The 66,161-nt window shown below is 46.4% G+C and overlaps 1 protein-coding gene and 1 long non-coding RNA gene across 2 annotated transcripts; one reads left to right on the top strand and one right to left on the bottom strand.

The window, feature by feature from the left end:
* The first annotated feature begins 5,803 nt into the window (after positions 1–5,803).
* On the top strand, positions 5,804–9,791 carry LOC142576205 (uncharacterized). Its single transcript, XR_012826799.1, has 3 exons — positions 5,804–5,947; positions 8,362–8,473; positions 9,627–9,791. It is a non-coding gene; the product is annotated as an uncharacterized LOC142576205 (long non-coding RNA).
* Positions 9,792–13,461: 3,670 nt separating this feature from the next.
* On the bottom strand, positions 13,462–54,023 carry LOC142574703 (phospholipid-transporting ATPase ABCA3-like). Its single transcript, XM_075683731.1, has 13 exons — positions 53,830–54,023; positions 50,337–50,389; positions 48,597–48,865; positions 47,046–47,233; positions 45,609–45,769; positions 43,914–44,210; positions 36,618–36,941; positions 34,341–34,638; positions 31,443–31,626; positions 29,736–29,926; positions 22,416–22,589; positions 16,895–17,108; positions 13,462–13,794 (listed from the first exon to the last, which is right to left on the bottom strand). The coding sequence occupies exons 1-13, from the start codon at positions 54,021–54,023 to the stop codon at positions 13,462–13,464; spliced, it is 2,880 nt and encodes a 959-aa protein (XP_075539846.1).
* Positions 54,024–66,161: the final 12,138 nt, after the last annotated feature.

The raw sequence follows: 66,161 nt of genomic DNA, 5'->3' as shown, positions 1-66,161 counted from the left end.
CAGACCTGGATTCGTATTTGTATTAAAAAAATGTTCTTGCGTTAAAACAATTCGCAACACATCTGCCAGGCAAACGCAACATTGGAAATATTTTTAGTGAAGGCGGCTTGGCCGAAAGTGAACAGCACTTACGAACTAAAAGCTTTGTAAGTACAGCCTTGGGGTCTAACAACAACAACAACAACAACAACAACAACAACAACAACAACAACAACAACAACAACAACAACAACAACAACAACAACAACAACAACAACAACAACAACAACAACAACAACAACAACAACAACAACAACAACAACAACAACAACAACAACAACAACAACAACAACAACAACAACAACAACAACAACAACAACAAAATTAATAATAATAATAATAATAATAATAATAATAATAATAATAATAATAATAATAATAATAATAATCCAATTGTATGTGCACTGCAGGAGGAAAGCCTCTCCCTGCAATCTCCAATTACCCCTGTCGTGCGCCAACCGATTCCAACTAGCACCCACAAATTTCCTCATTTTGTCTACCACCTAATCTTCTGCCGTCCTCTATTGCGCTTCCCTTCTCTTGGTACCCATTCTGTCACCCTAATGTTCCAACGGTTATATAACCTGCGCATTACACGACCAGCCCAGCTACATTTCTTTCTCTTAATGTCAATTAGGATATCGGCTATACCCGTGTGCTCTCTGATCGAAACCACCCTCTTTCTGTCTCTTAACGTTGTGCCTAGGATTCTTCATTCCGTCGCCCTTTGCTCGCTGTTTAACTTGTTCTCAAGCTTCTTTGCCAGTCTCCATGTTTCTGCCCCATATGTCAGCAGCGGTAAAACGCACTGATTGTACACCTTTCTTTTCAATGATAATGGTAAGCTTCCAATGAGGAGCTGACATGTCTGCCGTATGCGCTCCAACCCATTTTTATTCTTCTGTGAATTTCCTTCTCATGGTCAGGGTTCCCTGTGTTTAATTGACCTAGGTAAACGTGCACCTTCACAGACTCTAGAGGCTGACTGGCGATCCTCAACTCTTGTTCCCTTGCTCGGCTATTCATGTTTATCTTTGTCTTCCGCATATTAATATTGAACGCCACTCTCACACTCTCTCTGTTAAACTACTCAATCATTTGCTGTATCTCATCTCCAGTGTTGCTAAACAGAACAATCTCGCCTGGAAACCAAAGGTTGCTGCGATATTCACCGTCGATCCTTACTCCTCAGCTTTCCCAGTTTAATAGCTTGAATACTTCTTCCAAGCACGCAGTGAATAGTATTGGAGAGACTGTGTCTCCCTGTCTGACCCCTTTCTTTATAGGTATCTTCCTACTTGTGTAGAATTAAGGTAGCTGCGGAATCTCTGTAAATATTTTTCAAGATATTTACCTAAGTGGGCTGTACTCCCTAGTTGCCTAATGCCTCTATGCTGGTATCTCCACTGAATTTCGTCATCGTGAAATCGGCCTTTTCGTAATCTATGAGAGCCATATGGAGAGGCTGATTGTACTCTGCGGATTTCTCGAGTGCCTGATTAATCACATGGATGTGATCCATTGTAGAGTGTCCCTTCCTGAAGCCAGCCTGTTGCCTTGGTTGACTAAAGTCCAGTGTTGCCCTTATTCTATTGCAAATTATCATGGTGAATATTTTATATAACACAGGGAGTAAGCTAATAGGCCTTTAATTTTTCAGTTCTTTAACGTCTCCCTTTTTGTGGATTAGTATAATGTTTGTTTTCTTCCAGCTTCCTGGGACCATTGAAGTCGATAGACACTTTGTATAGAGCGCCGCCAGTTTTTCAGTCACTATATCTCCTCCAGATTTGATAAAGTCAACTGTTATTATATCTTCTCCTGCCGCTTTTCTCCGTTTCATGCCTTGCAATGCCCTTCTGACCTCATCGCTAGCTATAGGCGGAACCTCTGCAACCTGTTCAATCCGGCTTCGAATGGAGGTATCGTAGCTCTTCTGGGTATTGTACAAGTCGGTAGAGAATTATTTTGCTGCTTTTACCATGCCTTCGAGATTGCTGATCATATTACCCTGCTTATGTTCAATGGATACATCTTAGTTTGTGCTATGCGAAGTTTTCATTTCACTGATTTCAGGCTGCATCCATTTTTTACGGCTTCCTCAGTCTTTCTCCGTTTATAATTTCGAATATCCCTTATTTTCGTATTCTTCATCAGTTTTGATAGTTCCGCGAATTCTTTCTTATCTCTTGAGTTGGACACTCATTCTTTGTCGTTTTTATACTAGGTCCTTTCTTATTTGGGAGAGCTTGCCTAATGGTTGCCTTGGTGCCTTGTCTCTCAGTTCAATTGCTGCCTCTGAAGGTAGCCTAGTTACGGTTTCATTCATTACCTCTATGTCATCTTCATCTTTCTGTTCTAGGGTGGCATATTTGTTTGCAAGTACCAGCCGGAATTTGTCTGTTTGTACCCTTACTGCCTCTAGGTTGACCTGTTTCTTCTTGACCAATGTTACTCTTTTTCTCTTAAAATTGAGGTGAATCCTACAACTCACTAACCTATGATCACTGCACTTTACCTTACCTAACGCTTCTACATCCTGCAATATACTGGGATCGGTAGAAAGTATGAAATCAATATCATTTCTTGTTTCACCATTAGGGCGTTTCTAGGTCCGCTTTCTGTTGCTACGCTTCCTGAAGAAGGTGTTCATTATTCGCCGCTTATTCCTTTCTGCGAATTCTATCAGCATCTCTCCTGTAGCGATCTTTGAATCAACGCCGTAATTGCCAGTTGCTTGTTCACCAGCCTGCTTTTTCCCCACTTTTTCATTGAAGTCGCCCATTACTACAGTATACTGAGTTTGCATGTTTCTCATCGCTAATTTACCATTTTCCTAAAACTTACCTACTTCATCATCACCATGACTGGATGTTGGAGCGTAGGCTTGTACTACCTTTAATCTATACCTATCGTTAAGTTTCATTACGACTACTGCTACCGTCTTACTAATGCTGTAGAATTCGTCAATGTTGGCCGCTATGTTCTTATAGATTAGGAATACTACCTCATACTGCTTCTTATCTGGGAGGCCTCTATAGCATAGGACATGGCCGTTAGTCAGCATTGTAAAAGCCTCTCCAGTTCTTCTAATCTCACTGAGGCCAATGATATCCCAAACAATGTCTGATAGTTCCTCAAAGATTCCTGCTAAAGTAGCTTCACTCGACAAAGTTTGGGTGTTAAAGGTTGAGAGAGTCAGTTTTCATTGACGGCCTGCCCGGATCCAGAGACTCTTAGCACCCTCTGCTGCATTACAGGTCTGACCGCCGCCTTGGTCAGGTGCTCCGCAGCTGCTGGGGACTGAGGACCATGAGTTAATTGTGGCAATCATGAGAGAGGTAGTGGAGGAATACTGCACCAGGGAGGCCAATTCCTGTTCCGGTGAAGAAGTGTATTTGTTAAATCTTAATGGGTCTTCCTAACTTGGTTGTACCTGGATTAGCATAGCCGCACTCGCTCTCGGCATCTTTTTCTGGTGTGAGGCGCCACTCCCAGCCTGGAGGGGTAGTGCACTGGAACAAGCGAAGTACGAGCTCACCATCCTCAAATATCTTTTTGAAGAGCAGATGCGGGTAGAACAACAATCGATTGAACACAGCATGCTCTGGTGATTTCAATGAGAAGCTTCCCATCCAGGGCGCGTTTTGTCGACTCTTAGACGATCCTGCTAATCGGGTATGCGCCACTGCGTTTGAGGTAATCATCGGCATTGCCTTCTTGAATGGCATACGCACACTCGATCCCACTGAGACCGGATCCGCGTCGCCGAACGAGTTTTCTTGAACTCGTTTGACTTGCAATGTGTTTATGCTGCAGTCACCAAATACGGATACGGACAGATGAAAGAAGCGCGCAAGTTGGCTGAACCCACGCGGAGCGCTGTACGTTGACTGTACGCTGCACTTACAAACTTGCTTGTCCGCTTCCGTTTTAACTACACTGATTAGTAATCTAGATTACCACTGTCAGACCCCACCAGAACAAACAGTATCTCTTGTGGCGTGCGAAGAACTGAAACAGCGTAAATAACGGACTGGTCGGGATCGGCGTCCGGAACTATTCTTCTTAGCCGGCGTTCTTTTGGCGCTCTCGAACGTATGCACGCAGATAAATAAAGGGAATCGCTGACGTGGACGACATCTCCCTCGATATCGGCTTTCGAGCGCACCAGGTGACTCCCAGAAATTCGGGGCCACAAGAACAGCCGAAAGATCCGACAATCACGTGCGCATGGAACGTAGCGGCTTGCGGGACGCAAAGTGCTCTCGTCGACCTTCAACTTGGAAGCTCGGGAAGGGCGAGGGACCGTAATAAAGGTTAATGAACGCTAAGGCTTAGGCATTAAATTGGAATGGACAAATGAATTCGTTCAAAACACTATTGCCATTTATTCCGGCAGATAATACGTGGTCATTGGCGGAATATTAATAAAGGTTGATCCTTCGATGAGCAATCCTAAACCCCTACAAAATTGCAGGAACTTTACTTTACCGAAGTTAGGCTTTTAAACTGCATGCGGCGTCGATGACGTTGCAGCTGCGGTATTTCAAGTCATGACGGTGAAGGTAATGATAGTAAATTTCCTTCTCATGATCAAGGTCTTCTGATAGTAATTGATCTAGGTAAACGTATTCATTCCCATACTCCAGAGGCTGACTGGCGATCCTGAACTCTTGTTCCTTTGCCAGGCTATTGACCATTATCTTTGTTTTCTTCATATTAATCTTCAACCCCACTCTTACATTCTCTCTGTCAAGGTAGTTACTTGAGTACAAATTAGGAGTTCTCGCTAAGTACGGAGTGGGATGTAGGGCTTGGCGCCCTTTGAAACTGCATTTGTCGAAATGCTAGCCCCCGCATTTACAAGCGATCCTATAGATTACATCAACAACCGCAGAAATCCGACCGTAATGCAAACACACGGCAACCGAATCATTTATTTGCAAGAACGCCGTTCGTTCGTTAACTTTCACATATTACCGAAAGCTCGCTGAAAATGTGCAACAATAAGCGATTGAAGTAAGCGTGATCAGAGAGCACAAACATACGTTTCAGAGCCACCAATACACGGCTTGCAGGTCTCTGAGAAAGAGGATGGGATGCTTGTTCTTGCGATGGTACGGTATACGAGCGTGGGTGAGGGCTTCACACTGACCTCGACGCACGCCCGATGAAGTGTGTCGACGAACCCCGCCTCGAGTAGCTTTAGGAGCGTCGTTTTTCTTCTCGCCTTCGTCTGGTTAGTTCGCTCAACCAAACGAATGAAAGACTCAAAGAAAAAAAAAATTGTATTTTTGTCATCGCCGCCCTAGCAAGCCCGTGGCGCATAGGACAACGGCTTCCACGAAAACCATGCCCCGGCTTCAAGATCGTTCTTGTTCATTTTTTTTTCCCGCGGCAAGCTTGATAGCAACTGTTTTTGCCGAATTGTAATTCATTTCAGCGCACCACCGGCTTCCCCGAAGCCAACCCTCTTATACCGCGGATGTTTACTTGCCGGCGGCCACCTCCATGTCGCTCGCTTGATTATTACTTCTTTTTTGTAGACTTGTGCTTTCTTTCAAGCGCGCAACGATATAACACGTGCTCGTAGGAGGCGCTGTGCCAGGATGGCACGAATGCGCTCATCTGGGCTTAGCAGACGACGCCTGTGGTTGGGCGGCGCAGACGGCAACAAACACAACGAAGAGAGGAGAAAACCAATCAGAGTTGGCTTTGCGCACGGCAACCCATGGGCGCACCCTTTCCCTCTTGAAAAACAAAAGGCATCACAGTATAAATAAGGGCTCGCCGCTGAAGATGTGGTTCTCACACGTCTGGAGACGCTAATCGGTGGAGCAGCGCCCTTCTACAAGCATACTTCGCACCAGAGCTATAGACATGGACGGCCCTTGCAAGTGTGGTGGTAAGACTGCGTCACTTTCGTCAATAATTTTTGCATGCAATCGACTAAAGCCAGAGACCGTGTTCACGAAGCCGCTCTTATGGCTTCACGCTGTTTTGGCTTTGTTGTGTGTTATTAGCATTTCTTTCTTTTTTCCTTCTTCCTGGATCACGTTTGACACTTTGGAATAACTTGCCCTAAAGAGGCCTATTTTCGCATTTTTTTTGGCTTACTCAATAAATAATTCTAATTAGTTTGCTTCTTGAGCATCACGGAACCGTGCTCCTAAATTTGAAACCGGAATAATCTACTCGAGACGACATGCGATGCAAAAATAAGATAGAGCGAGATAATCACGATAACAGGCGGCCGAAATTTTTGCTTGTTTTCTTAAAGAGTAGGCTTTGCTTGCGGAGATTCGTCGATTCGTTCATCACGTGGCGCGACATTGAACTAGTGCATCTACAGGAATATAAATACTACTCGCATGTGTCAGTCAAAGAGTGAGTAGTTTTTAACTCTAAGATTGGAAACCGCCGAGAATCTACGTTTTAAGAAACTACGTATATAGTCTTATTGGTGGCTAATTTAAGTCTTAATGTACTGAAATGAAGGCACCCTAACATCGGCAGGCATACGCTGCCCGCGTGCTTTTCAGTTTTATACTCAATCTCGCAAGTCGTTTGCAGCACTGTGCAATCCACAGGACTCCATAGTCACTAGGATGACCTAATGTCCCTAGAGATGTGTTCATCCGTGACACGTCTTCTGCATAGTGGTTGCTGAATTCGAAGTATGTGATGATTACGCGCAAAGGCCCTATCATGTCATGCCCATCATATACCAAGCAAAAACAAAACTCTCTAATTCTGCTAATGATGAGACAGTTACGTCCGGAACTACATATCGCTGCGCAAGGATATTGCCTGTGTGCGCCTTGTCCCTTCGGCGGCACTGTAAGCGACTTGTGAGATGGAGTATAGGTGCGATGAACTGTTCTAACCGGAGATATTAAAGGGACATGTAAAGAGAAGCACTACGTTCAGACTGGTAGAGTATTCACTGAAAAATATACCTATATATATATATATATATATATATATATATATATATATGTATTAACTTTGCCGTAATAAGTTCATTATTCGAAAACGCCGGTGGAAGCGCCATTTTTTTTTCAATATCACGCCGAAACCTCGGCGTCATTGCTTCAGTGTGACAAGCGGGATTTCAGTGTATTTCTTGTATTTGGGGTGTTGTGGGCTTAGTGCATGCTCTTGAAACTTACCAAGTTACGTGTTGTGCTCACTTAGAATACAATGTAGTTCACCTTAACGGAATATAGTTGACTAGTCCCATGCAAGGCCGTCGAAATTTATGACGTCGCAAACAGCTGAAGTGCGAACGCAAAGGCAGCCCATTTTTCATTTTTTTGGAGTATTTTCTATCTTAGCGGGCCTCTTTTAGCAGTAAGAGCGGCTATTTTTGATGGACAGTGGAAGAAGGGTAGGTTGCTATAATGCAGCTCAGATATTTTTGTCCTCCTAGTGTTTGATTAAGAAGGGCGGCTGAGCGTTGTCAACGAGGAATGATCGGTGTATTAAAATACCCTCTTGCCCAAATGTAAAAGCACATTCGATTGACTGATTGATTAGTGGCACGTCGCCTCCTCGATGGAGGTGACACGCCACTGAGACTGTTTTCGTACTATAACAATTGAAATTCTTCGCCGGGCAGTCAGTCTGGCTCATGAGCCACAAACTCAGAGAGCACACGCTGAAGAGGGCACAAGGGGGTCGCGTGTATTGGGGAGTATAATTAAAAGCCTGTTTTCCAAGCGCAACAAGCATACTAGGACGTAGGAGCAGTAACGTCGCGACGGGTTAGGCGATGCGAAAAGTTAAAAAACAATGAAAACACAAAGTAATAAAACAAATTCGTAAGCACTGACTGTAGAGGCATTTCTCGTGCGAAGTACGCACTTATATAACATGTTTTCTGTGCAAAAATACGTGACGTCACGTGTGAAAAAGCTCTGCCTCGAGATCTAGTCGGAAAAATTTTCTTCAGTCGTGTCTATGGTTCGTCACTATAGTCAGGGCCCGTATTCACAAAACGTTCCTACGGTAAAAGTGTTCGTGCCAGCCAATATCGATGTCGTAAATATTGTTAGCGAAGGTGACCAGCCAACGAAAAACAGAACTTAGGAACGAAGAGCTTTGTGAATTCGGCCTCTGGTTATCTTGCATATAGATAATTGTTCTAGATGTCTAAGTGGCCGTTTTTTTTTTTTTTGCTATAGTGCCCGACTCTCGATTTGATGTTTGCTGGACATTTTATCTAGTCTATAGCGCTCACATCGGGAGCGTCTCCAGTTAACGTTGACAGAACTCGTTCGTGCCGTAACGTATTCTCTTGCCTTTTTTTACCCGCAGACCCAAACTGCCGCTGCACATCGTCCTGCCAGTGCGGCTCGGGACGATGTGGCTGCGGAAGATGCAGCAAGTAGCGTCGCACATGCATGCATGGGGAAACGCTGGGGAAAAGGTGAGCACGCAATAAAAAAAACAACAACAAAGAAATAAAAGGAAATAAGACGATCGAAGGCAGGTGTTGCACCAGATGGCAGCGCAATGACTGAACGTAAAACCACGCGATGTTGTTCTTGGGACAACGCAACTAAAATTAAAGAAAAAAAAAAGAAACAGGGATTGAAATATTTGACTAAAGCTTCTGTCATGAAATAATTTCGCCATTAAACATAGCTGGCGGTTTGCAGCTGTGCATGTGTACGTAATCTCTTTCTCTTTTATTGTTCTTCCCCTTGCGCCAAAGAAATATAAATCGGTAACCTACACACCGACTTTCACAATAACAGAATGGACTCTTGGGCTCGTTGCTCTTGCATTCTAACTTAGGGGTGATCATTTTTTTTTAAAGTTTCACGCAATTTTTAAAAATTCCTTGTTGCAGGTACCGTAATTCTGGTTTTTCAGCTGGATTATTCAGAGAGGTCGACATTGCGTGAGGAATGGAAACAGATATTCAAAAAATTAACTGAAATTCACTAATTACGCTAATTATTTAGGAATTGTAGCCGGTCAGTTTTCGAGGCGTGTCCACTTGGCATAAATTTCTAGGGTACCAGTAGTTTGGAGATATGTGCCGTCAAACTCGCCGTAAAAATGCACTGTTGTTCCACTTACGTTTTTTTTAGCAAAACATTGTTTTATACATTGAGGCAAAAAAGTACATGGAATGCCCATGTATTTCATCCCACACTTTGGGAAATAATATCTAGAAATTGGTGTCATCCTGGAAATTCATTTTAAGTGAATTCGTCTTGCAAGCTACCCAGCTCCAATCCTTATAGGGTAACTTAGCGCCCAATGCAAGACAGATACGCCCGTCTGTGACTGTTTTGTATTCTGTCCGTTCAGCATGTTACTGTAAGTTACTTGAACAATAGTTCCTAATGACGAGTTCTGCGCCGGCTAAGCCACTCAACGGGCATCTTGTTTCAATTAGTTCAATATATGTGGTGCAGTAAATAATTATCAAATGGTTTTTTCCGCTCAAACGTCTCCCTAGGCTATACACAATTATACGTTGGGTTTTGTGGGGTGAAAGAAATATTTTATCGCACGGTAAACAACACACCTGATCTCTGTTCTAACGATGTTGTTTTTACTGTCTGCAGATGTAACTCGGAGCAGAGTCATCGAATAAAAAAATGAAAACAAAATAACAAACCAAAACGACATCTAAGCGACTATGACGGTTCCAGCTGCTGCTCAAACAGTGATGAAGCTTAATCGCGGCGTGAGGAGCGGCGAATAATAATAAAAAGAAGCAATGCGAGAAAGTGAGACTGTCGCCTCTTACTTTATTCTGTGACATTTCAATGCTTGACCCTTCTATGCTTTGGTGTTTGCACGCACGTCTGGACGCCATGACCTGCTTCCTTCTATGAAGGCACAATCATGATTAGTAACTACGCTTCACACGTTGGACACTTCGAAGCCCCTTTGAAACAAAACCGGGGACTAAGAAGTGATATTAACACCCTTGTACAATGTGTACCTTTCGATAGTGTTTTCGTGAAGTTCGAGCAAGGTTACTTGAAGTTATCAAAACCACAGGCAACGCACTTACGAAGATGGATATCCTAGTGACTCAATGATAGTCACATTGTGACTATCACACGATGTGATTTAGATTTGCGCCAAGCATTGCTCTCGGATGCCGCCAGGGTAAGACAATCTGCAAAATGGCGATTTCAGTCGATGACGATGACATCGGTATATTGCGCCCGAGCAACAGCCCAGGGAGACCTTGTTGCACGCTGAACACTGCTCAGCGTGCAACTTCTGGACGGCAGGGCCGTCGAAAACATCTAAAAACGACGCCTTGAAAGCGGACCAGGGGTGTTATAACGTAAATTTATTCCAAACTTTTGTGTTGCAATTTTGCAATCAGCTCTCCACGATTGGTCAAATTTTTCGTAGGGACTGTCTGTAACGCTACGTAAGGAAAACCGCCAAAGCTCCTCATCTGATCTGACCTGTAAACCACGATTATGCGTAATGAGACCGAACAAAGGCATGGCATGGCAAGAACTTTATTTTAGTCCAGAGAAACTAGGGTCCGAGGGCACAAGCCCCAGGCTAAGTCGGTGGCTCCGCCCACGTAGGCACCAGTAGGCCAAAGGCTTTCCCGATGTCGTGAGCTCTCCGGACGGCCAGGAGTTGATCTTCGAGGACTTCGCTGGATATGCGCCGACTCCAGTCCTCCTCATCGTTCAGATCCGACGCCCTTTGGTTGGGGCACAGCCAGAACATATGATCAAATAGACACGGAGTGTGTCCACAACTTTTACATTCCGCGGGAAAATCCTGGTCAATTTTGTTAAGCACGAAAGGTGTGGGATAAGATTTAGTTTGAATCAAACTAGTTTGTTAAGCACAAAAGGTGTGGGATGAGATTTAGCTTGAATCAAACAAAGGAAGAATAATTTTTTTTTTTCGATTCTACACCTTTTTTCACCATCACCCCTTCGCAAGTGGTCAAATGTTATCGAGCAGTGCTTACTTCACCTGTCTGTCCCGCGACGTCACAAAACCGTGAGAACACACCGCTTCAAACTGACGTGTACGCGTTATAGATGCATTAGTACGCCGAACAAAATTGGATTTTTTTTGGAATAGCCGGTGACTGCCGTGTTCCGAAATGAATAGAAGACGGCTGCTCGCCAGTCGCTTTGGCAGTGACTACTCGCAGCTGCCGGGGACAATGAATTTATTTGTGTATAATAAAAAAAATTGCAAGGCAGTATGACGTTGGCGACCCCTTTCAAGGCAAACACGACAGCGCTATGCCATTTTCTCTGCTGAGGATCCGATTTAGGTGCATTTTTACCCTTACGTTGCATGGAAACGTGACTTTCGATCAGATACCGAAAGCTAAGCAAGAAGAAGTGGGCTAATCGCAGACGCTGGCACCACCCTCCTCATTAGGTTAATTACTTTCACTGCGCTATCCCCACCCTACGTGAAACCCTCTCCTCTTCTGCACGCTCCTCGCCTCTGGTCAGACAATTAGATAACACAAATGTGTCAAGCGAGACAATGCTATTCGATTTGAAAGCAAACAGAAGTAACCTCCTTTGAACGAGGAGAACGTTTCATTGGCCCGTTCAGATAACGGTGCGAGTCAGCGCCCGATGCTAGCATCAGCGCTTACGTACAGTTGACGTCTGGAAACTGCAATAAAAAACATATTGGAATAGTTTTACGGTATAGGGCCTCAGCTGGGAAAGTCCGTTTCGTGTTTTTTTTATACACAACTTTGCCATGTTCTAGAAGTAAAAGAACACATTATTCAGCTTCATGGTGTCATCCCATCGACTGTGCGTGCTCACCCTCTCGTACCACGTGAGCCAGTCTTCGACGACGTGGTCATGGTTGTCTTTGTCGCTAAACACAGTGGGGTCTCTTTGGCGAGGCGCGCCGGAGCTAAGGACGGCCGGTGGTGGTGGCGTCTGCTGCATGGGGCGCATCGGCTGGCATGATCGACTGCGCGTGCGGGATCCAGGGTGCAGGTGTTCTGGTGACCGCATTACATCGGCTACTTGAAAAGATGTTTATTGGACGTGGGCCGTGAATCTAGAGAGGCCCGCAGCGACGAGCACTGGTTCAGGTTGAGCACTGTCTCGCACAACGAGTTTGCGATCTTGCTTGCTCCTGGGCTGTGTTCCTGTTCATTATAGATGGAACAAACCAGCGCATACACTGTAGTGGAGTTTGCGAAGTTCTCACTCGTGTGAGACGCTTCAGCGTTTACTTGACAGGTGAGAAGTCACAAGCGTTCGGCCTTCCCCGCGGGTTTGCCTCCTATGCAATATCGCCAAGAACAACATTGCTTGGCCTCGGCGAACTTACGGAACCAGTACATCCCACAGCTGACTGATGGCCATGAGAGGTCGGGTGCCTTGTTGCGCAGGTGCAGGCAAGAAAGTGGAGTGACGGTGCGCGAAAAATAGTGTAGCGTGGCAATGCGAAATCTCCATTGAGAAAGTTAATCAGAAGGAATAGCCTTGTTGTATGGTTTGGCAGTATTGAAGTTGAACTGCACTTGTGACATTGCATCGAGATTGCCATAAGGCTGGTGGAAAAAACTAATCTACGAGTGACTGGGTGCCTACACTGTATGAACAAAATGAGTGCACGAAACTTTGAAAAAATATTTGCACAACGAGGACAGTGAGACATAAAATGTTAAGAAAATAATGACTCCGAAAACTTTTGGTAATGGCAATTATATAGGAACCCACAGCAAACGAGTAATAAGAAAAGCAAACAATGTGCAGCATACATAAGATTGTGAATTTCAACAATTCATTAAAAAGAAAGAAAGAAAGACAAAAATGAAGAGAGAATGAACAGCCAGTCGCTGTGCCTTGAGACACTGCTCTGGCTACGAATTCTTCTCTTTCTCTGCGTGGTCACTTACTGGAGTCACCTTCACCTCGAGATCGCGGACTTCACTTCGTTCCAAGAGAACTGTGCCACCGTTCACAGTCAGCGTGGTATTATGCGTTTGGAATCTGGCCGCCGTGGCCAAGCAAGACGTCGGCAGCAGCGGTTTGCACGTCATGAACGCGTCCTGCAGGACGGTTTCTCTATTTGGCTTTTTCTTACGCTCTTCTTGGTTGTGAGCAGGGAAGCTCACGCCCGAAGGCAAGTTATACACAATCTTCTGTGTGCGGATGTATCCGCCTCCTCCATGTGGGTTATCAAACAGCGTTTCTCCTAAAGAAGAGCAAAGTGGTTGTTTTCTCGCGCAAAATAAAATCGACAGAAGAGGACATACCCAACAACGACACCTAGTTAGTTCCACTTATGTATTTGTATGCGCATAAACAAGCCATTATAGTCTCGTCGCGGCGGAAAGTCGGCGCGTATGAACACGCACAAACTACGCGCGAAGGTTCGAGCCCAAGGATGCGTTGCCGGCGTCCTCGAGTGCCTAAATTATCAAGGCCGCGCCGCCGCGCCGCCCTTGGCCGTCGCAGCACCCTTGGCTTGCGCGGCGATCCCTTTGGATGTTCCTGCCGGAACAACGGCGTTAACTACGGCTGCCGCCGCCGCGCCGACCTTGGCAGCCGCCGGCGTAGAGTTGTGGGGCGCGTTGCCTTGGGGCGGAAGTGCTGGGCGGCGCGTACAGCGCACGAAGTCGATGAAGACCTCCTCGAGTCCCGTGCTGGATGCGTTCACGTACTCGAGCTGGAAGTACCGGTGCAGCTGGTTGACGCGAGCGAAGAGCACGCTCCATTGGAGCATCTCTTTCATGGCGAACTGGAACAGGCCCTGCGGACGCGGGTGGCACAGTGAGACTTGTGCCATGGAAAAAAAAAAGAAAGCGAAAGAAATTTGAGGTACGGCACATTCGCATTATGAAGCACGCCATAGTGAAGAGACTCCGGATAAGCCGTGGGAAAAAGCCCGTGCCATGTAAGATTGCTGTTGTTTACCAAATCCATTTGTCACGCGGCCTTTCGTACATACATGGCAGACAGGCCCATGCATTATTGTGAGGCGATCGGAGCACCACAATTCTTTAGACAAGAAATCGACAAACCTGGCAGAGCACTATGTAGGCCGTTCTTTGATGACGCAAAAATCCTGTTTGTGCACAATGATATCGTTACATGGGAAGTGGCGAAAGCATTTTACATAATGAGGAAAGGTAGTGGGCGCGTTAGTCAGCCTTCAGTAAACTTATCTTTGAAGGAAATAGGCTTGCTGAAACGGGATGAACAACCGTGTTAATCTCACCCGCGACCACGAGGCAATGTGTTGGGAACGACAAGTGCTTTTTCTCACATCGAGCATGTGCGCACGCTTGATGTTATGCTGTAAAAACCATTGCGTATTTTCCAATAAACGCAGTTGTAAGTCGGCGCCGTGTGTGTACCATCCTCTATTCTGTTGTGTGGTGCGCGTTTTTAGCGCTGTTCTTTAAACATTCCGGTTGAATCTCGACCACCTGCGGTTACATAAGAGGAAGCTTTACCTAGGGATCAAGTTCAATACATGTAAAACGCCGAAAACTTCATGAGGTGACCTCAAGACCGAGTTACGTGAAATTTGTTGCATTCGACAGCGGAAGTTGAATTATGGTGAATTTAACAAGCTGAATTTCAATTTAGGCTTTCAAAAATTTACAGAAAAACGGAAAAATTTACAGAGATTAACAATTTAGAAAAAAAGAACAGAAGCGCAATGTTTACAAATCCGTAACTCTGCATGCACCATAAAGATATATCGCAGTTCTCTAAATTAGAGCATATAAAACGGACATTTCTGATACCTCAATTATGTGAATTTGGTGCGATGGTTACGGGGGTTTTGCAAAACTTCTGCTGTTTATTAGTGGTGTACTTGAGAGCCGTGTATAATACATAACTTTCGTCTGCTTTAGTTGTACTATTAGATGCAGTTCACCGAACAGTGATACGGTTCTTCATTGCTGAGTTACAAAGTTGTAAACACGGTAGTTTCGTTTTCCAAAGAGTTATTAAATACATTGCCGACCTAAATAATAATCTCGCTTCGAACAGTTACTAGATTTTAACGTTATATTTTACATACTGTAAACCTCACGCAATGTGGTTTAGCGGTTACCGAGAAAAACGATTTCTCCGTTCCTATGTATTTGTATTGGAGCCCCCTTGCTAAAACTTCCCCTTAAGCTGCACTTAAATCTTACACGAGGGTGTTTGCATCGCACTGTCAAATAAATGCAGCCGCAGTGGCAGGCATCGAACCCGTCACCTCTAGCTCAGCAGCACAACGCCGTCAAAACTGTACCACCGCGTCATGTGCTTGTGCCAAGGGGATGATGCCAGAGAAAGTTTATTTGAACAAATAGCTTGTGTACAGATAATTCAGATAATCACACAACAATGTAGCTACACATCTAATTATCATATGCCACTACTTGTCACATATGTTATTTCCCTGTTGCTAACTAGAGTTAGTAAATAAGGCAAGGACAGTAAAAGAGATACCATCATTGCGCTTAAGAAAAGCAATTAGTAACCTTTACTACCCTTGCCTTTACCAACTCCAGTTACTGACAAGATAGTAAGATATGTGGCAAGCACTTACTACCGTAAAGGTAGCTATTACTACTAGCTTTTTCCTAAGAGTGTAGTACATTTATTGTATTTTGCTTCTGCTGCTTCCTTCTTAATATTTATTTATTTTGGCAGCGCTTAGTAAGATGTTTTTGTTTGCAGGTTTTTGTAAGAGAGAAAAAAGTGAAGAGAAGAGGTAGGCGATAGAAGGGGTAGGCGGATAGGGTAGGTAGGATAGTATGCGGTAGAAGGGGTAGGGTCTGTGAAGAGAAAGGGGTAGGCGACGCGCCTTTGTATCAGTGGGAGGAGAGAGCGAAGTCATGAATCATGCGTGTGAACACTTCAGATAACCATCGAAGAATATTTGCCGAAGAACTTCTATCCATGCCTTCCTATCGTGTAAAAATAACGCAGGAACCATTCAGCCTCAATTTTAGCCCGTAGCATTCGCTCGGTCTGCATCGTGGGTATGGGTTTGCTCCGCTAATTGCAAGAGGTCGCGGGTTCGCTCCCGGACATGGCGACCGAATTTTTATGGGAGCGAATTGCAAAAGGAAAACGCTTGTTTATATAGATTTACGTGCATGTTAAAGCACAATAGGGGGTAAAAATTAATGCGCAGTCCCTCGCTACTGCGTGCCTCAAATATATGGAGGTTCTGGCACGTAAAATTTGTCAACATTTGAGCAGTGGCACGTGAAATGTGTCATGAGCAGCGATATGTGGTTGGGAATGACTTAGGCCAAACGCGCCGAAAAGCACGATGAGCGCGCGAAAACAGACATCGTGTAGCTGAGTGGAAAATCGCAGCTTTATTTGACAATGCATATTGGTTCCACTTACAGAAAAAAAGGTTATCCGCGTTTAGTTTAAAAACCGGCGTTCCAGGGAAGTATTATCGAGTTCCAATAAAAAAAAAATATCTACCATTACACGAGGGAAGCGCCACTGTTGAGCTACCAGACCTTACCGACGACCACTGATTGACAGAATTTTGGTTGTTACAAAATATCTAGAACCTCTATTAGTTGTGCGAACGAAAATAGTAGTTTAAGCAAAGTTACAGCAATGCGCGGCAGTGCCGACATTGGGAATGGTGTAGGGCATAAAGATAACTTTTACATGAGACTAACCATGTGAATTGCGCGGGGCGTAAATTTAAACATTGCATGACGTTACATGTTTCATACAATGAAAATAAACACAACAGGACGTATACCATTTTATTTCTTTTTTGGAAAGGTTACCCTGCAGCCTAAAACATTTGGTGCGGGGTGAAAAAATATAATCCATGCAGCGGTGTATGTTGTAACGTTGCGAGCGCGTACCGGGTGCACGTCGGTGAGCAGGATGCCCGGGAAGAGCGTGGCCACGGCCTCCTCGAGGGCGGTCGCGTTGCTCGCGTCCTTGGCGACGCACTTGATCTGCAGCGTGAAGCCGCGGCCGAAGCGCACCAGAAGTTGCGGCACGCTGCCCAGGCACTGCAGCTGGCCCGAGACCAAGATACCGACGCGGCTGCAGTTCGCCTCGCACACGTCCATGCTGAATAGCGCGGCGAAAGTTTGCAAGCGCGAGTTGGCGGTGGTGCCGTTCGTCGTCAACAAAGTCGGTGCAGCTTTTGTGAGTTTTATCGCCACACTTTTAGTTAAACACTGAAAAAAGAAGTTTTATCGTACACCGTTATCGCATACGATGCACAACTGAGATGTATCACGTAAGCGAATCATCCCACCGTCGTAGGCGAAAACGAAAGACTTGTTTAGTCTCACGAATCATCTCCCCATCACCGCGACGCCACCTTGAAAGGATACAGGGGATATGGGTGCTGCTCACTATATTGGGCTCGCATTTCGTTAGAGCAAAGTTCCGCCATTCCTGACGCTGCGCTTACTAAAATCAACGAAGGTGGCCAGGCCACGGCAAATAGCACTTACGAACGGAAAACCTTTTCTTTTTAAATTCGGCCCCCGGTTGCTGCATAAATGCGAGTGGCAAGCCTAATCCATGAGTACTCCGCATAAACCCCCGGCTAATTTGCACTGAAATTTCGCAACGAGGTATAGAACGTTATATTGGCTAGAAGGAACGCAGCCTGGAACCAACGGCCCGAGCCGCTCCTCCTTGCACTGGTGTGCGCAGATCGCCGTTTCGCCTAGCGCAAGCTTGGAACGGTAGCGGTGTGATTACGAATTAGTGGGATGCGAACGTGTTTCGTCTGTAATTGCTGCGATATCAGATGGAGCAAGGTCAACGTGCCACCACTGTATGGTGTTTGGCTGCAAGAATAACTTTCGAAGCGAATGGGAAGTGCCCCTTCAGACGCCGCGACTTCGTGGACTCCGCTGCTCTGGTTGAACATAAGCGACGGCTTTGGATTGCCAGTGTAAGCAGAAAGAACTGGACGCCCAAACCTTCGTCACATGTATATTCAGATATGATGATTGTGATAAAAACATACTTATTATTACAATACGAAGACAGATTCAGGGTGGTGACCCTAGAAGATCTTGTTGCCATCTCGGCATCCATGACCAAACTGACATATGAACGAAGGTGCGCATTCGAGTCGGTCAACTAGTGCGAATACATGACGTTAACTATTTCATCATGCACACGCATTAAAGTTATTCTGTTCAAATGTGTTCCAAGGTTATGACACTTGGCAGTCAACGTTCTACTGGAAGTTTACTAGAGACGTATTATGAAAACAGTAGGTGCCGACGAAGAAAATGAAGGCGTGGTCTTCTTTTCCTTCTGGAAACCAAAGCCATCCATGCCTATACCGAGTGCCCGCCGCTCCGATAGTTTACACGGGCTCTCCGGTGCTTCCGAATCTCACCGGCAAGCTGTGCGGCCGACGTCGAGCATCGCAGGCTGCATTATACTTCAGAAAATAAAGTAGCTGTTGCCGAGATTAGTTGTTCGTTTTTTCCAGCTCTCTCGAGTCGGTGAGGCGCCTTTGCACGGGCATCACTCGTGACCTAAGAGTGAGCACATTCTTTGAACACGTTGCATGCATACGGTTGTATCGTGGCATAATCGTGGTCACTGTCAAAAAATAAATTAAATTATGGGGTTTTACGTGCCAAAACCACTTTCTGATTCTGAGGCACGCCGTAGTGCAGGACTCCGGAAATTTCGACCACCTGCGGTTCTTTAACGTGCATCTAAATATAAGTACGCGGGTGTTTTCGCATTTCGCCCCCATCGAAATGCGGCCGCCGTGGCCGGGATTCGATCCCGCGACCTCGTGCTCAGCAATCCAACACCATGGCCACTGAGCAACCACGGCGGGTCGCCACTGTCACGAGGTGGTCTTATAGAATACTCCATATGTTAACGGACCTCCCAAGCCGAGTTATCCTAAAGTTCTTTTTTTCATAACTTTGATGCCCGCGTGTCAGGTAAACATGCTTAGAAAATCGTACCGCGAAAGTTTTAGGAGCACGAAACCTATCAACGCGTGTTTCCTCGTAGCTTCGCTAGTTACCTGAATCGGTATGTATGCTGGTGCGGCACACCGACTAGCACACGGGGACGCCTCTGATTGGTTTAACCTGAGTGATACATTAACAGAGCTCAAGGCTAGACATACAAGAATAACACGCCGCACGTATGTTACGTATCGACAACGTTAAAACTGGGTTCGCCTCCTATTTCGATCGCCGTAAAAGCTGTGGCCGTGCCGCTAGACCCATCGCCGTTAGATGTGGTGGCTATACGAAGTTCACGGCTTAGTAATTAACACCAGCATTGTGCCGGTAACACCAGCATGACGCCCACACAGCAGCATGGCGCCGGAGAATAGACGGCGCTGTGATCGCAAAAGTGCGGCAGCCTATAGATAAAACGGTCTACAGCATTCGGCAGTGCACAAGGGTTCAGTTTATAGCCGCGATTATGATCGTTACTTCTCTGTTTCTTTCAAAATATAGGCTAAACGCGTGTCACCTGCAGCTACCGTGACCTCTAATAAATTTCGTATTAGCCACAGCAGAACGGCGGCACCATCTGTCACGGCCATGGTAAAAGGGGTATTTGGCCGCAGCGGTCGCGTAGACAGCGCCGGAATTCTATCGCTGCGAAACATAACGTTAGTAGTACAGTAAATGTATATATGAAGCTAAGTGCAGCTTTTTGGTGGTGTTGCCGCAGGTGGCGCGCACTTCGGCTATAGTGCGAACGAAACAGGTAATTCTCGGTAACGCCGAATTAATCTGAACCATTGCATAATGCTGCATCCGTGCAAAATGTCGAGCGGAAATCAGCTAGTTGTTTACGTGGAACAGTCGTGTATACTTGGCGCTTATAATATGCAATGCTCGGCACATGTTTGTTAATTAACACTCGCATGGAGTAATATTTATATCCTAAACGCTTTCTTTTTCTTTGAAATATCATGAAACCCTATGCATGGTAGATATTAGAGGGCGAATAAGGCCCTTTTCGTAAAATGAATTTGTGATAAAATAGCAACTTCAGTAACATTGATGCAGGAATCGACAACATTCTAGCGATGACAGAGTTTAGACAAGCACATGTATGGCCCGTGTCGTTTCCATGCTAATTGAAGGAGTGTTCTAGCACTTCAAACTGACGCCAGCGCGAGATTTTTTCCTGGTGTTCCTAACATGAAACTATTGCTCTCACCAGCATAGATTCGCTCTCGCTGATCCTGCTATGAATTTCGGCAACCTTTTGCTGCGTGCTGAGTGAGTTTTTAGCAGTTAAGAAAGTGAGTGCATTAAATTTGAATGCATGGGGAAAAAAAGAGAAAAAAAATTGGCTGAAGGCTTAGCTTGGTTAAGCCTAGAAGATTGCGAAAGCAATACCCTTGGCTGCGCCTTGGTTCGGCTGATGGTGTTGATATGGTTGCCCTTTGTTAAACTTATGGCTATACATCATCCGACATAGCGCAAGGCAGCGCGCCGACCACGGCGAGGAGCCGAGCTGTAGCCCCATTTATCCTCCTAGCGTGACGACACACCAGCGAGCGCCCTCGCTCGGTAGCACCGCAGTAGCGGCGCGCGAAGCTTCGCCTCCACCATCGATGCAGCGAACTGGGGCCCCGTCTCTCGGTCTGGCGTGACGTCACACGGTCACGTGACGCGCAGCTGTGTAAGGAGGCGCCACGACCACCGATGGGCCGAAAGTGCGAGCAGTATTGCTTTCGTAATAAAATGGTCTCAGAACTTCAGGACACTTTGCCCGCAGAGAATGACTGAAATGAGCGAGAATGCCGCGAAATTAGGTACGTCATGCTGAATGGCATTGGTACAATCGGGTACATCATGCTGTCTGTAAATGCAAAACGGTTGAGAATTTTTTGCTTTATGCTCTCCTAGCTTTCTTCAGCAAAAGAGAAACGTTTAACTAGAGTTGGCAAAGAGCTATCTACCGTAGTAACGTTTATTTTTAGCCTCGATTCTAGAGCATAGCCTTTAGATGCCCGTTCCTGCGTTGAGTGTCGTCGTCGTCCGTCGGCGTAACCGAGTGAACGATCACAGTGAAAGTTGAAAGAGCAAACGCGAAGCACAGAGGGGGGGGGGGGTTGAAAGATGGCGAGAACAAAGACAGCACGAGAGGGGAAGCGGGGGAGCGTATGCCGAAAGGGTAAGGAGGAAAGCGGAGTGCTGCACGAGACGTGCTTGACGGCGGCGACCAGGAACGCGGCGAGCGCGTCCACCGATACCACATATGCAAACAAAGCGCTGGCGTGGGTTACGAATCCACTGCGCATGCGCTACTTCGCCTCCGCCGCCGCTGCTATAGAGAATGCGCTCCGCGCGAGCCACGCATTTCCATGTTCACGCTTTCTTCCTGAACAATGAGCAACGCAACTGGTGGAAAGGCTTCGTCTGCCGCTGCTGCTAAGCGAGGTGCCCGACAAAATGCTCAGCGCCACAGCCCAAAGGACCCCTTCGTTCAGAATCAAATTCTTGGTGAAAACATATCACGAATTCAAAACACCTAAGAAGCTGCGCTGTAAATTCGCATTAGGGAGCATCGAAATCATCGGTGAATTTTTTCGACTCAGTATAAAAATGAGCTAAAGTACGAAAAGCTATACAAATAGGACGCAAAACATACAATCGGGGACAAAGAACTGTTGATTGGCGGTAATCGCTCGGGAACATTCGGGTACGATGAGTACTTATACACAGTCTCTAGCTAAACTCGTGATAGACTTCCGTGCCGGCACTCTGTAGAGCTTCCGTCTTTATTATTTTTTTTTGGGTCTCAGCGCCATTTGCAAACGCAGGTATTACAACGGAGCTTTTGACGCTAAAGCTTCGGCCTTTTTGGCACTGGTTTGGGAGATGTAGAAACAAGGCAGGTTAGACAAGCATGACAAACTGTAGTTGCATTACACAGTGAATTTTTTTTTCTCCGAAAATATTACGTCTATAGGAGTCAATGTCGACACCTTCGTAATTTATGGAGGGTCTTGCGCGAACGTAGCATAGATAGTACGGGGTTAGTGCGTGGCTTAGTTAATTGTGACTTTTCCTCAGTTAACCATCAATCATTTTGTGGCCGAGGTGTAAATCAGAAAGACCCAGCGTTTTGTGATAACGCCCGGATGCAACTGCTGCGTTTTTCTTTTAGAATTCAATGTACTCACGACGAATCAAGAAAGCAAAGCCCTGATAAGAAAAAAAATTTGCTGTGTGAAAATGGTGTTGCTTTTTTTCTTGGCGTGCCCTGTAAATCGGTGCACAAGGTCTGCAAAAAGAAAAAAAAAGCGCTCAAAGGCGAAGTAAAACAGGAACAAGGGTTAAAACAATAAATTTTTGGCATCATGTTGACGTGAAATTGATTAAGGAAAGCTCCTCCCGCTGAACGTACGAGTTGGAGGAGAGGATAATGGACGAGTATCCCTTTCTGATGATAGCCTGGAGTGCCTGAAAGATCGTCCTCCGCGCCAAGATGTCCACGCCTGCCACGGGCTCATCAAGGAACACGAGTCGCGGTAGCCCCACCATAGCCGCTGCCACAGATAACTTGCGCTTGTCGCCATGGCTGCAAATAGAGAGCGAAAGTTCAATAACAGAAAGGTCGGCTACTTGGAAAAGCCGCAGGTCAGGTTCGCTACATATCACTGAAAACCTGCGCTACTTACATGATTCTTTGGGATTTCAATGCCATCATCAGCTTTAATCAAGCATTCTTTTTTCTCTATTTGCCAATGTATAGTAGGCCTTCTACAGAATATTTAGATGCCTTCGTGTGCACAGTAGCGCGTTTGTGGTCATGCACGTACGGCAACGGAACTCTGCGCCTTTTAAGAAAAGACTTCCTCGTTGAAGATTTCGTGCACTATTAAGGTTGCTGCGCTCTGTCCCACGGCTGACAACCTTGTCCTTAAACGATAAGATCCAATCGCTGTAGGGAACGAATGTAGCTTTTTTTCTCTGGTCACTATTTGTGGTAGATAAACACAATGAGAGATGCTACAGAAGACGCGAAACCTGCGTGAAATAAACTCATTCACGACACCATCTGAGCAGCAAGAGACTGACCCAAGACAGTCGTCTTCCGACGAAAGCGATAATTTGTGGCCATGTATATAGGCGACCGGTCGCTTTGCGACCACCTTGGTAGTGCGACCTCTGCGAGTCGCCAGTGGGAATGAGTTCTAGTGGTTATCGCTGACAGGGCCTCTTGCCAGGTACTTCATCCTATGCGTACTTGGTGGTCAGAATTATTGTACAGTTCTCAATTACGCCTTCTCTAATCGCAGCTACAGTTCGAGCTCGCCTTAGTGCACAATAGCCTTAGTTTTCACAGCATCAAAAGTAAGGGTGTTAGGAGCAGGCTGCTAAGATCAGAAGAGATGAAGAACACAAACGACAAGATCGGCGCTTCTTCTTCTGTCCTGATTTTTGCGCCCTGCTCTTTACACATTCAAGCATGAACCAACTAGCCCAAGCAAGAGTTTTACTTACGTAAGGGTGTTAGCCGTGCGCAAACCAGCACTTAAAATGGTGTGAGAATTTTTACTGTGATGGGGTCGTCTATGAGCTAAAAGGGCTCTGCTACATATCTCTATGTGAAGCCTTTTCTTAGCAGGTCTCCGCTCGGTTTCGCTACCTCTGCCGCGTGAAGATGAGTGAAAGCACGTTATCATCTCCCAGGTCCCTTCGAGCGGCTGAGTCGAGAAGTCCCTCAGACATAGGAGGAGACAAATAATGTTTCCTTCGACTGGGAAGATCTCGGAGTGTTCATTGATCGCTTGATCGGTTGTCTTGTTCTACGCTCCAAAGCAACGTAGAGGCCCGCCCACCACGGCAGCCCCGTGGCTGGGGTTACGGTGCTGTGCACGAGCTCATGGTTTCAACCCCGCGCGGTGCGGCCTCATTTCTTGGGAAGCGCAACGAAAAACAAAAACGCTCGTGCACTTAGATTTAGGTGCACGTTTTTGATGTTTGACACAGGTGGTAAAAATAACCCCGAGTTCACCACTTCGGCGTGCCTCATAACCTGATTGGGGATGTTGCACGTAAAACAACCAAACACAATTTGTTTTAAAGGGAAGGCTCTCGGCACGTGGTGCACCGACCCATATTAACAGTGGTCGAACAACGGGTGTCGCTATGCACAGACAACTTTTCCACAGCGAGACTTGTCCGCGTCAGTGCAGCGACTACTTTCCTTAGCAGTGGTCCAGATTGACGTTCTGAAGACAGGCACCTTTCGTACCCTCAATTATGACACAGTGCATGTTGAACCCTGTAAATTAGAATAGGCGTGGTGACAAGAAAGCACCACTACTATTTGCATTCATGCTGACGTCATGCCACGCATTGTAATGAGCGCGTAGCTCCACCATTTTGGTGCCACTTCTCGTTAGTTTTATATGTATAACTCCTGAGACATGTTTCTTTTTCAAATATGTTGGCGCAGTGTATAGACCAAAGCGTGACAAACTGACCAACCAATGGGATCATCCAGTTTGATGGTTCATAAGGGCGGCTTTGTAGTCCGCGTAGAAACAAAGAACGTTGATTGTGCCAATGCATGCTTCGTTCTCGTTTTGTATAACTACCCCATCATGTTGAGAACCACTGAGTGCAATCTTGCAGAATAGTCAAATCCTGCCTACTTCTCGGCGGAAATGGCAGGGCTACTCATCGACCCTTTGTGGAACATCGTAACCCGGAAATCTGTAATCCGATGGCACACTAGCACTATAAAACCCATTGTGTCTGCTGTCTTCCCCACCATCTTACTCGCGCGGAGGCAGTCTTGCTCCACAAAATTCAGGCTGGGGCGGCTTTTATACATTCCGTATTCTGGGCCTGGGGCCAAAGTCATGAAGACCCCGTATTACCTCGCTCTCGCCTCGCTTCTGCAGAGGATGCTTGCCATCATCTGCGGCTGCATCCAGTGACACAAAGATCACAAGAGTTAAACTGCTTAGAGATGCCGGCATATGGGCAACCCATCTCACAGTCATGAACCATAACTCGAACAGGTCACTCATCAGGTTCTTTACGAAGAACTGCGCGCACTGTTTAAACTATAGCTTGCTGTACGACAGCCCATGCAGCAGTTCCGCCCTAAGGCCGAAGCATTGAAAGCAATAGCAAGGTTTAGCATTGCGCTTGGACTCCTCGGACGGCAATCTAACTATACGCGGGTGGGTCATGTTGAAGCGTCACCGCGCGCAAGGCGACTCCTATAGTGTAGAAGGAACCGCGCCTTGGCAGCTACCACGCGTTTCAAAATACTGGCGTGAGTAAGGGCGCCCCCAGTGGTATTGCAGGCGTCGCACATCGATGGTGCACAACATGAGGTGAAAGATGTAGAAAAAAGGGTTAAACAAATCTCTCTGTATGAGATCAACGGAAAACCGTAGACGTTAGTCAGCGCTAAGCGAAATAGATAACGCTAGCTTGACGTTTACTGCCCATTCCACGGAGACCAGTGCATAAACACAGCAGCTGAACAAGAACGCTATACTGTGCTTACATTGGCGTGTGCACTGTGCCTATGGCAGCAGCAGCAGGCACAAATCTTGCCTGGCTCCACCACCGAGCTTATTGAATGGAGCGCTGACGGTGGGCCTACTTCTATTTTTATGCTATTGCAGCGAAACGCGCTGTGCGTCTCTGGAGACCCTCTAAACCATCTCGCGCCTGCCGCGCATGCGCTCTTGCTATTCGGTCAACGGCGGCGTCCACGGTGTTTTACAGCGAAGCTGTTTACCTCTACCAACCGGTGATTCTTTCGTGGCGGTCCACAGAAAACTCGGCCCCGTCACCTGGTCACCGTCACCAAGGCGTGCCTTGCGATGTTGCGGGAACCGCACTCGATCTCGCTTGCCTCTCTCAACGCGAGATCGCTGGGTCTTCATTCCAAAGATAAAAAAATTGGAGGACGCTTAAGCTTCGCCTTCAAGAGTGGAACGCGACAGCGTTCCCGTCGACCCGCCAAGGGGTGTAAGACAATGGGCTACGGCGCAGCGACTACGCGCCCCGCATCGGACGCGGTGAGCGTCGAGCAACGCAGCGTTCGGCGCGACAACGAAATGTGCGCCTGAGCAAGCGACGCACGCCTGATCCTTAGAAACAGCTCGTTTCTAAGGCAACACCGCGTTCACTAGAGGCGCTTTTGTACCGCTTTGAAGCATCGAACATCGTGGCTCAGTGGTAACGTCTCCGTCTCACACTCCGGAGACCCTGGTTCGATTCCCACCCAGCCAATCTTGGAAGTTGCTTTTTATTTATGAAGTGCCTGCCGTGATTTATCGCTCACGGCCAACGCCGCGGACGCCGACGCCGACACCGACGCCGACGACACCGGCTTTTCTGCGACACGAGCTCCTTAACGCTATCGCGTTAAAACCCATGACTTCGTACTCAACGAGGTTCAGGTGCTGTGTCTCTCGGAAACGTGGACGGACATAGTCGCTGAAGTGACCGGCTACGTTGGAATAACGGCCGCGAAACGAAGTCACAACCGATCTGCCAGAGTTGCCATCTACGCAAGAAAAGAAGCGTGCGTGACCGCGTACATGCTTAAGTCTGACCCGGTCGACTGCGGCGATGTGGGTGCCGTGAAAACCGCAATAGATTCGTCTTCTTCATCGTGTACATTTCGTCGGACACTTTCAAGGCCGACGTAGAGCGCTTCATGCGAACGCACTTTGCGGTGTTGGCGATAGATAACACTACGCTTTTCGTCATCGTGGGGGCCTTAACGTTGATGTGAAGCAGTGATTTGGGCTTGTTGGTAAGACATCGTGAGGCTTATAGCACGTGAAAAAGACAAGGATGAAAGTGAGACGTTACACACACAGGCGCTAACTTGCAACAATCTTTATTTCGAGCAAGGGACCCATGCATATATACAACTTTTTGCGTGCATCATACATGCGCTATTTGCGAAAATCCCTTACACACCATTGCGCAGGTACGATAACTCTTTGCGGGAAAGAGCAATCGATGGTTTCGACACACAGTTATCCCCAAGCCTATCAATTATTTCTGCTTGTATAATTTCGCGAGTTATCCTACCTCGGGCTCTTCCCAGAATTCCCACAATTAAAAAACTAAATTATGGGGTTTCACGTGCCAAAATCACTTTCTGATTATGAGGCACGCCGTAGCGGAGGACTCCGGAAATTTCTACCGCCTGGGGCTCTTTAACGTGCACCTAAATCTAAGTACACGGGTGTTTTCGCATTTCGCCCCCATCGAAATGAGGTCGCCGTGGCCGGGATTTGATCCCGCGACCTCGTGCTCAGCACCCTAACACCATAGTCACTGAGCAACCACGGTGGGTGATTCCAACAATTCCCACAAAAAGTTGTATATATGTATGGGTCCCTTGCTCGAAATAAAGGTTGTTGCAAGTTAGCGTCTGTGTATGTCACGTCTCACTTTCGTCCTTGTCTTTTTCACGCGCTATAAGCCTTTCACGTTGACATTTCGAAACAGGAAAACAAGTGGTTCGTAGACTTTGTCTTCGAAGAGTTTGTACTAAAGTGTTGCGCAGAAAAGAAACTACCAACCACCATCTATGACTCGTGTGTCAACCTAACTTTGGCGAAGAACGCGGCAACTGTCAAAACCGATAACCTCAGTGTATACCAGAGCGATCATAAAGCCGTCGTGAATGTCGTTGTGCAATAAATGGTTATGCACTGCATTTTACGGCGTACTAATTTCATTCGTTAGACTAGAATAGGTTAAGTGGACGGTAGCAGCTTCGCTGGCAATGCACCTTTGCAGAGTGGATTGGGTCTTCAAATATTTTTACCTCTCGAGTATTTCGTACAATTGACGTCGGAGAAAAAAATTACAAGGTCTCTTAAGACCTCCCTTAAAAGGTGAACGGTGAAAGGCTACTCTTCCATTCGCCTCTTTCTTTTGGCCTCTTCTCTTTGTCTTCTTTCTTTTTGTCATTACGGCTCACTACTAAGCATTTTTAGTCATTTGTAATCAATTGTGGTCAATACAAGCCGTTGTTAGGCATGTTGGTCATATCATAGTCATTAGTATTTATTAAAAGTCACTGCAGTCATTATTAGTCAATACTGGTCATTACTAAGCATTTTAGTCGTTTCTAATCAATTGTAGCCTTTACAAGTTGTCGTTAGAAACATTGGTCATTTCATAGTCATTACTAATCATTACAAGTCATTTCACTCATTATTAGTCATTACTGCTCACTAGTAAGCATTTCTAGTGATTTGTTATCAACCGTGGTCATTACAAGCCGTCGTTGGGCATATTGGTCATTTCGTAGTCATCTGTAGTCATTACAAGTCATTAGTAGTCATTATTTATTTATTTATTTACAAGATACTGCCGGCCTTAGTCTTGGGCCTTGGGCAGGAGTGGACAGTGCAATATAAAGATGTACAAAAAAAAAGAACATCAAAAATCATTACAAGAATACATTGCAATAGACATATTCCCTGATCCGCACGAGCCGTACAAAGCATTCCAACGAAAAAGCTTTACAAAATTTCAATATATTTAAGAATACGGATATTCGTTGAACCGCACCAGCTGTACAGAGCATATTGATAACAACGCGATATTGATAACAAGGAGTCGCATTCATACTGGTATGCTGAAAGACATCGTGCATGCTCGGTTGGTTGAGCAGCAAAAATCTACAAATAATGAAAAGCAAGCGAAAGAAGCTTTGGCTATAATGTGAATCAAAAAGAAAAAAAGTACATTTGTACGTACATATACATACATACATATACATATGCATACGCATACATATAATATCACGTCTAAATGCTGCTCAGCGCGTTGCAGAATGACTGGACGGTCGGGCATTCCACTGTACTGGCGGAGAGCGCCTTCCGCTCACCTATCGTCCAAGGAAAAAAACGTGTTTCCAGATACGTTTGTTCTGCAAGAGAATTACTTTATTTTTTTCGGATGATTAGATCGTGTTGCACGCCTGGTAACTAAAGTAATCTACATATCCTCATCTATCCCCAGCATATCATGATAAAGTCGAGGGTTCGACGGAAGCCCGTCTGGTCGGGATGAAGCATGAAGTAATAAAACGATGGACACCGACCAACAGAAGTGCTAAAAAAATCGTGAACAAGCCTTCCGTAGCGAAGTCGAAACGTCTTTTAAATTTATTCATTCTTTAGCACTTCTGTTGGTCGGTGTCCATCGTTTTATTACTTCATCATGATAAAGTAAATATATGTATTTCAGTCGGTTCCTATATCACCTTAATCCTAATGTTTCCAGGTTGGCTTTGTTAATAAGAACAGTCGGAGATACGTGCCAGCTATATACAGTTGAATACGAATCTAACATATTTTCTTTGAATGTTTTCCAATTGTGTAATGTACTTCGGGTTGTACGGGACCCAGACCACCGAGGCGTATTCAAGAACTGGTCTAATTATTAGTCATTACTAGTCATTATTAACCCTCTACCAATCGTTATTTTAACATTATAATTCACTATCTGTCCCTATCAATCATTTCTCGTTCTTTAATCTGTCTTTAATCTGACTTCATATGGCGTGATGACGCTCCGGCGGACCCTCCGGCGGCCAGGTCTGCTGACACAAACTTCACTATGAGCCCGGAAAGGCTTTCGCCGTAATAAAAACGTTAGCGTGACAGCTAAGTGCCAGGCCTTCAGTCTATAACGTGCACGATCAACGGTGCAGTACCTGTACGATCCACACGGCAGCCTAGCTACGTCCTCGTCAATGCCAACGACGCGTAGCAGGCTGCTCACGATCAGTTCGACGGTGGCCACGGGTATGCCACGCAAGTTGGCCATCAGCCGCAGAAACTCGGAGCCCGTAAGCTGCTCGAGCAGGCCGCCCGACTGGAGACAGTAGCCCACGCCTGACTGCCACTGTGCGGGAGATAAATCGTTCAGCCTTTTTACATTGGCGTGGCACCGAGGAGAACAATACACGTGTGCTGTTTCGCGCTGGCATTATTTCGACGTGCCGTGCCAGTCCGTCCAAACAACTGCCTTGGATAGGAAATTAGAGCTCGTGTTGTCGGCATTTTTGTTGAAACAGAACCACGTGAATTAATCCTAATGGCATCGGAAGCACCTACTTTTTTTTTCTAAACACTCTATTTTGAGTGTCCTAGTATTGTATGTGGCCCAGAAGGCTATTGGCTCGATTAATTGTCAATGTTTCTAAATCTAGGCAAGCTTACACAGCTGGTTAAAAGCGAGTTATCTGTGGCCTTTATAACTAGAGTGCATTGTCACACCTAGCGCTGCGTTGGGCTTTGCGAACCCAGCGTGCGAGCAATGATTTAAGGCACGTTGATGGCGAAGTATAACCCATGTATACGTTCGCATCTCGATACAACCAGGGAGGGGGAACGGCGATTCGGTATAAAATCGACAAGAAAGCTGCGTCTATGCGTGCTAATTGAAGAAGTTATGAATTTATTGAATCCCGTGCCTGTTTCCTAACGATCAGGCATCGATGCAAACTGGGTGGAGAGGCATGTTTGCTTAAACCCATGCGGTGTGCGGTTAGTGTTATCTCTTTTATATTTATGGAATTAAAATGAAATTGTGAATCTTGTATTGTGTTGAGCCCCTTGTATATGTAAAGCCTTTCCACAGTTTTTTAATGTGTGTTTAATAATTTCCGCAAGCAAGCTCGAAGGCCATGTTTTATCAACAAGGTGCCAGTAGCTTTAACGTAGTTCTGTGGCCTCCTGTGGTGCGCCGGTATAACAAGCGCCGCGGACGTACAATCTCATTTTTCCTCAATTAAAAACAAATGTAACAAAGATTCTGCGTTCAACCTTTTTGTTTCAACGCTTAACATCACATTATTGTTCTCGAAGGGAGTAGGAGGGGGCGTGATAATGATGTAATAGCACCCTTAAACAGTCTATTAAAAGGGTGGTCCCCAGCATCAGAGGGAACACGGTCTCTGCATTCGAGAAACAGTCAACGCGGAAATATAACTGCAGAGTAATTTTACTTCTTAGGAGGCGACTAAAAACACTCGGTGTCCTTGAATGAAAAACCTGTGCCTATATTTTTTGTAACGTACCATCTTATTTTTTCTTTTTTTTTTTGTCGTCTGCAACGCCAAGTGATAATGGCGGCGTTGTGGCACCAAGCCTATGTAGAAGAGAGAAAAACGAACAATTGCTATGATTCTTTGTAAAAGAGGGACCAAACTCACGAAGCTTTTTATGTTCGTAAGAGTTCGCTGACGTTGGCTGGCCGCCTTTGCTTATAATACGTACAGCATAAGAATTGGCTTAACTTTTCTCTTAAGAACAGTCCTAGCGTAAGAGGTTTTTCTCGGGCACCAGACTGCAGCTGCTTCCTTTCACGTTGTCCCGCCCCGCGTACACTCGCAGGTGCCTTCATGCCATATATGTACCTTCCTGGGATTTTGTGACATGCAGAGGCCGCTAATGTATGCGTCTCCGCTGGTGGGCCGCAGCAGTGCTGCCAGCATCTCCAACGTGGTCGTCTTTCCAGCACCGTTCAGACCCAGCAGGCCGAGACACTCGGTGGTGCGCAGAGCAAGCGACACGCTGCGCACCGCTTCGGTCGTGCCGTACCTGCGGAAAATCCGCCGACGTGTTAATTGTCTAGGAAGGGGAAGGGGGGCAGGGTGTCCGAACTGCTATAAGTGGTGTCCGTAAACATGGGAGATCCTGACGTGTTTCAAGCTCCACAAATGCCGTCCGTCGCTTGCAATGCACTAATTAAACAAATCAGATCATGGTACTCCCGTGGCGCTGTCGATGTATGCCTGATTTCGACACCACCTCTTCATTGTAGCAACTGTCGAAGTTCGTAAGGTGAGAGTTTAGTGACAATCAGAGGATGTCAGATGACCAGGCGGCTAGTATATGGCAGGGCGAAGTCGAATTTGCCAACAACTCGAAGCAATGGCAAGAGTTTGACACAATAGTTCTGGGGAAACCTGCTAGACGCCAGGTTAGCTCATATGGCAGAGCTGCTGCCCTGGAAAGGCGGTGGTCTCGGGTTCAAGCCCCGGCCCAGGACGAATGTTTCTCCAAATGCGAGGCTTTTCTTTCCAGGAACGAGAATGGGTTTCCTTTGTAACAATTCCTACGATTGGGTGAATGTGTCATTTTCCTTTCCCTGGGTTTATTCGGAGCACTGCTCTTCGCAGAGCTTGGAGGATCTGTGATCTCCTTGCTGCGAGCGCGACTGATTTCCGGCAATGTTCTGATCACTTAAGCTGGACTGACACGACGGATCAAACTCTGAGTATGAGCATCACACCAATTACTGCCGCCCAATTACGTTGCACACAAGCGCAAAGCAAATAAGCTCCTGGCGGTGCAGTCTGTTCCGGCTCAGCCGCGTCATTCTTGTCCGGATCGTTTGGTTCCATAGTGTTAGTCCAGCTTTATCAGCTGCAGCTTTAATTAGCGTTGAGTCGGCATACTTTCGTTTTCCCAGAAGCATTGTGCGTGCGCGATTCTTCGGCTTCTCTACAACAAGAGCAGTACTGGTGCGTTTCCTTTCCTGGCTTCCGCTTGTCCTGGTGGGCTGACGGACGTTAGTATTCGGCAAGCTGCATCTACCTCTAGCTCTTGTCTGAAGTGGGTTCCCGACGCCATGCAGCTGGAGCGTGGTACGAGCCATTCAAGTGTACCGTGAGTCGGGTGTATTCCCTGCACAAAGCAGGGTGGCACAGCGGAGGCCTGGCAGTCAGGAAGTAATCCTAAGAACTTCCCTACAGATCTCTGGTGTGGATGGCATAACTTTGTGCTATAGCCGTTCGCACGCTGAGTAACAAGCCAGGAATGTAGCTGCAAGCATCCCATAAAGAGAACATATTTCTACATGTGCCACCGAATCGCCTTTTGCAAGTTTATCCCTCTTCCTAATTATGATTATAGCCGTGCCACGCCTTTGCCATGAGCAAGTGCTTCTTTGTAGTGAAAGTCCTGCCCCACCAGGGAGCTTTGCGTTCGTGAAATTGGGGGTGGTACCTATCGCAAAGATGTCAACGAGGTCATTCAGCCTGTCGTGGTGCATATTCACGGCCATGGCGCGCATTGACACGATGAAGTAGGGAGCCTCTATACGCACCCTAACTCTAGTGCTTGAGCGCGTGCATGCATGCGGGCACCCTACATTGAGGGGATGGTGGTTAAGGGTGGTGCGAAGTGACGATTTGAACTGATCAGGTAGATGTACCTGCTGGACCTGTTCATCTAAACCGTATGTGCTGCAAGTGCTCTTCGGCCCATACATTTGGTGATTTGGGCTCTTCGTCCTGTAAGCATCGGTTGCTGAAAAACTAGGGCTGGAAACACTGAGATGTTTACTAAACAACTGGGATACGTCTTTTAAGCTTCGGTAAAAACGCTAAGGGAACTAGTTGTGGAAAGGCGAAGGCATGACCGACATGCGTGCCACGTTTTTTTCAAGAGAAGCCTCACCTGCATTCTTGTATTTTCACTTGTTATGGACAATTGCGCCGGGGACTGAAGAGTGGACAAGTTGCCCGATAAAGCCTTGCTCAGTGTCGCAAAACGCTTGCTATACATTATCAAGGTCGCTAGTATATAAATTCTTAACCTAGCGGAGAAGGGAGTAATTTGTTGATATGGAATAAGCTGTCGATAGGAAGTCTTGAGATCACGGACCCAATTAAAATGCGCACCCAAGAATCCAAAGTTTTCTTTGTGTTCTGCTTGGACCCAAGCGGAAGGCAAGACTCTTGCGCCCCCTAATCAAAAGCAGCTCTGTAAAGCCTGTAAGGTGTGTCTACGACCACGTGAAAAATGCCAAGCCTTTTGTGTTTAGCTTTTGCGCTTCCATACTGGACTCGACATTTGAATATACATCCGCATTCATGAAAATATTCGATTTTGCTTATTCAGCTCGCAGAATTCATGAACGACGGGTACTTAAAAGTTTTCATTGGAACTCATGGTGATGCAAAAGGCGAAAGGTATTACTAAACAACTAGCATTGCTATTGCAATTTACAGCGATAAAAGAAGAGAATAAATCTTTTGAATATTCAAATTATCTGCAAAATATCATTACAGGAACTTCAAGTTTCCTAGGGCTTTTGTGGGCGCTAAGTAAACTGAGCTGGTCGCGATCATCCAGATGTCTCCGGCCCGCGGTGTCTGCTCTCATAGTCCTCGCTTCACTTGGGGCGTCAAATGAGACCACAAATCAATCAACTAGATAACACAACCTGGGAAGAGCATGCCGCGCACCGAGTGACTGTTGCGACTTGATTTTTCACTTGCAGCACGGCCCAGTGGGCATTCACTCACTTCTTCTCGAGGCCCCTGGCGGCCATGACGACGCTAGTGAACTTTCCCTCGGCGACCACCGCGTCCACCAGCTTCCGCTCTTCGCGCACCTCTTCGTCGGCAGCGGTGGCCTCGGCGCCCTGTCCTGCGGCAGCGGGAGGTCGCGGCAACCAGAGGAAGCGGCCGGAGTCCAACCGGTCGAGCAGCACGAACAGCGTCACGCCCTCCACCAGCATGAAGAGCAGCTCGGGCAGGATGCCACTGCTGTGCAACCCGAACGGGCTCAGGGGCTCCCAGTCCGTGTTGTTGGATAGCTCCACTTTCAGTGCAAAGCGGGGAAGAGACGGAAATCTTCGTCGTCCTCTCACCGGCCTACGTAATGCTAGCAAAAGGCACGAAGCCCATCCATCCCAGCGTTTAAACTCTCACCGCGTGTGAGTCGTCCGCGTCCTAATCCTGCGAGATCCCTAACATAAATACAGCCTTTAGTCACCTGCTGTCCTCGATGGCATTTCCCTTATCATGGTGCACATTCTGCTGCTGAAATATATGCCACATGTTATCTGTCAGAGATGTTGCCTGGCTTACCTAAATTAAATTCTCCAGAATTGCAAGTATCTAAGTAATTATTTATATTGATTTATTTATAGCGCATGTGCCCCGATTAGGGCCAACATATAAGGGGCACGTGAGCGAAGGAATTGCGGCTGAGATGACTGATAGTTTTTTTGAATTGTGACGTCAATAATGACGTATACAATGTCAGTAGCCCGACTGTTCCCTTCCCCTGCTGTATAGACAAATAAGGTGATTAAATAGGCAGAAACATGAGGAACTGGCTGCGTCTATACGTGTTAACGACGTCGAATGCACTGGGAACAGCGATCAGCAGAAAATAGAAGAGGCACAAGCCATGGGATAGCACTTAATTGTGGTAAAACGATAGGCTGCCGAAAGAACATAGGCTGCAGATTTCACTCCGTGAAGTAGAGTGCTTTAAGTCCCCCATGAATTTAGGAGCGTCGAACAGTAAAGTCTTCGTGCGCCAATATTTAAGGGGCCGTGAAAGTCTTCGTATTATCAGAAGCTCATGTTAACGGAAGGGATATAGATAGCTGATAATAAATAACTGGTGAGCCTCTAAAGCCGCTATGCAAAAAGAAATAAATGAAACAGCACTATAACCAAAAGGTAAGAAGCGATATTAGATTTGCATGGTGAAACGTGTTATATGAACTCTTTACTTAAATTATTCAACAGCTGTTGCTTGACGACTCAGTGAAGATCCGTGCTTTATCACATAAGAACACATTTGACCTAGATTGCTCGAAAATTTTTCATTTCAGTGGCCTTTTCATTTCAGTGGTTTTTTTTTCAGTAGCCGGGAAAAAAAAGATGTGCTGAAGTATTCAGGGATTCATTACCTGCATGATGTGTGAGGCTGGTTATTGTGGATACCGGGCATTGTTCACCTGATTACTAGCCTCTCCAGTTAGTACAGTTAGTAAATCTCTTCAGTAAGTGTTTGTCTGGTTATTTGTGAATTCCCATGAACGCTGGCGTAGCTGTTTAGGTCTACAGAAATGCGATTCCAATCAAAGCGTAACGAGCATGAACGCTGCCGATGCATAATTATTCTTCTGTTCAGCAACATTTTTTCTGGTTGCGCATCGATCGAGCTATTCTATAAGCGAACCTACGTTCTCAACTTGTAGTAAATTGTCAGTTCAAAACGCAAGAATTGGAATACACTGCGAGAGTGTGTTGAAGTGGCCAAGTTCGTGCGGCTCTGGAAGGTGAAGCTAAGAGCGCGAAAAACAGAAATGAAGTCGAGAAACAGCGTTGTCCTTGTTATTTTCGCCTACTTCGTCCTGTGCGAGAAACAAGCCTGGCAAAAGGTCTGCTCGCAATCTGCAGTTGTAAGCGCGACTTAGGGTGTTCGTCTGAGCCAATCGTTTCTGCAAACTTTTACGAGGGCATTAACAGGGCAAGTAAATACTTGCAAGTCGCGACAGGATTGAGAGCTGTACCGGTTGTTACAGGATCGAAAATAAAAACAAACGCATGCGACGAATAAGACCGCGCGGGAAGAGACTGGAGCAAGGAGTTAAGTTTAATGCCGGAGGTTATACAACTGTAATTTCCTATCACGAAATTCCAGTCCTTCGCTCCAGCCTCGTCCAGTGTTATTCTTGCTTGTGCACGCTGCGTTTTCCCTTGATCTTTTATTTTCTTCTTTTCTTTCATTGAATTAGATTCTGCGTCGCGGGCTACATCACGTTCCGCACAGGGACCCACTGTGGCAGCAGTAGTAGATGCCGGTTCCCAGGAAGCGGTAGCTGGGGTCGCGGCTACACATGTGCCACAGCAGGCTGCTGCCAGCCAGCAGCGTGTTGCGCCGGTTCAGGCAGTCCTGGTTCTCTGCGTCCAACTCCAGCGCCTTGGTCAGCGCGCGCGGGAAGGCGAACGCCGGCACCAGCGCCATCACGTACTCGTAGACGCCGTGCTTGACGAGGTCCTCGCCCCGGTGTCGCCGCTCCGCGGACCGGATCAGCCCGTTCCACATGAGCGCTGTGCCTGCCAGTGGACAACCAGCCTGCTGTCGACGCCTACGCGGCGAGGCTTCAAACCCGCGTTATACAGGCATACATGCTGCCTGTATGGCTCACTGGAGGCGCACTCTGTTATAGGAAAATATTTTTCCTGTTTATAAGAACGAGCCTGTGGATTTCCGTGGCCAATGCATGGAAGGTCCGCGGTTCAACTAAACGGACTGTCTGCCGTCCGAAGACAACGAGCCAACGGACACATTGCGATGCAATTTAAAGGTAAGTGGCGTTTGAAACTTGTTATTCCACGCAGGTATGCGTGGACAAAATGACTAAATTCCATTTAGATAAGTATGATACTTTCTAGAATATCTACTTATGCTCTATATATAAAGGTAGTGTACATTTCCTTCTGTAAGAGTAATGTAAAGTTGGACATGAAGCTTCATGAAGCAGAAAATCCGGCAAGCGTCCGGCGATAAGATTCGATGTCAAGGAAACCCACGTAACCAAGTGATGACATCGTATTCTCGGCGCTGGATGCGTCTCGCACTGCGAAATCAAATGGTGAACAGCTATGACATCGGACGGATGCCGTGGCCCGCACACAAAAATATTGACTTTGCCCAATTCGAAAATTTACCCACTTTCAAAATGAACCTGACCCATTTTGTAAATTTACTTGACCCATCCCAAAAATGTGGGTCACCCATAGCCAAAATTGGCTTTGCCCGATTTGAAAATTTAGTTCACCCACGTTCAAAACCAACCAGGCCCACTCCTAAAATAAATGGACACACCCCTAAAATGTGAGTTGCCCGTGCTCAAATTTGACTTCGCTCAAGTCGAGCACGTGACCAAGTGAAAAGTATCGCGCAGGTGAGCCAGAATACTTTAGCATTAATTGCAAGTAAGTGCCTCGGTAAGTTTTAGTTCTCCCTGCCCTGCAATCGTAGTAGTGTGCTAGCTTACCGACTGAAGGCCAAGAATGTAGCAACCTCCATGTGTGCTTTTACTCCTTATAGTATTTTATGGTATTTACAGTGATATGTTTATAGAGCTGTTGCCTTCGTGCAACAACTTCCTTCGGGAATAGGCATTTGTGCGAACGCAGAAATTGCCTGTTTGCGAACTTATTCGACCCTGGTGGTTTGTTCCGACCTTGTCATTCTTGCCGCCAGCGCTTATCAGATAACATGGGAAAAGTTTTCTGATTACTTACCCCACCGATTAAGATGCCTTCGTGTAGGCGTGGACAAACATGTTGTAAGGGACTGAGTGAGCGCTCATCTGCTGTTTCACACCCGGCACTGACAGAAAATTATCAGTGCCGGCCTATTATACTACGCTTGTAAACGCTGTTATGCACGGTAAAGCTGCTCGAGTATATCAGTCGGCCTTATCGAAGTTCAACATACCGTGACATTTTCTACCAGCTGTGGCGGTAACACTGCGTTGTTTCTTGCAGGAGGTATTAGCTTGGCTGTCATTTCCGGCCCTTGGTTATTCAGTGTTGACGGTAGAGCTTGCTGCGCTCGCCTTGAGCAAAGGTGTGCACGACGAATGGCCCTAAACACGGGCATTACCTCCTTGTACTGCTTAGGTGGATGAAGCTTGCACGCAGGGAAATTCGACGCCTTCGAGTCCCTGTCTCAGTTCATGCTGTTCACGACATAGCACGTCTTTGCTCTGCTGTTTCATATTTGAAATAAGTAGTACAATGCGATCCCTGACGTCTTGGCGGAACGTACCTGAGCGGCAAGCCGCGGTTGATGCCTGCTTGCTCCCGATTCTGCAGGCGTTCAATGGCGGTGGCCCGTGGTGCGCCATGCCCAGAGTACTTGCTATAAAAGGTCTATGAGTTCGCCCTTTCAATTTCTGCGTCTTTGACCCAAACTAAAAAGGGGCGCGCGCACGGGCTCTCGCACGCACCTGATACGCAATGTGACAACTCTAATGCTGGCTGGTATTTTCTTCTCATTTATTTGAAATGAACCGCCCCCTTCTTGGCCACTCCTCCATCGCGGGTGCGTGCCATAGTATAGAAATCATCACTACCATCAGCACACGGCGATAACGTTAAAGAGCTAGTTGGCGTAGGTACGAAAGAAGAATATGCGTGGTTGTAACCATATGGCTAGAGCATCGAGCTGCTTTATGGGAGAGCGAGGTATTATCTCAGCATCAGACACTTAATTATTCTTTTTTAAGTGTGCGCTATGCGGCCAGCATACAGCAGGCATAATTAGAAAATTCCGAGAGGGCTTGCAAAGGTACCTTTGATTAAACAAAAAGTCCTGATTTGTTCCCGTGTGCTAATTTGCGACGGGGTTCCGTGTTTAATTGTTAGGAACTGCCGCTTAGTTTTATTCACTCGCTAATATTTTGAGGACCTCGTGCTCTGGGTCAGAAGTATTGGTATTTATTTCGTGCGCAGTAAATTATTCTGCGGCATCGTTGTTATTACCACTTGCGCTGCGATCCACATGATCCGCACATGAGCGATGTTGTAATGGCCAAGCCGATTTTGATCTCATCTGCTGCAAAGACCGGTTGCTATCTCAGAGAACAAGCGAATATATTGCCAACGTATCGCTCATTAGAATATCTCAAGTCACATGGTCACTTCATCTCAAGTCACTTCATCGAGCGTTTTTCGTCCGTACACGTCATGCTTCAGCTAACTTCATTTAACAGCACGCGCAGCTCAGGTCAGCTTCACTCAGTCAAGCCCTTTTTGATGGTGTAACATGGGATATAATCTGCAGGAACTGTATATGGAAACGAACCTTCCCCATGATTGCGGGCATACTGTATTAGGGGGCGGGGGGCGTGAAGAACACGATTAAACTATAATGACGACGACTTCGTCCAAGTGGCGCTAGAAAACGTTGATAATGTTACGTGGAACACAGACAGAAAGCTGTTTACAAGGTGTATCTGCAATATCTGCGTGATCAAAATGGCGATCGACAGAGATAGGCGTAACTTCGTTTTCCACCTCTTCATGCAGTCACGCTAAGGTGGCATTTATGTTCGCTGGTCCTGTACTAATATGTTTCAGAAGAACGCACTGAAAAAGTTCATTTGCGTCTCTATACAATGCACCTGTTCCCCTACAGAGCTCATGTTATAAGATTATTTTTAACTTTGTTTGTTCTGCTAGCCGAGAACGGTGCATGTGTAAGTTGACTTCCAAAACAGCCATGTTTTATTATTCAGTGCTTGAGAGAGCTGTGATGCTTTATTGATTCATCAAAATTTAGCACAATGTCAAGGCTCCATACACTCGTGGTTTGTTTTTTACATTCATAAGGAGCACACATTTTCCTAATGTTAATAGTAATGAGATTATAATCCGACATTTATTTATGTAGAATAATTTGTTTTCTGCTTTTATACATTGCTGTTAATTTCCCGTTGTGGTATTAAACTAGTTAAGCGACTTTCGATAAAGTTATTATCAGACATAGGCGCCTGTTTTGGCACTTGTTTGTAGGTTTATTGGTTCACATCTAAATCAATAACCGCTGCGTTAGTGGTAGCTTAAGACGATACGGCTTCTTTGTGCTCGTGGTAGTAACGTTACTGTTAGTGCTTTATGCGCTTGTTATTGGATCTTGGCGTAGAGACGACGACAACATCAGCAACAACAAACGTAGCACTTTGTATGAATCGCTCACCAATAATCGTAAAGCTGAGCGCAATGAAAGAAAAAGCTCCGGGCTGAGTCCTGGCAAAGAGCGACACCATGTAGGCGATTGGTAGCGCGACGACGGAGAACACCAGAACGGCCACAACCAGCGCCACTGCAACAAACATTGGAAGTTTTCTTTAAATGATTTCATTAAAAACTACCAAGAAAATCCGCAAGGATATAGTAATAAAGCTTTGCGAAACGTCTAGAAAAGTGATTGGTTGAACGCGATAGATTTCAAAGATCCCTGACTGCTTGTCACGCTTCCTGGCAAAAGTAGCCTTCTTGTGGTTGCAAGGAACCGAGCGGGCCACGTCGCTCAGAAAAGGGGTTGGCGTTTGTGTTTTTCCTTAACATTCTGTTTTCTGGTATATTCAAATAAACCTCCAACGCTATCGTGCCTGTAGGTTGTGTTTAGGTCGTACTTTACGATTTTGCTGACCTATCTTACTTTGAGGGGTTCAATTGGTTCAGCAACGCGTCTGCATCACGCGGAGGGCCTGCGTGGTTGTGCTTCGGGATGATTTTTCGCCGAACGATGTCGCACGCCGACATCGGATTTCTTGCGAAATGCGGTATAAAGAATTCCGAGGACGCACGCGATGAATATAGCAACCACGCATATTTAATGCCTCCACGCTGTGTTGGTAATTAGACGAGACAGTCGCAAAATATACCAAGATTTTAGCCATCCCAAGGTAAACATCCTTTTGGAGTAATTTCGACCTTGTTAGTGACTTTTCTGCCAGTCATTTAACATGTCCGGCAGCATTGTCAGAGTGACTGCTTTGTCGAATATCAAAGAAATCAACTGTCGACGCTGTATAAATTGCGAGGCTATCGGGCTAGTGAATCTGGATATGGGCAGTGTCTAGCAAAAATATTTAAATCCAGATGCACTATCGCTGTGTGCACTCGAACACCTTGCAGCAATTTATACAGCGTGTGTATATATATATATATATATATATATATATATATATATATATATATATATATATAGAGAGAGAGAGAGAGAGAGATAATTAAATGATGCACAAATGGCGCCAATATATTGTCATCGAAACATTCCTCGAGGGACCTTGCCTAAGTTCGATGTGCCTCACCACAATTTTATTTACACGGCGTATATACGCCTCCACTTGTCCGCACTTCTAAGACGTGCCGAAGAGCTGAATACTTGACCATCTGAATGCATCAAACTTCCTTAAAGAAAGCGAAATCTGGAGACGTGATGCCGTTTTCGGAAAACCGGGTTATTTCGCCTTTTTTGCATTTCGACCACATACGAGACACCGCCAGAGGACGCTTAAAGCTAGAATATGATAAATATGACGTCTAGGGAGAACTAAACAACAAAAGCGTAATACACTAAAGTTCGAGTAAGTCATCACTGTCGTCATCATAAAAAGTTACCGCCTATTCGCGTGTAAGTGCATTTCTTTATGTCTGCGACTTCGCGATCCAGTTCAAGTAAACGGTAGCACTGTCTGCGCCTATCAGATGTTATCAGCGGCTACACTAACAAAAAAGAGCGCGTATCTCTGTTTAAGTCGAGGACATCCTAGTTGAATATCTATCTAGGCTTTCTGAGGTAAAACCTACCGGAAAAGTTGCGTGAAAAATTATTTCATCGTGACGTCAATGTTATTAAAGACAAAGCTGTTCCGAGAAGTTATTGTCATTTGAGTATAAGGCGGACCAGTTACGGTAGAATCCTTTGAAAGAAACACCGCCAAATGAAGGCATGATGGCGCAGTAAAAATTTATTGTGATTTTTACTCTGTGAGCGATTATGCGGGGAAACAGCCTAAATTAAATGAACTATATAAATGTTCGCCATTGGTGCCTTTTGACCTTCAGGTAAGCCAGAAATCTATTAGATGTAGTGAAATTCCACTAAATTGACAACAATCGCTGCGACACGGACGTGAAACTCACGAAGAGGGATTTCGATCGGTAGCAATCTTTAGCTTATGTTTCAGCTTTATTCCATAACCTCCGATACTGTCCTCGACATGGGCTAATCTTCACCCTGTGTCGATGTGTGTACACTCAAACACGAGTTTAGCTAGTCAAGACTAGTGAACTTACCGGGACAAAGAGGGAAGCAGGGCTAAGTAGTCGAGTAACTGCAACTTGTAGCAAGGGTTAAAGTTTTAAAAAGAAGATTACTTGTGCCCACCTTCCCACCCCTTGATCACACCTCATGTAAGGCGACACGCCCTCCTAGGATATCACAAAATTATCACATGGGGATCATATAACGATAGGTAATATGTTTAAAGAAAGTGCGTTAAGAAAGGGTATGCGGATGAATCGGTGTCTCTAGTGGCAGCAATAATGCACCCTTCGTCGCATCGCTTTAAAAGGCGCTGCCGCTTCCCCGAATGTAATTCACGAACTGAGAAAAAAAAATCCTGCACAAGACAGGTGGATCATTACGTAGAATATAACTTTCAGTAATGGCCCACTCCTGACAACAGGGGATGTTATGCATGTTAGCGTACTTACAAAGAGTCCTCACGCGCCTGCGACCAAAAATATCTAAGCGAAAAGTTGCCGAGCGAGTACCAAAGTTGCAGCGACCATTGGTATCGAGCGGGACGCTGTTGCTGTAACCAGCGGAGAGTGCTCTTGCAGTTTCTGACGGTGTGCATGCAAAACGTCTTTAGACTTGGATGAGCCTTGAGAAGACTGCTAACGACAACATTCGAAGACAGTATGGAATTTTTTCTAAGGTTTCACTCTCCCCTGATGTGGCTCGATGTATGAATATTTACACAGGTGTACTAAAGAGGTGCCGAATTTTTTTTTTGAGGAATACAAAATCAAACAAGTCAGTGTAAAGTGCGCCCCACTGTTAAAAACGAACGCCTTATATTAGGCTCATTTTTCTGGTGCGATAGTGGCAGTACAGGCTCAAGATATATCGATGCATCCCACCGGTTTTTAGAATGGTTCCAGCACCACCAACTGACGGTGGTGCATTCCAATGTCTCGCGATTATACTCATGCCAGGAAGAAAAAATGCGCACGTGCTCTACACTCATCTGTTCTCTTTGACAGCGCACCGCGCTGTAGTTTTATGACTTGAGCTTCGCAACAGGAGGACACCATGGGAAAACAAGGCAACAAGATACAGCGCTGACCTACGACAGACTTTTTTTTTTGCCAAAGCGCAACGGAAAATATCTGGAAGTAATACATTATCCCAATAAATATTAACTCAGAAGCTTTGTGTCAGCTAAAGGCGGTGAAATTGTCACGCTCAAAGCATCCAAGTATCCGCGGTGCAGAAAGCGAGGTGAAATGTCGGCCTGTACACTTCCGTGCCCAGAGACTCACTCGACGTCTCAATGGTGACCGCGTAGTAGAAGGCGTGGAGCACTCCCATGAGCGCCCACATGATGAGGTACGTCTGCAGGTCGAACACGTAGTTGGCGATCCAGAAGGCGCGCCCGGAGATGCCGGTCATCATCTGGATGTCCTTGGCACGGCTCACGCGCTCGGCCGTCGGGAACAGTGCGAACGCGGCCACCAGGAGACCCGCGACCAGCGGCAGGAACAGGGCGCGCGCGGCCGTCGTGATCGCGCTGGCCGAGGACAGCGCCGACGCCATGAGCTCCAGGCTGCCCAAGGTGCCTGCGTGAGCGTGTAGAGGACGAGTGGGCAGCAGCGCGGGTCGGCGACCTACTCGACTTTATTAACGCGCAGTTTACCGTTCTAGTTCCACTATATTTTTCCAGTCCACTTGCTCCAGGACGCTGTTATTAACGCGAATTGGTAATCATGTGCTGTCGACACACTTTCATGCAGAGCTGTAAACCGTGTAAAAGCTTCCCCTCGTATTGCCATTTGGGACTTCACTTTTTCATTTGTGGCAAAAAGAACACATATAGTTTCGACCAATAAGATACTTCCGTGAAAAATAGTACTTATGTTCACGAAGAAGCGACCAGCTGCCGCGGCTGACTCAAAGCTCGCACCCGTTGCAGATTACATCAATGATACGGCTAGTGGGCCGCGTATGCGTTCATGCCCATGGACTGGCATGCACAGCCACGGCCTGGCTAGAGGTGGAGGCGCCAAGAACAGCGATCATATCTGCCCTCCTCCTTCTTTTTAGATCGAGTCAAGGCGTGCCATGTGAATACAAAGGGGTCGAAACTATTTACGACGGGGCCAGCTGATACGCTTGCATTTTTGAAAAGTGCGCAGTTAAAGACGGGAGCAGCGTAAAAGACTGACAATGACGTCCGCAGGCTAGCAACTGATTTATTGGCAACGAAGAATCGTAAAATACGTATATTTGTAGTGTCTCTTACATTGACTATCTGCTCAGTTTTGAAAAGACGGAAGTAATGCGATAATGACACCAATAATATTTAATCATTCGCGTTACAGCGGCTGCGAAGGCGCGCAAATCATGTGTCTGTTATTTATAGTTGTGTGTGTGGTAACTTTATTTGGAATCCGGCGATTGGGAAGCCCGGGCCTGGGGCCGCCTAGATGGCCTCTGGGAGCTGCTGCTCCCGTGTGGCCTCCATGGCTCGCTCGAAAACCCAAAGTTGGTTTTGCAGTTCTGAGCCGAGCAGCGTGGCCGACCACCGCGCCCTTAGAGTTTCCGGGAAGACTGTCATCTTATTTTGATATATGTCACATCCCCACAACATGTGCTGAAGGGTGGCTCTAACAGACTTGATAGTTGGAGTAGATTTTTATATTAGAATGCTTGGAGACATGCGTCAACGAGGCGGTTCTAACGTAGAAGTTGTGCACCTGTCACGGGAGTTATTGACAATCCCGGTGTTGGCTGCTTTATTTTCTTAATTTCAAAATTTAGCAGGTGCTCTTATGTGGAATTTGCCTGCCAGAAAAAAAAATGGTAAAAAAACGTTGCGTTTCATTTCAATGACCCAGTTGTGAGTTCGCGCTCGTTCTTCTCGGTCTTCCTATACGTTCGTTCCGTCCTTAATGGCGCATTTTTGAAAGAATGCGCAGGTAATCCGCGGTCGTGAGAGAAGGTGGCGAGCGTCACACCTGCGACCACGGAGTCTGACGTGGAGATCAGCGCGGCGGGCACCAATCCCGGCGTCACTTCCTTGCTGCTTTCCGTCAAGTTGCGCAGCAGGGCCGTGTGCACCATGCTCATGGCGATGGCCTTGCCGCCGCGCAGGTACTGGTTGAACCAGGCCTCCACACTGCGAACCCGGCGCGCCCCCATGCACTGTCCGTCACACGCACCGACGCCGACGTGCGATAGAGAAGCTAGGTACGGCAACGCCCAATTACAGAGAGCACGATTTCTGCCAGCGCGGTCCTCGATGCTGCAGTTTTCACCAAAGAAAAATGACCGAACGCCGGCGATACTGAGGCTTCTAATGGATGGATATACATATATTCTTCAGCATTGAGTGGTATTTCCCCAAGCAGGGATGTCCATACCATATAATACAATAGCCGCTGTGCTAAGTGCAAAAAGTTCAATTTCTTGCCTAGATTTACCTTTATGACAGTGCTGCGTGAACTGAGGCACTAAGTTGATGTAGGCGCGGTGCCTACGACCTTACAGTATGTGCGCATCGCGCCGCCCCACAGGCATTCGTCTTACGCTGCACTAGCTAGCCGGCTTCTCTTGCTGATGAAGAAAATGCGAAAGAAAAAAAAAGTAACAAGGCGGCTACATGCTAAATCCGTGAAGGAGGTCAACTCGCGTGTATGGCTCGCAAGCGTTTCCTACAAATCAATACGAATTACTACAGTAAACGGATTCTGCGATCCTTACGCTACTATGAAAATGATCGTTAGTGCATGGATTTGCGTAGACTTCGTCTTGTGGCTTCAGACATTCTTGCGACGTTGCCTAGTGTGCTTTTACCTTCCAAAATATAAGTCATCTTTTTGGTTGCTAAGTGCACGAAGGTCATTGCATACGGCGCACATATAAAGCACTGCGAACTGTTAAACGTAAAACACAATGTTTTGCTGAACATGATAGAAGTGCAATGTCACGAGACGAAGCTTTAAAGTATATGTGTATCTTCACATCACGCTGGCTGAGCCACCATACTACACCTTCGAACCCTCTGACCTACTAGCGGCAGAGCTCTGTTAAATTTTTTTTTTGTTGGAAATGCTGCGGGGCAAGCCAGTCTGATGTGTCCTGCCTGTAGCGCTGGGAAACGCATCACGCTGCGCGCACAGCGCGCGTTTGCCGCTGCACGAGACCTGCGCGGTTATTTCGGTTGTCGGTGAGCCTTCTAGCGTTTTTCCAAGAGCTTACAAGAATAATTATACACTTGGTGCACCGGAGTTCTCTCGGAACATTCCTCTGACACCGTTTCTCATTTTTTTTTCTTTCTTCACTGAGTCGCGACACAGTCTTCACATACGCGCAACGAGGAGTCGTATTCGTCTCGGATCGCTTCACGCGATAAGTTATCGCACAGAACGTGAAACGAGCGGCACCGCACGCACGTGCCGTTCTCGTCGAATACAGCCCCGACGAGCAGCTGCTGCGAGTAGGCGACGAAATCCTGGCTCGCCAGAAACAGCAGCCGCTCCTGCGCATCGAGGAAGGTGGAGACAGTGGCGCCGTGCTGCTCGACGAGGGCGCGATAGGCGGCCGCCGGTATGACCTGGTCGCGACCGAACTGCACGAACGCCTGCACGAAGACGCACGCGTGCGTTGAAAACGCAGCCTACGCACATGGAACACAAGTCGTCATTCAATATTCGATTAAGAGCCAAAAAGTCAAATGGATAATAAAACACATTTTACTCACAATTGCATGGCAGCGCGATGCACAACTGCGCTGCAGCCGCTCTTTAAGCATAGTGTGTGTAGTTCCTGATGTATGCATACAGCCGCAGGAGCAGAATATTAGAAATTAAAGCATCAGCCAACAATTAAAGTTGATTACAAGGATTTGGGGTTTCGACGTCCCGACATCCCGGGATGAATTTTACGAGGGACGCCCAAAGGGAGTCCTCCGGTTTCTTAACGAGCCGCCTTGGGTTCCTCAACCTTCACCCAAAGCAAGTTTTCTGAATACAGGCCCAATCAAAATGCGAGCACCGTGGCCAGGATTTAAATCTCTGACGTCGTGTTTAGCAGCGCAACGTCAAGGCCGCCAACACAATGCGGCGGGTAAAGTTTTTTCTAGCACATCTCCGAAACGTGGAATGGCCTCAATAAATCCTACTCGACCAACGCGCACGTAGGCTGTACTCTATGCTGTAGTTCAGACGTTTTGTTTTTTTACCTTTCGAAGCCATATTTTATGTTGCGCATATATATTTCCATGCCTCAATCAAGCCATAAAGGCAGGCCTACTTTGAAACGAAACAACACATTCAAATCGTTTTCGACGTGCGCGTGTTCGGATTTGTGTCAATGGATATTCTGAAGTCCGATTCGTCCAGTGAAGATGGTGAATAAAGTTGATGAAACTGTTCGGGCATTCTTCTTGTTCAATTTATGCTTAGGTGATAAAAAAGACCGGAAGCCCAACGGCCATGGACGCACGTGCGGGGAACTGGCTGTATTATATCATCAACACCGGACAAACGGAGTAAAATCAAGTCGGCAGACAGGAGACTCGTGATTTTCGTCAGTGGAAGATAGGACAGCGTCAGCTATTGTTTTTCTAGCCAGTAATTTCACAATTGATAAGGATAATGATAATGTGAAGGGATGGTCGCACAGTCCGTACGAGACGCATAAGGGGTTATTATTAGTATGTACATAGTACATACTATTAGTACTTATTACTCATTAGTATGTCGCAGAATAGGCGTCGCTGATTACAACGAAGCCGAAGTTGGCAGGTGACAGGTGACGATAGAAAATCTAGGGGTCATATGACGATTTTGCGTCACGAATAGGGCACAGATGCCCACCAGTACGAGTCATGAAACAGTTCTTTTTTTCAGTCGCAGCTTCATATATCGCTATTAGTATTTAACTTTATAATTCAGCGATCAGCTTTTTTTTTTGCCCAGTAGAACACGTGTTGTCGAACTCGCCTCGGGGGAGTCGATTTCGTCGAGTTCCGCACCGGCCAGCGTCAAGGGCACCAGGACGCGGTCGGTGAACAACGGTGTGTCTCCGCGCAATGCAGACTCCTCGAAGAGCAGCAGCACCCAGAAGACGGCGAAGGGCGCGGCCCACATTAGCGCCAGAGTGGTCCAGCTTCGCGACAGGCACATGGCACGCTTGGACAGCAGCGCCGCCAGCGTACGCGTAAACTCGGGTTGAACGTAGACTATCGAGCTGACCGCGGTGACGTCGTCGTCTGAAAATCGAGACTGACAGGGTGTGGCAACGGCGTGTTCTGGGCCTCTTACACGGTAAAGAAATCAATAAGATGAACTCTACACAGATAGCTGTTATGGGATCACACTCCTATAGACGTTTTCATGTCCGCTTGCATGTATTGTTGGAATCCTAGACTACTAAAAAGCTGCGCTAAAGATGAATAGCCGGAGTACCGACCGACCGACCGACCGACCGACCGACCGACCGACCGACCGACCGACCGACCGACCGACCGACCGACCGACCGACCGACCGACCGACCGACCGACCGACCGACCGACCGACCGACCGACCGACCGACCGACCGACCGACCGACCGACCGACCGACCGACCGACCGACCGACCGACCGACCGACCGACCGACCGACCGACTGCGTGATTGATTCACCATCTCACTGAATGACTTATCTTACCTGCCTTCCGGACTGAGTGACTACTTGCCTGACTGGTTTAATAATCCCCTGATTTATTGTGTTTTTCACTGGTCGATTTGGAGCTGGCGCCGAAATCCTGGAGCGAATACTCGGATTTCAGGAATACGAATCTACCAGCAGATAGAAAAAATGCTCCTGAGTGGATCATATCTTAAGTCTATGCGCACATATCACAGAAACCAACCTCCGCTTTGTGCACTTCCATGCCAGCCAATGTCGCCGTCCCACTGCGAGCGAAAGTGACGTATGCTTCTCGTCTTATTTATGCCCCAATCCGTGCTTCGGCAACGGAGCAAGTGAAGGCGATCCAGCACGGAGCGAATTGATTGAGATACCGAACAGCGAAATACTGATTCGTCGCTATCGAGCAAGAAATACTTTTCCAGGTCGACCGGTGAAAAATACCGTTAGTGAATTGCTGACCTGTTTGGTCTGAATGACTGACTGGCCTTATTGCTAACTAGCCTGATTAAATTAACCGGGCCTGACTGGCCTCGTTGATTGGCTTGCTTGACTGGCTGAATGGCATGCCTGCGTACTTTCGGGCTGAGTTTGTCCAAATGCAGCAGCATGATTATATAAGCGCCGTAGTGGACGGTCCCGAGAAAATTTTGACCAGTGTGGGTTGTTGGCATGTACCGAACTATCAATATAGCTACATTGTTCTTGCATATGATGCTCGTTCAAATTCCCGGTCGCCACAGCCAACAGTCAATCTTCCTATTTTGCTCTTGTGAGCAGAATGAGATTCCCATTGACACGGTGTCACCATGCCATGTAGATTTAAAGATGTCACTGTGAAGCCTAGCCTGGTGGCCTCAATCAGTTCGTTTCATAGGAGCAGTTTGACGTGTCTTTTACGAGGTAATATATGGCTAGTAAGCGTGAGTAATAAGCCTGGCTACGAGATGGTCACTACTTCTTTTTAACAGCGTTTCGAAAAAGTTGGCCTTGACATTTGACGCGCGTGTAAGACATCCTTGAATTGACTGACAAAAAATGACAATTCTTGCCTTTGTTCAACCATGCGCCCCGCTCATGTTCAGACAGCTCGCTGAGGTTGATCCTGAGAGAGATTCAGAAGGAAATAGAAAGCAACATAGCCTTTTGAACTAAGCGAGTAAGTTCAATGCATGCTACAGCACCACACTAAATAATTTGCGATTATTCACTGATTTCAAGATATACTTGATCGTAGTCCTTTCGGTAGCTTATTTAGTAATGATGTCGTTAAACTTTAAATGCCACCTATACTTTATTTTGTCATTTTACTGTTGTTATGATACAGTTTACAGTGTTTTATTTTGCCGTGTTTGCACCAATCAAGTTTATTTTTCTTGATACTTCGTTGACTCAATGCCCTGAATGGGGTCTGTAAGGCAATTTCTAAAAATAACTTGAGCGCTACCAACGTATAAATTCTTTGACCCGATGCAGCCATTTATTGTTGCATATAGCCGGGAAACCATAGGTTAGCTAAGCGAAGCTACTTCAGAAATTCTGACGGCTTATGTTTCAATTAACGTCGCATGGCGCAAGCTATGTGCACTGAACTTGTGCCCGTCAGTTCATAGAATTGTTAAATTTGATGTAAGAATTTCTGGGCAGGCAGGCAGCGTGCGTTCGACTGAAATATCATGCACATCAGCCAAGCTTATGAGACTAGCCATATCGTTACACTGCTATCAATGTTTCACTGGAGGAATCGGTGCCAAAGTCGTGGTCGCAACAATGCCAGATATTTACATTCAGCGGCAAGGCCCAGGGAAATAATTCTAACATCGAGAAACTAACAACAAATGCTCCGCTGTAAGCGTTAACCTTGCGTGTGATGCGAAATTCGTATAGACAGAGGGTTGCTAGTTACTCGTCTTCCTCAGTCTGGGCGAAAGGGACATGGCTTAAATGTACTTGCGTAGAAACACTGCAATGGGTAGATATTTTTTGCCGGCGGGCTTCCATCATATATAAAAGAGAAAACGTAGACAGCAGCTATATAAACACTGTTTTAGTGTTTTTATCTACATATTCTTTAGTGCAGTGCCTTCAGCTTCAAGATTTTCGCTACCTTCTTTCTTGTTTCACTAGACAAGTTGTATGTTACATTATCCGGCTTCGGTGTGCCGAACACTTCGGGCGCTAGTTTGTCATATTTCATTGGACTTAAGTATTCGCGACAACTCTGCTTTAAAACAATTTCTTACAAGGTAGTGCTTTATTGCACTTTGAAATCATGTTGGAAATAAAGACTACGGAAAGATTATTATCACCCGAGCGTCGACCGCATGGCGCGTAAGCGGCCTTGCAGCGGCAAACGCTTCGGGATCGGCGGCAGCATGCGTGGGCGTGCAAGGTGATTTCCAGGTCAAGTTCCATTTGCTGCCCTGTTCGCTTCGGAGTGGCCCTTGCTGTAACAAGGTCACTGACACTCTGTGCGGTCGACATTCTCGTGATAATAATAAATACTGGGATGATGGAACAAAAAGAAACATTGTTACGATTTCCTGCTTTATTTAGCGTTATCGTATTTAGGTACGCTTCAAAGCGCATCTTTATCCGTCAAGTGCTTTAATACAGGAGGGAAACCATGCTGATGGTGAAAGAGCTGGGCAGTGCAAAATGTGAGCTATTTATTCAACGCAGAAATTAGTACGAGGCTTTCGAACTTTGTTCAAGAAGTTTAGAATGGTAAATTCTGAAAGCTGTTCAAGGACTACAGTGTTCCAGTACTGAACAAAGCTTCATCTGCTGCGAATGCTACGAGTGGAGTGGCAAAATCTATCCTGATGCCAGTTACTCACATTGACCATGTTAAGCTAATCAAAGAGCGACACGTTTGAAGCCAATATAGGCGAGTTTCGAAGACATGTTCTCGAATACTTAATCTACGTATTTGGACATGTTTAGACGACAAGAATGCAACTACGAGAATTCATTAGGCCTTTAGTAAGAGAACCCTCGATAGTTCAAATATGTAAGTGTGTATAGTTTTGGGTTCCACAACCACGTGGCAACTGATCCTAAACAACTTCAACATAACTTCCCCGCAAAGCGTAGCTCAAGCTATATGACTTAGCACAGCAGCTGCACTGACGTGCTATGTGCGTGGGACGAATCGTGAGAGAGCGAGAGAAAGATGGCCACCATTAGTAGCGGACATTGTGTTGTGGCGTTAAGGGTTGAGCTACATGGATAGTATAGACAGGCGTTTGCAGGCAGGTTTCAGCGTTAAGTCATTAACATGGGGCGAACCGGCCCCTGGTAATGACTTGTGTATGTAGGCAACTGTATTCGTGAGGGGGATAACTGCTTTCTTTGGAAGCGTTAACATAGCTCATTCGCACACAACGGGGTAGGATAATAATGGGCGCACAAAGTAGAATGAGGGAAGTCGGAACATTCCTAATTAGGGTTATGCGGTATATTGACAAAGGAGGGGTTTCTATGTTCTTTAATGACTACAGTCAATATCCTCCCCCCCCTCCCTGTCCACCCACCTTCTATTGAACGTTTTGAGTATTTTCAATGTAGCGAATTAGTTGTTCGGAAACCAGCTAGGTGAATGAAGAGTCACAAAAAGGATTGTTCCACCATGTGCTTCAGATGCCGGGGCGCTTCGAGTTGCCGATCGATTCGCACTCGCTCAGAGATCGGCTACTCCGCTGGTTAGCACAGACGATAAAACGAACGCCCTGGGAAAGCCAGGCCATCCCTCCTGAGTTGTGGCCGGTACTAGTACGAATTTCGCTGTCCTTGTGAGAAACTCCGTACGAGTTTTCCTAGTTTTGTGCTACACTAAGGTGGATTGGAATTAGCTTACGTCTCTCTTAGTACCGTACGCACGACTTCACTCCCCTCATAGTAGGAGGGAGGGGAGGGAGAGTGATTTTTATGGACCCTGCCAACGAAAGCAGTGGTTGACCTGAGAAAATAGAAAGACAAGTTGCTTTGCCGAAACGTTGGATCCACACATCCCATTTTCGGCCGTCGTAGATGGCTCGTATAGGCGCACTTTTATATTGTCCAGAAATTGAATAGAAAACTGATTTGTAGACTGTCCTCCAGGTCTTTGTTGAGGATAACATCCTGATGAAACAACTGAAACGTAACATTAAAAGAATATTCAGACGCTGCACTTTGCATATCCGTCAACACGAAAGGCTAAATAATATGTTCTCCGAGTTGTGTCCTGTATTTATCTCGTCTGCCTGTATTTTGAGGCACTTGCACTGATATGGCTCAGTTGTGTATATCTGTTGTACATAACTGAAGCGTGGCGCATTTTACACTTAAATCTCAAAGCCAAGCCGAGACCGTGGCCCAGAGAAGGATCGTATGCGTATGCTGCGGGTATGAGTTTCCAGCGACAGCTCTGCTGTGTACCCTAAAGTGACGGCAGATGGAATACTTCAGTGTTATCCGTGATTGAGTAGCCCCTGTGATAACGCTCTAGCTGCACCCTAGTCACAGCGGCGGTTTGAAAGTAGGCATTTCACCTCAGCGCACCTGACGAACAGCTCTTCCAAGGTGGTGGCCGTAACAGAGATGGCGGCGATCCCAAAGGAACGGGATGCCCGCTCGAGTTGGGCGAACATGACGTCAAAGCCCTCGGTGCCAACCACATTCAGATCGATGTCCACTTCGTCGGGGCGCAGGGCCTTCACCTGAGCCGCGGGTGCGGTGTTCTTGATTATCTTCATCACTTCCACCAAGTTGAACGGCGCCTGGCTCTTGCTAATGATGAGCTGGTAGCCCGGACCTAGTATCGCCAATGCGTCGTACACGAGTGGAGTCACATCAACAAAAAAGAAAGCGCGGAGTCTAGCTGTTGCTAGTACTACTTATCCGCACACTTTCGCGGCACTCACAACGTGAGTAAGCCTCTTGGCGGGCGTTATTGCGATTTCTGGTGCTTTGCGGTTTTATACCAGACACGCGCAATCAATTGCATACCTTATCGTGTAAGCTCGCATCTACATCGTTGCCGTAGAAAGCAATACCACGTAAATTTCGTGAGAACTGTGTATTACATACTTTCTATCTCGGCTGACGGCGTCGGAGAGGTAAGATTGGTTTTAAGATAAGACAGTAGAGTAAATTTAGGAGGTATATAAAAAAGTAAGGCTCGCAAGGGCAAAAGGGTATTGAAACCTGGTGATTATTATGTCGGTTTGCCTCATTAACCCTGTCGACAACAGAGAGTACTTCTTCGAAAACATACTTGATTGTAGTGGTATATTGATTTTAGCTTCTGCTTCGAGCTATCTCTTTATCTTTGCGCTTTTTGTGACATAGCAAATCGTTCATGCCACTCTGAGAACAATAAACTGTCACCTATACAGTCTGTGTTGCGCGTGTCTATTTTCTGTGACAGCATCGTGATGCCTGAGAAAGCTTGGGAAAATGTCAAGAGAAAGAAAAAAAAGTTACAGAATAATGAAATAGAAAAGCGTTCATTACTTTAAAAATTGAATTTATTAGTATAGCAGTTACAGCTGCTTCTCTATGACTCTCCCATGGTACATTGTGGTCATAGGTGATGCAGTTCTTTGATGACTGCTGTGCTCGAGCACATTTTCTGCAACGCTACGAGCCAAAGAGCACGCCCGTCAAAGTAAGCTTTAGCAAAATACGTGTTTCAGGAACCGGTCGGCTTTGACACTGAATCCCTAACCACACCGCTTCCTTTATGGCAGTCACGCCAGGTTAATGTTATTTTTCAAAAATTTATAACCTGCTAAAGCGGCATGGAGGATATTTCAAAAAAGCCTACTTGCTCAGAACGTGATGATCAACCAGCGTGGTATTCGAACGCCAAATGCGTGCGCAGTTCACGCACGATCCCCTGAATGCGGCCTTACTTGTAAAAAGGCTTCATGACAAAGTTTGTCTCGCGTATAGCAGTCAGTCTAAACACTGCGTGAATAATCACAACACGGCTGCCGGGGTTGTTACGCAGATACCACGGATGTTCTGAGCTTTTCTAAAAGGGCGGACTCTGAATCTATAGGCCTGATTCAAATTGGTGTTCTGCAAATTAACTACGCCTGCAGGATTAATTCAGGCAAACAAATGGGACCCGATTGACAGAGGTTTTCGTTCGTAAGTGGTGGGACCCGTTGACTGGTCGCCTTCGCAAACAATACGTCCAGCGTCACGATCTGCATTTATTCGCCATTGCGAACAGTTGCAGCGAGAGAGCTTTCTCGAATACAGGCCGTGGCTCACAGGACGGCGGATGCAAATTTATCAACAGTGGGCGAACCGGGACTCCTCAGATCTTTCTTCGTCGGGGCAATTGCTCCTTTCAAGAAGTTGTTGCCTGAGGAAGATAGTGCTCTGCTGGGAGAGATTTTACAAAGCTTTTCATTCGTAAGTGATCTTCGCCACTCGCCAACTACCTTCACTGATTATAGCATTAAGATAGGTAGAACTTGCTCTTACAAATGATTTGAGCTCTCTGTAAATACGTACTCCGATTACCACGAAAATTAGTGCCACTGTGACGTGAACGATAACGAGGGAAGAGTAAATGAAAAACATCGCCGTGCCCAATAGAGAAACAAAACACGGAAAATGAAACCAGCGCACACTGTTTAGTAGATTAGTGCGTCAGAAATTAGCACTTTATTCAGGAGTAAGGTATTGTTCGATGTTTGGGAAAATAACAGGTTTTCTTTTTGACTACTGCCTTTAAGATATGTGGTCACCATGACATCGCTTGTGCAAATGTCTACGGAGTAAATGCGCGTATGAATCTCTTTAAACAGGAAAACTATATATATGCCGCAAGGGAGATTTTATTTCTTCTGGAATGCGAATAGAGGAATCCGCTTTTTATTAATGAACCTTCAACCTCACACAACGTTCCCACATTCTCTGACGTCACGGAGTTCTGGAGTGTACAATCTTTGGAGCGTATAAGTAATTCAATACCGCAGTATTGCACGTATAAACCACGCCATATATTAAATATGGTAGGAATGCGAATACATACAAAAATGAAGCCTTGAGCTGACGCTTTACGGCAAAATTATTGCGGCAGTGTAGCCGCATTTAAGGGCCCTTCAATACTACTGTGTAGTAGCAGACGTAAGTAAAATTCACTTCATTCCGCCGCCGAATTTCTGCGCAACCTGTCCACCTTTAAAGATTCTGTATAATCGACTGGTGATACTCAGTATGACCGAGGATATAGAACAAAAAATTATGCCTGGGAATTTGCTTCGTAGTGTGAAGCGTGCCGCTTTGATTTCATAAACGTTTCGCTTTTGTTCTACGGAAATACGTGTGCATTTGACAAGTGAGGATATTTTTCTTGTATCCCAGATGCGTAAATTGAAAGTCGTAAGTTATGTGCGGCTAAATGTTCTTCGCTTTAAACTATGTGTTGCCTTCTTTCGCGCTCTGGTTTGATCGTGACCTGGTGCTAGCGTTAAGCACGTGATCGTCTGGCGGTTCGCACCGAAGTTTCTCCTAATGAAGGCTGACGATCCCGAGCAAAGCACTCGTCCGTATGCGATTATAATGAGCCGGTCAGCGAGCGCGTCGGCTTCCTGCAGGTCGTGGGTGGTGACGACCACGGCGCACGTCTGTCGAATGTCCAGCAGCAGGTCCCATAGGTCGCCCTGGTTCTCCGGGTCGATGCCCGCTGACGGTTCGTCCAGAAGGATCACCTGCGCGCACCACCCAATTTTGCAGCTTTTGTGGCAGCCAGTGCGGTCGTTTGTGGTGTTTGAGATGGGCAAAAAGCAATGAAAATTGCGCCGTTGAATGGAGGAGCAATAGCGTTTGCTTTTCAGTAACTCTGAGCATATTGGGTTTTGTGTGCACACAAGTAAGGGAAGCAGCACGTACGAAGGTTTTGCATTAAGCAGCAATAACACGCGTTATTGTTACGCGTTCCCACCACTGTCTTTAAATGGTCTCACTTCTTAGTGGCACTGAAACGCGGTATCTGTAGTCAGCCTGAGCTTGAAAATTCGTGTTTCTAAAGTAGGCTGCGGACGGAAGGAGAACTGCCTCAACTATTTTCTCAGATGACTTTGTCAACTACGGGATCGCACCTTATACTTAAGCGCCTGTTAATAATAGAATCCGGCGAGACAGTGACGAACAAGTAAACGGGGGCACCACGACACATCGTTAACCGATTTGGCAAGACTGAAGGCAACCGAACAGAGGTACGCGACGACTATGATGCACTGCCTAGAAGAACTGTGCGCAGCTTGTGTTTGGGGCACCATTGCGAAAACATAACAGAACTCCTAGAGCAACAGCCTAACTTTCATGAGATTTGCTTGAACGTGGTCTCTTGGGAAATTAATTATTCTGTTCTCGGGAGGCATCACAAAGCTTTCTTCAAGGTCTGGCGGACTGGTCTAATCAATTAGGATTGAATGCGTGGATAGGATAAGAAAAACATCTCTCGAAGCCTATAGATGTCACCATTTTGTTGCATTTTCCGAGGCCCAAGTGGCTGCCGTGGACAAAAATGATGGTTAATACCGGCAGACCATCTCGCGTAAAGGTTAAACGTTGCTTTGTTATCAATTTATAATAAACGACACTAGCTCCGAAAGCTAAAGTCCTTGACATTAACCTCCAGGTTTATTAGTAACATACGTTAGCTGAATTTTTTGAAGCATATTAACAACAACATGAAGCCAACATACAATAGGGCCAAGAAAAACCTTTGGGGACATAGATTGTTCGTTTAAATTGAAATTGCGAAAGAATAAAGAAGAGGTGAATGAAAGTGTACGATCATACAACTTGCCGCCACTGGGAACCGAACCCTCACCTTATGCATTACGTGTGCTGCGCTCTTCTACTGAGCTATCGGGGCGACAGCGCTCCTTGTGTATTTTTTTAATTTGTACTAGGTGTGGCCTCGGGGGTGTTAGCCAGCGCAACTCATGGCTGTGGCGGCAGATGCGGAAAAGTCTGAACTGCAGGCGTCAAGAGTATGTGAGCTCAGCTGTAGGCAAATGATCAGTAAACCCTTGTACGCTGCCTCATGGCATGAAGTCTGCCGAGGTTGAGACCATCGTGTGCAATGGTTGAGACGAATATGAAAAATGGAGCTTTTTGATTCCCATTATTCTTCTGGCTTCCTGAACGACGGTTTCTTTCATGCGGGCAGCGTAAGAGGCGAGCTACACTTGTTCACATGAACGACGGCGTACCTTATCTTCACGCACGAGTGTGAAACGAAAAGTTACCTTCAAACTGGGACGCTATAGTCATATTATTCGATTGGTAATAGATGTCGAAGTGCATACGGGCTGCTATACCCATTCCCTTATACTAAGTTCGCAACTCTGAAGAGCTTCTGTTCTTCGAATGATCAAGAGTACATGGTGCATGAAAAGAAGTCTGATTTCTCTTTTCAGCGACAAATGTTAATAGGCATTGATTTGCTTAATACATCTTTCAGAGCCAGGGAATTTACATAGCGTAGCAGTGGCAATGTACCACCGCAAGGAGTGACCTCGAGAAGGGCGGTTCAGAGTATACCCTGGGACGCGAGACGACGGCAATGGCAACGCTGAGCCTCTTTCTGACGCCTCCGGACAGGTGGCACGGCTGCTGGTGTTGGCTGTCTGTGAGGTAAAGGTCATCGAGCACTTCCTCGACTCGCTGCTTGATCAACGAGTACGGAACACCCTTGAGCTGCGCAGAAGGTCAAAAGAGCGTGTCAGCAAACTTTGACAGCAAATGGGACATCAAGCGGGCTTCGCTGATTTCCCTTCATGGGATCTGCAGAACTAATATTGTTCGTAGCGGGCTGAGGTCGATGTTTTGGTATAGAAAATTATTCCAGTGCCGATAAGCCTATGACATGCAAAGCCTGCGCTGTGATGGATGCACCGCTCGCGCATTATTTGCTGCTTGCGCAGGTCGTTTGCCGTTTTTATTCAACACAGTGTTTGGCTGGGCACACTGAGAGCAGCACTGATTGCACCCAACGGGAGCTGCGCTCTCACCTCATGGAAGAGCGAAAGGCACCGACGAGCATGAAGAAAATTTTTGAAATGAACTTAATGATATCGCCGGCGTGAGGCGTCCAGGAATGTACATCGTGCATTTGTACATTGTGTGGGCGTACTCAGCTGATTCGATTGGTGCAGTCACCATGTTGACAATTTTCACTAAAGAAAATTTAATTTCCTTAACTGGAAATTTATCATCGTTAACCTTTTTTGTGCCTTGTGCTTTTTTCTTTTTGCACCTTAGCTTTTTGCAAGCTCACCAAGCCGGAGATCCGAAGTCCTGACCGCGCTTCTCAGCACGCACATTCTACGAATTTCCGGTGGAACACGAACCAAGTCCGTACTCAGGCAGGACTCTTGGTTTTAAGAGCGCATCATCCCTGTCACGGCGTTCAAATTCATCGCTTTCTTGTATATACTTTGACGTTATTGGGGCAGCCTGAACACGAGATGCAAGGCCAGGAAAATAAAATACTTCAGTCCGGTTTTGAAGCTCCAGAAGATTTATTCACGGGGAGATAGCGACAGGAGCTGTGGATTTACAGGAACAAAAAAAGAGGACGTTACTCAACACGACAGTTATAGACACATTGCGTAGCGAGCGAATGGGCGCTCCTATGTTTGGTCAGGAATATATTGTTTTTTACTCTTCGTTTGTTCTTTATTTGCCACGCTTGGCTCAATAAATGGCTTGTCATGTTTCTGACCTAGTAACGTTCCTCTGTGCGCTCGCTATCTAATTGTTTATTTTCTGATAATGACTCGCGGGTGTGATCGACTGCGGTAGAATTGTTTGTGCCGCGCACAATTAAGGCTTGGAACACAGACGTTCTGTACTTTGTAATAGCTTGTAGTAAAGACGTATTATCGCTGATCACTCACTTACTGTGTGGACCGTCACGAAACACTCAACTTCGAACATTCATGTTCTGCCCGTGTAGTCGTCACCCACGCTTCAGCGCATTGATTACATTCACATATTCTGGATACGTACGTGATAGAATTGGCATAAGCTGTTGGGGGTGTGTGTGTAGATAAGGCACGATAAACTTACTATGTCCGGAAACGGCGCCACTCATTTGCCACTGTGTAACTAGCGGCGCTCACTGTTGCTTGAGTTACGCGGTTGGAGTTATAGCGATAGGACTCTCGAGGATGTGTGAATATTTTTTTTTATCCTTGAGGAAAGCTGTGCATCGCCAAGGACTGGCGACACAGGCAGTCCTTGTGTAGAAACGGCCCATGAACTCGGCGACACAGGTCCATGTAATCTTCTATATGAAAGTAATTATTCTTACAGTCAAGTACTGCACAATATTCTCTCTACCATTTACATTTTGAAGCGTAAATAGAGCACAGGGCGTTAGCGGCATCGTTAGCGATTTCTGACAGCTGATCACACAGTAGCAAGGTAGAAATGGTAATAGTTTCGCTTTAGTGGGCGTTTGCACGCTTTCGCCGGAGGCAACGCATGGCGCGCCGCCGCTAGCGCCATCTCGTTCCTCTTAGAGCAACGTCCTCTGCGAAAGGGTTTATAATACAACGAAAAGCATAAATGGAGCGATGGTCAACTGGCCCTTTATCAGCACATTAAATGCTATCCAGTGGCGTTGATGGTGGATTGAAGGCGAGAAGTTTTTGTAGAGACGTTCGCGTCACCACCGTTCTGACTGAATAGCCAAATATTCAACACAATGGAATACATGAGATCTCTGAGGACGACCTAGATATATGTTATTTCTTTTTAAATGTTTGTAATGATTGCGAAATAACTAAAATATAAGAAAATCTTGCCAGCGTCGCAACCACTCTGATTTGAACCCGAGCCCACTGAAGGCGTTCAAGAAGTGAATATTAGCAATGCTGTCCTCATTTAAGAATAAGAAGTGTTTGAGGACTGAGGATTCAGCTACGGGATGCGTGTTGCACGCTATGTGAGATGAAAGGTACCACCGAGGAGACCTATAGTTCCCCTGAATACTCCCGTCATAGAAACTACATTACAAGTTATTGTAAATTGCTGCTTCGTAGAAAAGCGCCTGTGTTGTATTTATGCAGTCATGGGGCCGTAAAACGCAAAGCTTTTCCTTTCTGGTTTTATTCCAATCTCGTAATGTCAGATTTACGTAACTACAGGCGCAAACATCGGGCGGTAACCCGAAGTAGTGTTTAAGCAGCACCGCCCCACCTACTATGTTTCCCCATTTTGTTTCCCCTTGGTTCTCATTAAGACGAGGTCCCGTTTGTTGACTTTCAAAGCAAAAAGTATGGTCAAGCTTGAAAGTTTTTAAAAATCTAGCTAGATGACAAGAGGTGAGGAGCACGCAGAAGTGGAGAGGGTTTCGGCAAAAGCTCAGCGAAAGTAGATAACTGGATGAGGAGGACGGTGCCGGCGTCTGCGATTGGTCCACTTCTCCTTGCTTAGCTTGAACGGGCTGGTCGAAAATCGCGGCTGCGTACAATGAAAGTTTAAGAGAGTTGGCAGAGTGATATTATATACGTGCCGAAATGGCTTGACTACGTTATACTGCCACACAAAATATTTTACGATATGCTGAGAGAACCATTCAACCTAGCAGCTCTGGGTATCTAGTGCCAGTGACCGGCGGACAGCCATGTCATATTGCTTTCGGAACGGAGCATGTAAATAATTAAAAATATTGTTGCATGTTTAGTACGCACACGTCACCTTTACATGGTAAGTTTTCGCGGTTTTGCGACGTTGCGTGACAGACGGGTGAACTCGGCGCAAATGCAAAACGCTTGACCGATAGCGGATGGTTAATGACGAAAAGGCGTAATACCAAAACTTTTTTCTTTTCTTCTGTGTAATCGTTCATGGTCACTGTGTACACGTCATATGAGTTGAAGTGTTATCTTGGTTTTCATAACGTTGGGTGGAAGCCAAACAAAGTGGGTGGGGTCCGAAAAATGTTTGACCAGTAATGGACTGCTAATGGCCTAAATCAAGTAGAAATAGATTGGATTAGCTTCCCATTACAGCGACCATCTTTACCGATATCCGTCGAAGCCAACCTGCTGAGAAGTGCGACATTTAAGCTCACCTCATGTTCACGCGGGAAGACACCTCAGCAAAGTTTACAGCATCACTTAGAGGAACTGTTGAAAAACCGAGGCGTTTTTCAAGGAAGTGTTGCGAGGAGTCACAAAAACTGTAAGCGCACGTCTCAGATGGGGCGGTAGTTCGCTCGTTATGGGCAGTCACGCTAAACGGTGTTGTAGTGGACCGGCGAAAAGAATTTTTTCTCTGAAAAATAAATCAGCCAACCCCCACCCTCCTTTTCCCCCATCCCTACAAGGAAAACCTCATGAGGGCCCGAAAGGTGAGGGCCCGTAGACAAACAGATCTGATGCTATCCCTGTTCATAAGAGCAAGTGCCAGCCAATCGTGACGCTGCATTAGCGAAGGCGGTCGGCCAATGATAAACAGCGCTCCGGAGCAAGAATTACCTTTGCGAATCGAGCTTATGAATTTTCTTAACAAGTGCGGTGTAGTAGTTGTCGTACCAGTCCAAAGTAGATGAGGTGCTCGTAGACAGTGAGGTCGGCGAAGAATACGTCGTCCTGCTGACAGAAGCTGATATTCTTCCGCGCAAGAGACGAACGGGTCACCACGTCATAGCCGCAAACCTGAGTGCATCCTCTTGTAGGACGCACAATGCCTGCACCGGGGCAAAAGGAAGAAGCACGCCATCGTAAAGAGGTCGAAAATAAGCAGCCGTCTGAATACGAACACGATTGGCCCTATTTTCAATGTCCTTTAAACATCACCACGAAGCGACGAAGAGAATAATGTGTAAAACAGGCCATAGAGTTAGTTCACCGTGCTGGTAAGTTGCACAATGTTTCTTAAATACTAATTGCAGGTGGTAAAAGACAAAGACAATGACAAAATAACTAGGACATAAATTCGTGCTCGCAGTTTTTTGTTGTCTTTTCCCATGCTGAATGCAGCAGTTACCAGTTTCTAGCTAGAATGCATATGCTGATTATCACCCATCCAGTGGAACGCTAGGATGGTGCCTCGGTACTATATAGGCGTCACTTCGAATCGCAGTGTTCAGAACGTGATAAAACAAATGGGAACGTGCATATTTCTTAGTGCATTCGTCTGTGTGCAACTAAATGGCGCGATTCATTCAAAAGTGCCTAGTTTAGAACGTATAGCGCATGTAGCCCCTCTTCTGAACTAGGATAGCCTGCAGAAAAGCAGTGCGAGATGTTTTCCTTTGTTTCTTCCAGCTAACGCCTCATCTCAGTGTGGTAAAACAAACAAAAACGCAAGAAAGCAGCGTTGAAAAGGTTGTTAAAGACGTTCAGAGGCATGATAGCGAATATAACTCCTTTAAGACGAACTACAGTAGCGCTTTCAAAAGCCGCGCCGAGTCACCATGGCAAGAGTTTTCCACAAAATGCTGACATCGAGATTTTTCATGGTTTTTTTTAGCACTCCTATGCCTGCCTACAACAAAAATTCGACAGAATCCATCTCTCGTTGACTTTCGTTGACAATGCGTTTAGCGTTGAATCAATATAGCGACACAAAGTATTATCACCGTTGAAGCGAGTTATATATTAGGCGTGTACTCCAGCGGGACTACTCTGGATGGTTGGATGGATGGATGGATGTTATCAGCGTCGCCTTTGGAACGGGGCGGTGGGTTGCGCCACCAAGCTCTTGCTATTTACCTTTTTCGCGCTTCCCCAGCGCTTTCTAGTGGCGCTGCCGAGAAGTCCGTGCGGGCCTCCGAGGCGACAAACGTCGAGCACCAGCGCCTGCTAACGCTGAATTGTTCCCTCGCTTGCCGCACACCCAGCAGCACATACTGAGTGACCCAAGTAGGCGAGAGGTTCATTGAAAAGCGGCACGTACCCAGTGTATTTGTGGCGCAGCCTGCTAAAGAAAGCATCAGGTTGCTCTCCTTGGGAAACTCTTGGGACGTGGGCTCGACGGGGTTATGAGCTATTGCATTTACGGGTATGAGCCGTTGATGATGATCGTTTTCTGTCGCCGTTGAGGCACAAAAAATTCCCAGGGTCCTAGCCATGGACAACTTCGCTGTATAAGTTTCCCATGCTAGTACAGCATGGCGTGGCGAAGCAGTTGCTGCGCTTCTGTGGCTTGGCCGCTTCCAACGCTGGCTCTCTCATACACTGCTTCCACCTGGCTTCTCCGCTTCCTAACGGATTCAATAGGTCAAGTTTATGCGTGCATCGCATTCTCTGTATCTTTCTGCGTTGAAGGTGAAGCATCATTCGGATAAGTGACCAATGTTTTTACCTGTTTTGAAAGCTCTGGTGCACGATTTTACCCCCATTGACATCTTGGATTATTACCCCCATTGAAGCTGTATATGGCTAGGGTTCCGTGAGTTTTTCATGTGCGCCAACAAAAACTATCATCATCCATGGCTCATACCCTCGTAAGCACTCATACCCTTTTAAGTTAGAAAAAATGCAATGGTTCATAGCCTCGTAAGGCAGAGGCTACAGACACTCAGCAAAATGAAACAAACAATGGTTACGTACTTTCTAATAACACATACAACATAGAAAACAACATGTCGAAAACTGTGATCATCAATGGTTCATACCCGCGGAAGCAATGGCTCATACTCCCGTACTCAAGCAAAAAATGCAATATCCCCGTTTGGTTCCAGGCGCGACTTACGAGCAGGAGGCGTTGCCATACACTCAAATGACAAAATTTACATACATCTATCCTCTTGACTCGCAAGAAGACAATGCCAGTGACTGTGGGGATGGACGTCTGTGCCGTACGAACGAAAGACAGAATTGTGATAACCACTGCGCATATATCAGGTACATCCAAGTGGGATATCGAGAAGTTCATGACCACACATTTTGCATGGGTTAGCAGTGATGACACTACCCGTATGATCATCGTTGGAGACTTCAATGTGGACATTTCAAATCCAGACGAGAAATGGTTCAATCAGAGTCAACTCAACTACTCAACAAAGGTCTTGTATAGATTTAAGTTGCAGCAAGATTTTGTATAAGGTTGTAACCGAACCAATCAGTCTATATCCCAGTAATCACTAAGCTATCGTCACTGTCATTACAAAATGATGAAAAAAAAGTTTAACCTTGTCTAACCCTGTGTGATGTGGTACAACTTCGCTGGTAATCCCCCTTCACAGAGTGGAACGACTCCTCAATTTCGTTTCGAATTTCTTCGTCGCACAATGTTGCGGACACAACTTAATAAACTAATTTAGTTGACATTACATTTTGGTTGGCGCAGTATTCTTTAATGCCGTTGTCATCAATTGTCAGTGCTGAATTTTTTACAGCGGGAGCCGCTTGTCACCAACGCGCCACGTAGTTTCCTTACAGCCGGCGGTTGCCAACTTTTTAAGCTGCTGCTGTTTTTATTGTGGGGATGCGCGACTCTCGCGCGTCCCCTGATGTTTATCCCGCATAGCGCGCCTCCTGTAGTGCGGCTTCGCCGCGTGGCCTGCGTGATGCCCGCGGCGGTCGATGTGGTTGGGGCGCGGTGCGAGAGATGGCGCGAGTGTTGCGCTGATAACGCCGCCGACAGGCGGGGCTACTTGGGCGCCGGAAGACAAGGCGCTCACCCTTGGGTTCGAGATCAGCAAGCGGTACGGACGTGCCGTGCCGCGCGTGCGCCGACCCATGCTTCTGCGAGACCGTCTCGCGTGGCCGTCTTGGAATGCGCCGCCGTTCGCGTGACAGGACACGCGAACGACCAGGCGTTGGAATCCAGCATGGGGCGAACATATTCGCTCGCTATGCGGTCGCGGTGAGTCGGACTTCTAGATTTGTCGCGCGCCCATC

Source organism: Dermacentor variabilis, chromosome 3, assembly GCF_050947875.1.
Source record: "Dermacentor variabilis isolate Ectoservices chromosome 3, ASM5094787v1, whole genome shotgun sequence".
In the NCBI taxonomy this organism is placed as follows: domain Eukaryota; kingdom Metazoa; phylum Arthropoda; class Arachnida; order Ixodida; family Ixodidae; genus Dermacentor; species Dermacentor variabilis.
Note: the sequence above shows the minus strand (reverse complement) of the source record. Positions and strands in the feature narration are given on the sequence as shown.

Coding starts and splice junctions, on each gene's coding strand:
- LOC142574703 (XM_075683731.1), bottom strand. CDS start 54,023: ATGAAGATAATCAAGAACACCGCACCCGCGGCTCAGGTGAAGGCCCTG. Junction 29,927..31,442: donor TGTCACAAAATCCCAGGAAG/GTACATATATGG, acceptor TCTCCCGCACAG/TGGCAGTCAGGCGTGGGCTA. Junction 13,795..16,894: donor TGCTCACCGACGTGCACCCG/GTACGCGCTCGC, acceptor CCGCGTCCGCAG/GGCCTGTTCCAGTTCGCCAT.